This window comes from Bos mutus, chromosome X (assembly GCF_027580195.1).
Source record: "Bos mutus isolate GX-2022 chromosome X, NWIPB_WYAK_1.1, whole genome shotgun sequence".
Taxonomy (NCBI): domain Eukaryota; kingdom Metazoa; phylum Chordata; class Mammalia; order Artiodactyla; family Bovidae; genus Bos; species Bos mutus.
Genome location: NC_091646.1, coordinates 723,263 through 795,351, shown reverse-complemented (window position 1 = coordinate 795,351; position 72,089 = coordinate 723,263). Strand labels below are relative to the sequence as shown.

The following is a 72,089-nucleotide window of genomic DNA, read 5'->3' as shown; positions in this document are numbered from 1 at the left end:
ATGCCCTTATCAACAAAGTTTATTACATATAGATAAAAAGGCTCAGCGATACATCATCTTTCACCTACTACTTTCTTAGAGCCGATTTTCTTTTTGATTAAATGAAGAAGAGCGTGCAAGACAAGCAGGACATTGTTTAGAAGATCTAAGCAACTCACTTCATGTTTTTTTTTTTAATACAGAGAATTGAAATTGGGTTTTTTCCCCAACAATCTAGCCAGACAATGCCCTTTCCCACACAGTTTAATAAATAGACAAACGCGCCCAACAAAAAGCATGTATTTCCCTAACTAGTAACGACAGTAATGTCTGTCTGTCTCAGTTTCCTCATCTATAAAATGGGAATGTTGATAACACCTTCCTTGTGCATTTTCTTTGTAAAGTAATTAGTCTCAAATCAAAATAAATACATTTAAATTAAAAAATAAATGAAGTAGAGCATGTAAAACACTGAGGATATGCTTAGTAGAGATAAGTAACATACTTAATTTGGGTTTTTTTTTTAATAGAATTAAAATCAAGATTTTCCCCTAAACATTCTAGATAGATGAGGCCTTACCCACAAAGTTTACTAAATACAGATAAATATGGTTAGCAAAAACATCTACTAACAATTTCATTAATGCCTCAGCTTCCTGAAGTATAAATGGGAATATTGACAACAATTTCCTTGTAGATTTTGTTTTCAATTAAATGAAGCAGACCGTCTAAAACACCGAGGACATTGCTTAGCAGTCGAAGTAACATGCTTAATTTTGTTTTCTTTTTTAGAAGAATGAGTTGCAGTCGAGAATTTTCCCCAATAATCTGGACTGACAATGCATTTTCCCACAAAGTTTCCTAAGTATAGATCTGTACACTCACCAAAAATCATCTCTTTCACTTTCTAGTTACTTCATTAATACCTCTGGGCCTCAGTTTCCTCGTCTATAAAATGGGAACTTTGATTACACCTTCTGTGTAGTTTTTCTTTTGAATTAAATGCAGGCAAGCAGGTAAAAGAAGACAGACGTTGCTAGGTAGATCTAAGTATCATACCTAATTTTGTTTTTTTCCTAATAGATGGAGTTGACATTGAGCTTTTTTCACCAACAATCTACAGACAGGGCCATTTCTCCAAATTTTACCGTGTCCATAAATACGCTCACCAGAAAGCATCTCTTTCACTTAATAGTCACTTCCTTAATGTCTCTGTGCCTCAGTTTACTCAGCTATAAAATGGGAGTGCTCTTTTTTTTTTTTTTAATTAAATGAAACAGAGCATATGACACATCCAGGATGTTACTTAGTAGATCTAAGGGAAAAACTTCATTTCTTTTTTTTTTTAGAAGAGAGAGTTGAAGTTGAGTGTTTTTCTCCAACAATCTAGATAGACAATGCCCCTTTCCACAAAGTTTATTGAGTGTAGATAAATACACTCTCAAAGACATTATCCGTTTCACTTCTTGTAACTTCATTACTGCCCCTGTGCCTCAGTTTCCTCATCTGTAAAATGGAAATACTGAGAACACGTTCCTCGTTGATTTTCTTTTGAATTAGATGAAGCTTAACGTGAAAAACACCTACCATTGCTTAGGAGATCTAACTAACATATATAATATTGTTTTTTTTCTTTTAAGAGTGTTAAAATCTTTATTTTTACCCCACAGCCTGGTACACTTTCTTTTACCTTATTGATTCTAATTTTTCATTAAATGAAACAGAGGTTATAAAATACACAGGACATGCTTAATAGAGTTAAGTAACATACTTAATTTTTTTAAGAGAATTGAAATTGAGTTTTTTTCCCAAATAGCTAACAGAAAATGCCCTTATCAACAAAGTTTATTAAGTATAGACAAATAGGCTCACCAATACATCATCTTTAACCTACTAATTACTTTCTTAAAGCCTCTGCGCCTCAGTTTCCTCATATATAAAATGGGAATGTTGATAACACTTTACTCGTCGATTTTCTTTTTGATTAAATGAAGAAGAGTGTGCAAAACAACCAGGACATTGCTTAGAAGATCTAAGCAACTAACTTATTTTTTTTTTAATACTGAGAATTGAAATAGGGTGTTTTCCCTAGAAGTCCAGGCTCGTGCCTGAACTCATCATCATGAATGGAGCTCGGCCACATTTTGAGGCACACCGTTCTGTCACTGAGACTTTCCCCACCGCATCTTTCACCTGTATATGCCTGAGAAGTGCAGGGCCCAGCGAATGTGACTCAGGGATGTCATCTCATGAAAAGGGACCAGCTTGACATTCCTTACCAATTCTTTGTTTTTTGTTTTTGTTTTTTTTTTTTTTTTTTTTTTTGACAACAGTTTTATTTATTTACTTTTGGCGGGGCTTGGTCTTCATCACTTCCCATGGACTTTCTCTAGGTGCAGCAGGCAGGGGCTGCTCTCTCGTTGTGGTGTGGAGGCTTCTCATATGGTGGCTTCTAACTGTGGCACACGGGCTCTTGGGCATGCAGGCTGCAGTAGTTGCAGCCCTCAGGCTCGGTCGTTGCAGCACATGGGACTTGTTACTCTGCGGCACGTGGGATCTTCCCAGACGAGGGATCGAACCCATGTACCCTGCAATGGCAGGCCAATTCTTAACCACTGGGCCACCAGGGAAGCCCTCAGCAATTCTTATCCATAGAGTACTAATCCCATTTCACATATAAAAACAAGTATACAAGAGAATTCACATGTTTCCTGGAAATACCCCCCAAAAGCCCTATAAAAACACAGTGTTTTCACTTTTTCAGTTCATCTATCAGGCATTCACTGAAGTGCTCTTGCTGAGGTGCTATGAAAAATTTGAAACTGGCAGAAAAACACCTTAGAAAAACTGTCATAGGAAACAGGTCTTACAAGACAGGGGCCACAAAATGAATGCTGTAGACAGGGGCCCTTGCCAGGCCAAACCAAGCTCACACAAAGGAGGGCACAGGTGGAGGAGGCAAGGGTGGCATGGGGGGCCTGGGTGTTTGGGGCTGCAGTGGCAGCAGAGGCACCCAACTCCAGCTGGGCCCGAAAACAATGTGGCCCTTTGGGGTCCATACAGGATTATGATGAGAGGGTGACCCAAGGGCACAGAGGACATTTGTCTGAGAATTACAGCCCTCTGATATCACCAACACTTGGCCCTCCCACTCGTAAGCCTTGGGCAGTTAAGGTCTTGAGAGAAAAACACAACATGCAAATCTATACGCTACTGATGAAATGGAAGGAACTATTTCATTGCCAAAATACTGTAGGAAGGTTAAGGCTGCATCCCTCCCTCCAGCCCACCCTTAGGGATGGTAGACTGTATGTGCCAAGCTCTGGTCTAGGCTTACTGCTTTGCTCCTGTCCTCTCACTTTTAGTATTCTTGGATTATTTTCCACGTCCTACATGTAAGCCCGCTCGCAAACAGTACCGTGTCCCTGCTGTCAGTGCTTTGCCTGGTAACAGGATAAAGAAATGTTAGTGCTCTACCAGCAGTCCAGCTGCTCTGCCCCTCCTCACTAGGGACAGTGTCACCCTGGTCTTTGGAGGGGGCTGGGCATGATAAAAACTCAACCCCTTTCAAAGTCATAATGAGGGAAACAGCACCAATTTAAAGGCCATCTTCAGTCTGAACTAAATAGTTACTAGGAAGGAACATGCTGGCTTTCTAGACAGAACGATGACTGAGGGGGTCTTTTATCCGTCTAACCTCTTGAGAGTTAGAAAGGTGGTCTGGCAAGGGGGCTCAGGGGGCTTGTGACTTGTCTTACTGGGACACGAGAGTTGCTGAAGCTCTGGATACTGCCTTAATATTTTAGTCTTGAATGCTAAGGCAAGTTCACCTAACTAGGTTCAAGTCCATTCTAACTCAGTTTCTGCCCAGCCAGTAATTGGAGGGAAAGAGGCAGACCACCGTCATTTCTGCATACGCCAACCTGTCCCCACCCTCCGGCTTTTGCGGGCTCAGGACACTGTCAGCTGATTCGGTTCTACCCTCAGGTTCAGGATTCTAGATAGTGGTGATGTTGCCTGAGTGGTGAAACACCATGGTCCTACCAGCCCTTCGCCTCACCTAGGAGAGTCCAACACCATCAAGAGATCTAAGGCAGGAGAGTGGAACTAGGCATTTTAGAACAAGGTCAGCCACAGTGTGCACCCCCGTGTTCACTGCAGCATTACCTGCAACAGCCAGATAAGCAAACAACCTCACTGTCTATCCACGGATGCATGGACAAAGAACACGTGTATACAGGCATGGCTCGGAGATACCGTGGGTTTGGCTCCAGAGCACAGTAATGAGGCAAATAGCACTACAACGTCATCCACACAAATTTCTTGTTTTCCCAATACATATAAATGTCATTTTTACACTGTATTTGCATTCTATTCAGTGTGCAATAGCATTATGTCTTAGACAATAGCATAAATACCCTAATTGAAAAATACTGCTAAAAAATGTTAACCATCTTCTGAGCCTTCAGCAAGTTCGAATACTTTTGCAATAGTAACAGATCACTGATCACAGATCAGCATTACAAATATAACAATGATGAAAAAGCTTGAAATATTCCCAAAAGGACCGAAATGTGACAGAGGCAAGAAGTGAGCAAATGCTTTTGGATGAATGGCACCACTGGACTTGGAGATGCAAGGTGGCCACAAAGCTCAATGTGTAAACACGATATCTGCAAAGTGCATTAAAGTCAAGCACAAGAAATGAGGCATACCTGTATATACAATGGAACATTATTTACCCACAAAAAGGAAACTTTGAATTGGCTACATGGATGAACCTTGAGAGCACTATGCTAAGTGAAATAAATCATAAAGATAGATATTGTATGATATCATTTTTACATGCTGCTGCTGCTGCTAGGTCACTTCAGTCGTGTCTGACTCTGTGCGACCCCACAGACAGCAGCCCACCAGGCTCCTCTGTCCAGGGGATTCTCTAGGCAAGAATACTGGAGTCGGTTGCCATTTTCTTCTCCTTTTACATGGAGGACTCTCAAAACAAGCAACAATCTGCCAAAAAAAAATTTTTTTTAATGCTCACACAACAGAACAGATTGGTGGTCCCCAGAGGTTCAAAAAATGGTGAAGGGATTCAAAGGTACAAACACGTCATAGGGGGATGTGTAATGTACAAGGTGGTAATTATAGTTAATAATATTTGTATTGTCCATTTGAAAGTTGTTGACCAAGTAGCTGTTAAAAGTTCTCATTATAAGAAAAATTGTGGTGTGGTAATGATGTTAACTAGATTTACTGTGGTCATTTCACCGTGTATAAGATAACTGAATCACTGTGTTATACACCTGAAACTAATATAATGTATGTCAGTTCAGTTCATTACAGTCACTCAGGCGTGTCTGACTTTTGTGACCCATGGACTGCAGCACGCCAGGCTTCCCTGTCTATCACCAACTCCTGAAGCTTGCTCAAACTCATATCTATCGAGTCAGTGATGCCATCCAACCATCTCATCCTCTGTTGTCTAGTTCTCCTCCTGCCTTCCATCTTTCCATCATCAGGGTCTTTTCCAATGAGTCAGTTCTTCGAATCAGATGGCCAAAGTATTGGAGCTGGAGCTTGAGCATCAGTCCTTCCAATGAATATTCAGGACTGATTTCCTTAGGATGGACTGGTTTGATCTCCTTGCACTCCAAGGGACTCTCAAGAGTCTTCTCGAACACCACAGTTCAAAAGCAGCAGTTTTTCAGCACTCAGCTTTCTTTATGGCCCAACTCTCACATCCACACATGACTACTGGAAAAACCATAGCTGAGACTAGACTGATCTTTGTTGGCAAAGTAATGTCCCTGCTTTTTCATATGCTGTCTAGGTTGGTCATAGTTTATCTTCCAAGGAGCAAGTGTCCTTTCATTTCATGGCTGCAGTCACCATCTGCAGTGATTTTGGAGCCTAAGAAAATAATGTATGTCAATTGTACCTCAATAAAAAAAATTTTTTTTAATTGTGGAGGTGGGGTCACACAAAGTCTTTTCCCAGGATGTCTGGCAACTATTAACAAAACCATGTCAATGAAACCACACCTTCCACTCAGCATCTTAGTTAATGGTATTTACATGGCATTTAATCATTTTGGAAGTTCCCAGACTACAAATTGTGACACTGGAAGCCTCCTCCCCTTGCCTGACTCCTCATTTTGCTCTGTAATTTTAGGATTTAGGATCCTTCCTCTACATGAGTACATCAAGAAGACGAGTGTAATAGAGCTCATTTTTAAAGTGAAAGTGTTAGTCACTCAGTCATGTCCAAATCTTTGCAATGCCGTGGACTGTAGCCCACCAGGGTCTTCTGTCCATGGAATTTTTTAGGCAAGAATATTGAGTGGGATGCCATTTCATCCTCCAGGGGATCTTCCTAACCCAGGGATAGAACCCAGGACTCCTGCATTGCAGGCAGAGTCTTTATTATCTGAGCCAATAAGAAAGCGCAATAGGGCTCATTTTGGGAGGATTCAAATGGACCAGTGGTACCAACCAAAATGTACCTCCCTAAACAACCAGAGCCCACACTGGGGTATGTGGGCCAGCATTAGGTCTCTATTCCCAATAATGATTACAGAAAGCAAGTCTGTTATATTTGCAAAAAGAGAAAAGGAAAAACATATTAAGAGTTTCTTCTTGGGAGTTCCCTTGGGATCTAGCGGTGGGGATTCTGAGCTTTCACTTCCATGACCAAAGTTCAATCCCTGGTCAGGGAACTGATCCTGAAAGGTACGAGTCGTGGACAAAAAAAAAAATAGCACTAACAAAAATGAGTTTCTTCTCATCACTAGAAATAATCATCTGTAACTGTATGGTGATGGACCTTAACTACACTTGTGGTAATCATTTTGTAATGTATGCGAACAACAAATATTATGTTACACACCTGAAACTAGTGTATGTCAAATATACCTGAATGAAAAAAAAGCAAGAGAAAAGGATATTCTTGGGTATTCATGCTGTAGTCTGGACACAGATGAGAACATTTTCTCTTTACCCTTGTTTCTTCTTGCTCTTTCGCCCTTGAGAACTCCTCTAAGAGATCACTATGTAAAGCCAGGAGAAGCAAGTCACCAAAACGTCAGGTTTTCTTTGCCTGTGAGTTTTCTTTGCCTGTGTGACAGAGCAGAGGCCTGAGCCTCCCAAGCCCTGGCCAGACTGGCTGTGAGCCCAGCCCCTGGCCTTAGGCTCCCAGCCCAGGTTTCCAGACCCGTCACTCCAACCCCTGTCAGGTCTGCAGCCCAGGTCCATCACAACCCTCACACAGGGCTCTGCAGCAAAGCTAATAATAAAACTTTCCTGATTTTTCCTCCTACCAGTGCTTCTTTGATACAACTTAAGGTTTTCTATGGTCTCAAGTATTCACCTGCTGATCTCATGACCTAGAAATAACTCATCACTACTTGAGGAAATGAAAAAGTACTTCAGATTAACACAGGTCCAAATCTACCCTGAATTGACCCCAGCAACACCAAACAAATTCCACAAAACCCACTTGTTCCTAATTGTACCACAAAAAGTGGTTTAAAAAGTCCTGAGACTAGAAATTCCTCAAGAGAATATTCACTTATGTATTTGATAGTTTCATAACATTGAATCTGTGTGATATCTTCAAGGCATTAGTAGACTATATATTACAATTCTATTTTTTACCCTTTATGGGTCACTAGAATTTTGTCTGCAATTGTTCAGTTTTGGTTTTGTTTTCATTGATAGATTTAGTGCTGCCACTCCCTACCTTGCATTACCAAACACTGAAAAACAACAGCGGGAGAACATGGACTTTAAGCTTTCCACCCCATCCATCTTGGTGCAACTAAACAGATGCTAGTTACTCCTATAGTGTGTTCTCTGAACCAATTACTCCCTTGTGCCAGCACTGAAATATTCACAAAATCACTCATTTTACCTCAGATTATGCTTGGTTTTGAATATTTCAAGTAGTTCAATTGAACTCTCTTATAACCCAGCTCCTCAGTGCATTAAGTACTTTCAGGTCACATTGAGTCCCAATATGAACTACTCATAAGATGGAAGGATTGAGTTTAGGAGGGCTAATTTCCTCCCTAAAGGACATTTGTGTTACAAGGACCTGAACTTTATAGGAAGAGATTGTATCTGTATATATTCAGATAGATAGATGGCAGATAGGTAGGTACCACAGGTGTAGGAAAAGTGGCTCTATTTTTTTCCTTTGGGAACTATGTTCTCACTGGTAATGGGCTATTTCCGTGAGCTTGAATTTACTGATCCCATTTGTTACCCCTTAGAGCTCCTAAGGGCTTCCCTGGTGGCTCAGCTGGTAAAGAATCTGCCTGCAATGCAGGAGCCCTGGATTCGATCCCTGGGTTGGGAAGATCCCCGAGAGAAGGGAACGGCTACCCAGTCCAGTGTTCTGGCCTGGAGAATTCTGTGGACTATATAGTCCATGGGGTGTCAAAGAGTCAGACAGGACTGAGCAACTGTCACTTTCAGAGTCTGCAGATGGTGATTGCAGCCATGAAATTAAAAGACGCTTGTTCCTTGGAAGGAAAGTTATGCCCAACCTAAACAGCATATTCAAAAGCAGAGACATTACTTTGCCAACAAAGGTCCGTCTAGTCAAGCCTATGGTTTTTCCAGTGGTCATGTATGGATGTTAGAGTTGGACTTTAAAGAAAGCTGACCGCAGAATAATTGATGATTTTGAAATTTGGTGTTGGAGAAGACTCTTGAGAGTCCCTTGGACTGCAAGGAGATCCAACCAGTCCATGCTAAAGGAGATCAGTCCTGGGTGTTCATTGGAAGGACTGATGGTGAAGATGAAACACCAATACTTTGGCCACCTGATGCGAAGAGCTGACCCATTAGAAAAAACCCTGATTCTGGGAAAGACTGAGGGCAGGAGGAGGAGGGGACGACGGAGGATGAGATGGTTGGATGGCATCACCGACTCAATGGACATGGGTTTGAGTGGACTCCAGGAGTTGGTAATGGACAGGGAGGCCTGGCGTGCTGCTGTTCATGGGGTCGCAAAGAGTTGGACACAACTGAGCGACTGAACTGAACTGAGAGTTCAAATCTTATTTTCCAATCATGGAAATGGCCATAAGCACAAATCAACGTGAGAATGTCCAGGACAAAAGTGTCCAAGCCCAGAAGCAGGTTTTAGGATGGCTCATCTGCCAAATTTTTTTCAGGTTTACTCATGTGCAATCTGAATGCAGTCTCATCCATGTGTCTTGCAAGCTCCTTCCTTAGAGAATGAAATCAAAATGTTCAGAATTTGGAGAATCTGCAGTATCACAGGACATAGTGTTGAAAGGGAGGAAATCAAGATTTGGAAAAAACTGTGCAAAACTGTTTTTGTTCTATATGTAAGGGGGAACTAGGCTTCCGAGGGGGCTCTGTGGAAAAGAATCGGCTTGCCAGGCTGTAAAATCTGGGAAGCACAACTACTGAGCCCACGAGCTGCAACTACTGAAGCGCAAGCACCCTGGATTCCGTGCTCCACAGCAAGAGAAGCCGCTGCAATAAGAAGCCCGTGCAGTACAACTAGAGAGCAGCCCCCACTCACCACAACTGGAGAAAGCTCACACGAAGCAACCAAGACCCAGCACAGTCAAAAATAAATCAATAGATACTTCTTAAAAAGAAAGCAAGGGTGGGACTTCTCTGGCGGTTCAATGGCTAAGACTCTGTACTCTCACTACAGGGGACCTGGGTTCAATGCCTGGTCAGGGAACTAAGATCCCACATGCCACAACAAAGACCCAGTGCAGCCAAAGAGAGTAATAAAGAAAAATATTAAAAAAAGAAATAATCTACAATTAACACTAAAAAGAGAAAGCAAGGGTAATAGAGCCTTAGTAAATTGTCATGTACATATCTTTTCATTTTTTTGAGAAACGAAAAATTCTTTTGTCAGCCACAGTAATCAAACCACCATGGTATTGGAACAAACACAGACATATAGATCAAAGGAACAGAACCGAGACTCCCAAAATAAACCCACACTCCTACTGTCAATTAATCCATGACAAAAGAGGCAAAACTATGCATTGGATAAGACAGTCTCTTCAGCAAGCGGCACTGGGAAGACTGGATGCTACACATGTAAGAGTGAAATTAGCACATTTCTTCACACCATACACAAAAATAAACTCAAAATGGTTAAAAAACTTAAATGTAAAACAAGACACTGTTCAACTCCTAGAAAAAGCATAGGTGAAACATTCTGTGACATAAATCATAGTGACATTTTCTTACATCAATCACCCAAGGCAAAAGAAATATCAATCAAAGCAGAAGGAAACAAATGGGCCCTAATGAAACTGAAAAGCTTATTATGCACAGCAAAAGAAATCATCAAAAAAACTAACAGAAAACCTACTGAATAGGAGAAAATATTTTCAAAGGGTGCAACTGAGAAGGGGTTAATATCCAAAATATAGGGAATTCCTGGCAGTACGGTGGTTAGCACCCCTCACTCACTGCTGAGGGCACGAGTTCAATCCCTAATTTGGAGTTAAGATCCCACAAGCCATGCAGCATGGCCCCCAAAACACTGTAAAACAATTAAAGATGAAATTGAAAAAGTAAACCTAAGAAATCTAAACCACACAAACAGTTCATAATGACTCAATGCAGAAAAGATAAACAACCTAATCAAAAAATGGGCAGAAGACCTAAATAGACATGCTCTAAAGCAGACATAGAGGGCCAAGAGGCACATGAAAAGATGACGAACGTGGCTAAGCAACAGAGAAATGCAAATCAAAACCACAATGAGGTAACACCTCACACAGGTCAGGATGGCTATCATCAAAAATTTACAAATAAATGGTAGACAGGGTGTGGAGAAAAAGAAACCCTCCTATACTGTTGGTGGGAGTATAAATTGGTACAGGCACAATGGAAAATGGTATGCAGGTTCTTCAAAAACTATAAATAGAATTACCATTTGATCCAGAAATTCCATTCCTGGATCCAGAAAAAAAAATGAAAACTCTAATTTGAAAAGACACAGGCACCATAATGTTCATAGCAGCGCTATTTACAACAGCCAAGGCATGGGAACGACCGAAGTCACCATCAGGAGATGACTGGCTTAAAACAATCTGAAATACACACACACAAAACACACACACACACACACACACACACACACACAATTGGCTTCCTTGGTGGCACAGTGGTACAGAATCCACCTGCCAAGCAGGAGACTCAGGTTTGATCCCTGGATCAGGAAGATCACCTGGAGAAGGAATTGGCCATCTACTCCAGTATACTTGCCCAGAGAAATCCATGGACAGAGGAGCCAGGCGGGCTACAGTCCATGGGATTGCAAGGAGTGAGACACGACTGATCGACTAAACAATACAGCAAAACCCAGTTGTAGGGTTTGATGAGAGAAGCAGAGTGAAAGGCCATGAGGGATATATTATAGAGACTAGATCTCACGCACTGGTGGGAGCCGAGATGAAGTCTATGAAAGGCTATTGCCTTCACATTTGATGGTGGCCTGAAGTCACTGGAGATATTCAAGGCTAACAGCTGGGCAGACAGGTGTATATGAACTGGGGAGAGCAAAGACCAAGTGGAAGCTGCAAGGATTCCCTTGAACCCACAAGGACAAGGTAAAACCCATGAAGGCATAAAATCCTGTGATCCATACATCTGCCTCTTACCGTCTCCATTCTGGAGAAGGAGCCGGCATCCTTTGACACAGAGCTGCACGTGCACACGGCCCAGGGTCTGGAGCTGTTGTAGGAGATCACCCTGTGGGTGAGTCGCTGCAGGCCCCCTGCTGGCCCACGGCAACAAGGGGTGCCAGGGCGTCAGTGCCAATGCATACAAGCGGCAATCGCACCTGCCCTTACACCCAACTTCAGAACATAATGGCCGTGGCTTCACTCCCACCTGCCAAATCTTGCCCCAGCTTTTCTTCCGGCCAACCTTCACTCAGGACAGGGAAAGCAATCCCAGGAAAAGAAGCTCTAGCCTAGCTCAGTTGACAAAGCCATGACAACAAGCGGAGACAGACACCATAGTAGAGTGGACCTGGTCATTACTGGAGGGAAGGATGACACAGCATGGCAAATGACACACGGGGGGCATTCGGGCCTCAGTTACAGACAAGGATGTCCCAGCATTTGGTGCTCAGATTCCACAAACTTTGTGTCCACAAAGGATTCACGTAACCACCACATTTATGCCACCCATCCTGTTGAGTGTCTCTATCCACAGTGCTCAGTGGAGAAGAGGAGGAAGCTACCGTAAGTAAGCATGGAGCTACTGGCAGCATTTTGGAAAACTGGTCACCATGACTTTTGGTCACTGACCACTGACTTCTGAGCTAGGCCATCAACCTCTGGATATTCCACCAGCTTCTCAAAGAGGGTGAGTGTTCCTAGGGAGATATCCGAAAAAAAAAAAAAAAAAAAAAAGAAAGATTAATTTGGAAAGATACATGCACCACAGCATTCATTGCAGTACTATTTACAATAAGCAAGATATGGAATCTACCCAGGTGTCCATCAACAGAGGAATAAAGAGGATGTGGTGTATATGTATAGACACACAGTGGAATACTACTGAGCCATAAAATGAAGGAAATTTTGTCATTTGCAACAACATGGATGGACTTGGAGAGTATTACGCTTAGTGAAATAAGTCAGAGAAAGACAAACACTGTATGATATCACTTGTATGTGGAACCTAAAAAGTAAAGCAAGCTTGTGACTATGACCCAAAGAAAGAAACTAAACTCACCAATATAGAGAACAAACTACTGACTATCAGTGGGGGAGAAAAAGTCGGGAAGGACAAGATCCAAGTAACGGATGCCTAGGTACAAACTACTGTATATGAAATAAATAAGCTTCAAGGACATATTGTGCAGCACATGGAATATAGCAATATGTCATAAGAACTATAAACGGACTATAACTTTTAAAAACTGTGAATCACTATGTTGTATCCCTGAACTTCATAATATTGCACATCAACTATAACTCAATTAAAAATATGTAAATACAAAGAAACAAAATCAACCAATAAAACAGAGTGACTGATTCCTTAATTTTTAAGTGTTTTTTAATTTAATTTTATTTTTAAGCTTTACAAATTGTATTAGTTTTGCCAAATATCAAAATGAATCCGCCACAGGTATACATGTGTTCCCCATCCTGAACCCTCCTGCCTCCTCCCTCCCCACACCATCCCTCTGAGTTGTCCCAGTGCACTAGCCCCAAGCATCCAAGACAAATAAGGGTGACACTGTACAGGCTTTGGTCGGAATAGTGACTAGTTTCCAAAGCTTCAAGTGGGAATATAAACCTGAAATCTGTCCCAGTGTGACTCTTTAATAGCTTCCCAGATTAAAAATACAAGATTGAGAGACAACAACCTCTGTTTCTGTGCTCTTTCCCACATCTATTGAGAATAAGAAATAGTGGGCCCACGGACACAAGAGAAACTCACAGGAGAACAGCTTGCTACTCCTTTTCCCTGAGAGATACTGCTTCCAGCTTGAGCTCCAGACTGGAAACCGACTGCACTCAGGTGCTCTGTCATTATCCTCTCTGGGCTTCCTATTCCGCATATGTAATAACAAGAAGGCGGTTTAATTTCAAAAATTCCTTCCAGCTCTAACATTCTTTGACTTGGTCCATATCATTCCTAGGCAAGTTCTTTACCAAAAAAGGAAACACAAAAAGGGCTGTGGGGATTTAATGTCCATAAAACGTCTTGTCACACCTTCCCTGTTGTCAACTAACAATGTTGTGATAATTTCAGGAGAACAGCCAAAGGGCCTCAGCCATACATACACATGTCCATTCTCCCCCAAATCGCCCTCCCATCCAGGCTGCCACATAACATTCACCAGTCTCCACTCTTTTTTAAGATTCTTTCCTCAGTACAGAGTACTGAGTTCCCTCTGCTACACAGTAGGTCCTTCTTTGTCATCTATTATGTATATATTAGAGTGTGTAAGACAACCCCAGTCTCCCGAGAAAGACGATTTTTAACCTACACATTAACAGACAAACAAAACACACTGGACGCCGAAACAACACACCCGGCAACTGGAGCCAAAAAAGAAACAAAACCAATACAGTATTGTAATTAGCCTCCAATTAAAATAAATAAATTTAAATTAAAAAAAAAAAAAGAAAAGCAAACTGGCTAAACACAGTCCCCGGTCCCGTTCTCAGTCCATAGATTCTTGGTTTCTTTCTTAAGATCACCTGTTAAATATACATCAGAAAATGATAAAATAATAATAATAATAACTAACCTTTATTTCTCGGCTATCCATAAGGCCATTTAGGGCTGCCCTGGTAGCTCCGCGGTAAAGAATCTGCTTGCCAATGCTGGAGACAGAAGAGACACGGGTTCGATCCCTGGGCCAGAAAGATCCCCTCGGGTAGGAAATGGCAACCCACTCCGGTATTCTTGCCTGGAAAATTCCGTGGCTAGAGAAGCCTGCCGGGGTACAGTCCATGGACTCGCCAAGAGTCGGACACGACTTAGCCACTGAGCACACAGGAATAGGCGAACTCATGCGGGGCAAAGGAGAGAGTCTGTTTCTTAGAAAGGCGGGGTCTGGCGGTGGCGGCCTTGACTCTCCCGCGCCCTCTGCTGGGGAGTTGGTTCCACGCTGACTCTCCGCACTTGGCCTTCCCTAGGAGCTTCTCGCACTTCGTGCGTTGATGTGAGACCGCTAGGTGACAAGGGGGGAACTGGAGGTTACTAGGGGCTGCAGTGGGGACGTGTGGAGTCTGAGAAGTGAGGTGCAGACTGAGGGCGGTGTGGGAGTCTGTGGGGCGGAGAGCGATGTGCAGCCTGCGGGATGCAGGGTCACCAAGATCTACTTTCCTCTATGCGAGTGTGGTCCTGGCATCACCGGTGGCGTCTCCCGCGCCCCGCAGCCCTTTGCTCTGCTTAGGAAAATGGTAGAAGGCGGGGGCGAGGGCCAGTTTCCCTGGAGCCTTTTAAGCCTGCCTCCTTCCCATAAACTGCAAAACCTGCCCTTACAGGGAAGGCGCTGTGTTTTCTATTAGCCTTCCCGCAGGGCCGTTTATCAGCGATCTGTATTATGAAAACGGAGGACGTTTTTCAACAATTGTAAATCCTGAAACTATGTCTTGCAGGTCCTTGGCCAGGGGCCAGTTCCCCGAGAGTCACTGCTCAGGAATCTTCCAAACTGACTTGCTCCACACCCCACTTCTCCCCACCCCTACTTTCCATCCCCTTAGCAAATACTTTCCAAGATGCCTATTCACCTAAGAACTGTAATTCTGAGATCTTACCCATTCATGTCCACTTGCTAGTTGTGTGGCATCAGGTACGTCACTACTCAGAGATAACAGCATCAACCCCTACAGAATGGGTGAGTAAACCTCCTTTATTCACTCATTCCACCTGTGTCAACTGAGCACCTATTCCATTTGGGCCCTGGGCTAGGTGCTGGGAAGACCTCAGGGAGAAAGACAGATGCTTTCCTTCCTGTCATGGAATTTGCCTCCCAACCAGGGACCCAGACAGTAAACCAATAAATACACAAATGGTGATGTGTCCGTGTAAGGAACGTGGTACAAGGAGAGAGAATACATGGATTCTGACTTGGGTTGTCAGGTCAAGGAAGGCCACTCAGGAAGAGACACAAAAGCTTAACCTGAAGGATACCTAAGCCGGATGAAAGTTGCTGGGCCAAAATGCTGAATCTAAGAAAGGTGCAGGAGTGGCTAGATATCAGGAGTGAGGAAAGAGGCTCCAAAGGAGTTTGCAGAAGTAACCAGGGGACCCTTGGTGTTGTACCTTCTATGGATTTGGACAAATGTATTAAGGACGTGTATCCATCATTATACTGTCAAACAGAGTATTTTCACTGCCCTGCAAACCCTCTGTGTTCTTCCTACTCCTCCCTCCTCCCTCCTCCTGGCAACCACTGATCTTTTTTCTGTTTTTTGTCTGTCTCCATACTTCTGCCTTTTCCCCAAATGGCATATAAATGGACTCATTCAGCACGTACCCTTTTGAAACGGGCTTCTTTCACTAGTAATAATGCATTTAACGGTCTTCCATATCTTTTAGTGGACTTTTTTCAGATATTTTAATGTATCCAAGTGTGGGGAAATGAAAGTCACTCAATCGTGTCCAAGTCTTTGCTACCACATGGACTATACAGTCCATGAAATTATCCAGGATAGAATACTGGAGTGGGTGGCCTTTTCCTTCTCCAGGGGACCTTTCCAACCCAGGGATCAAACCCAGGTCTCCAGCACTGCAGGTGGATTCTTTACCAGCTGCGCCACAAGGGAAGCCCTGATGTATCCAAAGAGCTAAAGAAAACAATGTCTAAAATCTAAAGGAAAGATTCCACTCCAATAAGAGCTTGCAAGTCATCATTCCCACCCTCAGAAGAAAAAATATGAACAGATTAAAAATCAATGACCATTCTTGGCCACATCACAGAATTGAGGTCATGGGACAAATTGTAATCCCTGAACCGGAGAAAGAGCTGGTTCTCGAGATTACAGATTATAGTGAACACAGATCAGCACACCTGAGGCAGAAAATGCTGAAATCTAAAACCTGGAACTTCAAAGGTAGCTTCAATGAATTGCTGGTGACTGAGTGTGGACTAACTTGAGAATTAAAAATTCCTAGGGACCTAATCAAAGCAACCCCCACCCCCACAATCATGGTGTTTACTCCTAGGATCCTCAACACGTTTTCTTGGTAAAGATCAGAGAAATATTGCCTCCTGTTTGACCAAGAAAGAGGGGAGAAGTAACCATCTGGAAACAAGCCAAGAGCATTCTTCGTAACAATGGCCTACCCAGCAAGGGAGAAGACTTCACCAGAGCCTTCTTGGACTTGGGGTAAGGGAAATTACCAAACTTCCAATCCCCTAGACATTGACCTTCGCAGAAGAGAAGAAAAAAGCTGAGGACTACTTGTGAAGGTCATAGTCCAGGGGGTCAGGGACACTAAACAACTGAGCCCAAACGATGAGATTATAGAACGTGTCTCCTCAACCCAGACCTGACCAAACATCAACAAGGTCTCCTTATAATGCAGTGGGTCACAGATGAAAGAACGGAAGGCTCAGACTCTATTTAAGAAGCGGTCTATGGGAAACGAAAGACGCCAGCAGGCAAAAACAAAACACTTGTGGAAATTGAATCCTCTGATACTACAGATACAGAAAACTGTAAACACAGCATATCTCTTGGCCAGACAAAAATAAGATGTCATACAAAGGCCTGTGTACTTCCAAATACCTGATCATTATTGGCTTTCAACGACAACTAAAAGATGCATAGCCTGATAAAAGGAAAGAAGAAATAGTCTGAAGAGACAAAGCAAGTGTCAGAAGCAGATTCAGGTATAGCAGAGATATGAAATTATCTGACTGAGAATTTAAAATAGATCAATATGCTAAGGGCTCCAGTGGAAAAGGTGGACAACTTGCAAGAACAGATGGATAATGTAAACAGAGAGATAGAAACCCTTAGAAAGAATATAAAGGAAATAGTAGAATAAAAAACTGCAAAGAAATAAAGAATATATTTAATGGATGCATCAGATGATTGGAAAGGGCTGGGATTAGAATCAGAGAGTTTGAAGATTTATCAGTAGAACCCCCCTCAAACTGAAATGTAGAGAAAAAATTAATAAAACATAGAATAGAATATCTTCCAATCACTGTGGGACAATTACAAAAGGTATAACAGGTATAATGGGACTACACAAAGCAAAGAAAGAGAGGAAGTATTTGAAGTAATAATAGCTGGGATTTTTCTAAAATTAGTGAGAGGTCAACACATCTAGGAAGTTCAGAGAACACCAAGCAATATAAACGTCAAAAGAAAAAAAAAAAAAACACACCTAGGCATATCATATTCAAATTGCAGAAAACCAAACACAGAGAAAATCTTGAAAAAAGCAGAGAATAAAAACACCTTACGTAACATGTATATTCGGAGAAGGCAATGGCACCCCACTCCAGTACTCTTGCCTGGAAAATCCCATGGACAGAGGAGCCTGGTAGGCTGCAGTCCATGGGGTCGCTAAGAGTCGGACACGACTGAGCGACTTCACTTTCACTTTTCACTTTCATGCATTGGAGAAGGAAATGGCAACCCACTCGTGTTCTTGCCTGGAGAATCCCAGGGATGGCGGAGCCTGCTGGGCTGCTGTCTATGGGGTCGCACAGAGTCGGACATGACTGAAGTGACTTAGCACCAATATGTATATTATCATATGTGAAACGGATTGCCAGTCCAGGCTTGATGCATGATACAGGGTGCTCGGGCTGGTGCACTGGGATTACCCAGAGGGATGGGATGGGGAGGGAGGTGGGAGGGGGGTTCAGGATGGGGAACACATGTACACCCGTGGCATATTCATGTCAATATATGGCAAAACCAGTACAATATTATAAAGTAATTAGCCTCCAAAAATTTAATTAATTAATTAATTAAAAAGAAAACACACACCTTACCTAGAGAGGAACACAGGTGGTCCCTGCAGGGAGTCTTGCTCTATATGCCAGTCTGAGTCTTGCCAGAAGCCTGACCGAATGGCAAGGCCATTAGCCACATCCACGGTTCAGTGAAGATACAGCAAGCCTTCTTGTTGGAGTGACCTGGACAGACATCCACACTGCATGAGGCTCTGCCCGTTGCAATGAGCATCCCTCGCCAAACTCAGTAAGGGAAAGGGCTGTCTCAGATTCAATGGCAGCTGTGCCCCATTCCTGCTTGTTTGTAGTTGACCGGGAGGAGCCATCAGGTGTGCTGATCAGGCCCACTTATGGTCCAGGACAGGGGTCCCCAATCCCCGGGATCTAATGCCTGATGATCTAAGTGGAGTTGATGTCATGATAATAAAAACGAAGTGCACAATAAATGTAACCTGCTTGAATCGTCCTGAAACCACCATGACCCCACCCCGTCCATGGAAAATTCTCTTCCACGAAACTGGTTCTGGTGCTAAAAAAGTTGGGATTGGTGATCCAGGAGGTCTTTGTACCTGGACCCTCACAGGGCCAGTGGAAGCAGTGGCTCTTTGGGCAATGTGCCAGGGAGCCAAAGAGACACCCCTGAGAACCTTTCAGGGAGTTGTGAGACCCCATCTGCTCTGCATTTTGCTCATTCCTGTAGGTACCATTTCTATATAAGATTCCTGAACCACCTCCATCAGGTGAGTTGAGACATCTGCTTGGATCCATGCCATGACTAGAATTTATGATCTTAAGATTATTTAGGGGCTTCTTTGGTGGTCCAGTGGTTAAGAATCCACTTTCGAATGCAGGGGATGCAGCTTTGATCTCTGGTCAGGGAACTAACATCCTACATGGCTCGGAGCTACTTAGCCACATGTGCCCACAACTACAGAGCCCGTGTGCCTTTATGAATTACCCCACATGCCGCAACTAAGACCTGACATAGCCAAATAAATAAATAACTATTTTTTAAAAGATTACTTCACAGCCATGAATCATGTGCACAGTATCCACCAAGGGCTACTAAGAGGCCAGTAACTGTCCTGAGCTGACTAAGACACTGGGCCTCTCTGGTTCATCTCCAGATTCACCAGCAAAGGTGAAATCCAGGGCCATCACCATGCAGACTCTAGTGGGACTCTGTCAGGTTCTTCATAATCTGCTTCCTGACCCCAGATTAGAGTTCCTTAGCGGGGATAGCCCATGAATCTCCCTTGAAGCCCTGGGATTGAGTGAGTGGACACAGAGATGTCTTTGGGAAAGCCCTTGCCCAGATGGTCCAGAAGAGGGTACCTGAATACCATTTGTATGTTGTTCTTTCCATTGGTCTGTGCTGTGCTGAGTTGTTCAGTCCGGCCCTTTCTGAGCTCCCCAAGCTCCTCTGTCCATGGGGATCCTCCAGGCTAGAATACTGGAGTGGGTTGCCATGCCCTCCTCCAGGGGATCTTCCCAACCAGGGACTGAACCCAGGTCTCCCACATTGCAGATGGATTGTTTACCATCTGAGCCTCCAGAGAAGCCCATGAATATTGGCATGGGTGGCCTATGCCTTCTCCAGGTTATCTTCCTGACCTAGACATTGGTCTTGGGTCTCTTGCACTGCAGGTGGATTTTTTGCCAACTGAGCTACCAGGAAAGCCCCAACTTTTGCTACTTCTTCAGTAACTATTTTTTTCCCTTCTGTGGCCAGGAAGAGGGGAGAATTCTGATTTGGGTCCTGCTATGGCACCAGAAGTTTATAGCAGTTGATCTGATGGGTTTTGTGGGATTCAGGTAGGAGAGCAGAACTGAGGCCCGTCTCCAGCATCAGCAGTATTCATAGCTCTGGAGTGCGTGTGCTCATCAGTGAGGGGCCATGCAAATCCTCCTTCTTTCTTGGCTGCCTGGCATTGACCCTAGTGAGGGAGAGCTCAAGACACATCGGTCCTTGTGGCACTGAGAAAATTCTCCTCGCTTCTGGGAAGCAGTGGGCTCTTTTTATCCCTCTACTTCTTTGTTCTGTCTGCTGTATTAGTGTCTTCATCATCTTCGTGGTAGCAAATGTTTATTGAACACCTACAGCTTGCCAGGTTTTCTTGAGTGCTCCACGTGAATCTCTTCATCTCCTTTTCAGCTCTATGAACTAACTACTATTAAGATCCCGTTGTACGGATGAGGTTCAGAAAGCTGTAACAGTTTGTTCAAAGTCACAGAGCCAGTCTGTGGCAGAGCTCTGATTTGAATCCGAGTCCACAGTTTGTTTTCTTCCTATGAAGCCAGCTGCCTCTCACATTTCCTCCTCCCCACCCACATGCCTCTCCCTCTCCAGGTCGGCTCAGTGGCATAGTCTCCGTGTGGGTCCTGGGTTTGTGTGCTGTCCTCCAGGCAGTGAGCTCAGAGATGGCACTTAGCCAAGCACTTCCCTTTCTTTGTTGGGACGGAGGCATTGTCTTAACAGGAGAAATCAACCACTCCGTATACAAGCACCATGGTTAACGGCAGGGGCTCCAAACCTTGGAGATCTCATAGACTAGTAATATTAGTATTGATCATGGAATCTAGTCCCATCACCTCATGGGAAATAGATGGAGAAACAGTGGAAACAGTGTCAGACTTTATTTGGGGGGACTCCAAAATCACTGCAGATGGTGATTGCAGCGATGAAATTAAAAGACGCTTACTCTTTGGAAGGAAAGTTATGACCAACCTAGATAGCATATTCAAAAGCAGAGACATTACTTTGCCAACAAAGGTCCGTCTAGTCAAGGCTATGGTTTTTGCAGTGGTTATGTATGGATGTGAGAGTTGGACTGTGAAGAAAGCTGAGCACCGAAGAATTGATGCTTTTGAACTGTGGTGTTGGAAAAGACTCTTGAGAGTCCCTTGGACTGCAAGGAGATCCAACCTGTCAATCCTAAAGGAGATCAGTCCTGGGTGTTCATTGGAAGGACTGATGCTGAAGCTGAAACTCAATACTTTGGCCACCTCATGCGAAGAGTTGACTCATTGGAAAAGACTCTGATGCTGGGAGGGATTGGGGGCAGGAGGAGAAGGGGACGACAGAGGATGAGATGGCTGGATGGCATCACTGACTCGATGGACGTGAGTCTGAGTGAACTCCAGGAGCTGGTGGTGGACAGGGAGGCCTGGCGTGCTGCGATTCATGGGGTCACAAAGAGTCGGACACAACTGAGCAACTCAACTGAACTGAATATTAGTAAAATAAAACTGGGTTTGGACAGAGGTCATAATCTTTTCATTTTACCAATTAAGACCTTGTCATTCTCCTCCTACTACTAATATTAATAATAGAAATAATATCTGAAGCTTATAGAGAAAGATTACCACGTACCATATACTATTCTCAGTCTTTCAATGAATTACCTGATTTAATCCTCACAAAAATCATATTTAGTAGGCATTATTGTTTTCCCCATTTTGGAGACAAGGAAATTGACAAAAGAAAGGTATTGTAAATTACTCCTGACTCTGCTGAAAACCATTATAGTATATTGTCTCTCATCTGTGTTTAATAAAAGATATTTTTTAAAGAAACCATCAAAGGACTTCCCTGGGGGTCCGATGGTTAAGACTCTGCACTTCCACTGCAGGGGGCATGGGTTCAATTCCTGGTTGGGGAGCAAAGATCCTGACTGCCACAGTGTGTGGCAAAAAAAAAAAAACAGATAAGAAAAGAAAAAAATAAACCATCAAGCACAGCCAGAGGCCCTGATCTCAGAATTTAGGAATAACCAACTAACAGCACGGACAGTTCTGGGTTTGTCTTGGGCAAAGCAAATACTGTCTCTCTCTCTCCCTTTTTGCAGTTTACTGTGAAAGTACTAATACATGCTTTGAGAAGTAAACGTCTAGATAAATACTGAGACCTTGACCCAGTGACTGGCACATAAGAATACAGTACATACCAGCTGCGACATTTATCATTGTAATTCCTTGTGGCACAACCCTGCAAACTAACCTCTTGCTGGGAGGAAACTGAGTAAGGCAACTATGGACTCTTGCTGTTACTGAGGTCAGGTAAGTTTCTGTAACTGACGACACCCTCCTTCCCTCAGCTGCCTCCAATTTCTCCTCCTTGAATGAACTGAAGCAGAGGAGTTTTACTTCCAATTGGTTGATATTGTTGTTGCCATCAGTTCTGTTCAGTTGCTCAGTCGTGTCGGACTCGTTGCAATTCATGGACTGCAGTAACTGGGCTTCCCTGTCCATAAACAACTTTCGGGGCTTGCTCTAATTCATATCCATCAAGTAGGTGATGTCCCCTTCTCCTCCTGCCTTCAATCCTTCCCAGCATCAGGGTCTTTCCAATGAGTAAATTCTTTCCATCAGGTAGCCAAAGTAATTGGAGCTTCAGCTTCAGCATCAGTCCTTCCAAAGAATATTCAGGACTGATTTCCTTTAAGATTGACTGGTTTGATCTCTTTGCTGTCCAAGGGATTCTCAACAGTCTTCTCCAACACCACAGTTCAAAAGCATCAATTCTTCGGCGCTCAGCTTTCTTTATAGGCCAACTCTCACATCCACATATGACTACTGGAAAAACCAGAGCTTTGAGTAGACGGGCCTTTGCCAGTGAAGTCATGTCTCTGCTTTTCAATATGCTGTCTAGGTTGGTCACAGCTTTTCTTCCAAGGAGCAAGTGTCTTAATTTCATGGCTGCAGTCACCATCTTCAGTGATTTGGAGACCCAAAAGATAAGTCTGTTATTGTTTCCATTGTTTCCCCATCTATTTGCCATGAAGTGATGGCATGGTGTTCCTTTTTTGAGTGTGGAGTTTTAAGCCAGCATTTTCACTCTCCTCTTTCATTTTCATCAAGAGGCTCTTTAGTTCCTCTTCACTTTCAGCCATAGGGGTGGTGTCATCTGTATATCTGAGGTTATTGATATTTCTCCTGGCAATCTTGATTCCAGCTTGTGATTCATCCAGCCTGGCATTTTGCATGATGTACTCTGCATATAAGTTAAATAAACAGGGTGACAATCTACTCGTTTCCCAATTTGGAACCAGTTCACTGTTCCATGTCTGGTTCTAACTGTTGTTTCTTGATCCGCCTTCAGATTTCTCAGGAGGCAGGTAAGGTGGCCTGATATCCCCATCTCTTGAAGAATTTCCCAGAGTTTGATGTGATCCACACAGTCAAAGGCTTTGGCATAGCCAATAAAGCAGAAGTAGATGTTTGTCTGGAATCCTCTTGCTTTTTCTATGATCCCACAGATGTCAGCAATTTGATCTCTAGTTCCTCTGCCTTTTCTAAATCCAGCGTAAACATCTGGAGGTTCTCAGTTCACATACGGTTGAAGCCTAACTTGGGGAATTTTGAGAAATACATTGCTAGCATGTGAGATGAGTGCAACCGAGTGGTAGTTGGAACATTCTTTTGCGTTGCCTTTCTTTGAGATTGGAATGAAAACTGACCTGTTCCAGTCCTGTGGCCACTGCTGAGTTTTCCAAATTTGCTGGCACATTGAGTGCAGCACTTTCACAGCATCATCTTCAGGATTTGAAATAGCTCAGCTGTTGCCATAGCAGCACTCAAACTTTCCATCTGAAAACCCTAGGGAACAGGGAGTCATAAACTTCTTCTGAGGCTTCTGCTGCAGCTGCTTGCAGGTTGGATGGCCACTCAGGTATTTATTTATTTATTTTTCACTGAAGGATAATTGCTTTACAGGATTCTGTTGGTTTCTGCCCAACATCAACATGAATCAGCCATAGGTGTACATATGTCCCCTCCCTCTTGAATCTCCCTCCCACTTCCCTCCCCATCCCCTCTAGGTTGTTACAATGCCCCTGTTTGAGTTCCCTAAGTCATACAGCAAATTCCCAATGGCTATCTATTTTACATATGGTAATATATGGTTCCATGTTCCTCTCTGTATGCATCATGCCTTCACTAAGGTATTGAGGGTTAGTAAGGGAGGGCTCCTCAAAAGTCATCGGCAGTGGTTCTCCCCATTCATCACCCAGACCCCAAACTTGACCATGCTCTTGACCTCTCACACCCATTCTGCCAAATAGCCTCTCATCAGGAAGGTAAAGGGAGAAAAGGAACTAGGAAAGGACAGGGCGTGCTGCTGTGCTAAGTCGATTCAGTCGTGTCCAACTCTCTGTGACGCCATGGACTGTAGCCCAGCAGGCTCCTCTGTCCGTGGGATTCTCCAGGCAAGAACACTGGAGTGGGTTGCCATGCCTTCCTCCAGGGGATCTTCCTGAGCCAGGGATAGAACCCCAGTCTCTTATGTCTCTGGGAGTGTTCTTTACCCCTAGCACCCCCTGGGAAAGGCCCTTAGGAGAGAGGATCAAGAATGATGTCTCTCACTCATATGTGAGAATAAAATCCCATCCTTTTCCTTCTCATGTTGGAGCACAGGGCTCCATGAGGGGGTTCTAAATAGGACCTTTCCATAAATAAACACCCTGCCTCATTGGCTTGGCCTTAGACGTCTTGGATTTGGTTCCAAGTCAATTCATCAAAAGCCATCATTTTACCAAAAGTCAAGACACAATGACCAAATGAACAAGTGGGTCATTCTTTGAAGGATTAAGTTACTATATGACTAATGTGCCAGAGCTTACCAAACCTACTGACTTACCAAAAACTTTATTGTTGTTTTATGTATTTATTTCAACTTGTTACTTAACATACAATAATGCACATATTTAATGTATATAGTTTGACGAGTTTGGATATATAAACTGAGAAGACAATGTTATTTAGAGAACTCCAAGTCTTTTTTAAAATATTCCTTATTTATGGAGCCTGGTAGGCTTTGCAGTCCAGGAGAGATCTTCCAAAGTCGGACACGACTGAGGCTCTTTAGTTGCACATTTTCACTCTTAGTTGCATTGAGAAGGAATCCAGCAACCCACTCCAGTGTTCTTGCCTGGAAAATCCCAGGACGGGGAGCCAGAGTGGGCCACTGAACCACCAGAGAAGTCCCAATGCTTCGGACATGACTGAAGAGTTTAGCAGCAGTTAGCAGTAGCAGGATATATGTACAAAACCAAATGATACCATCACAATGTTCTTATTTGTTTGAAGAGAAACTACAACAAAATAATCTGTTTAAAATATTCTTTATTATTTATATTTTTTTTGAGAAAAGACAGGACAGGGTCTTTGCTGTGGTTGGAGAGATCTTCAAACAGTTACAAGAAATCTTGCAGCATGGGAATGGCACCCTGTTTTATTTTGCAGCAGATAACATTAGTTGCTGGAAGTTTGCATCCAGCTCCAGGTGTGACCAGTGTTCCAGCACCTAATCTCTGGGGCATTGGGGGAGAGAGCAGTTTCCCAGCCACTGAACCACCAGAGAAGTCCCAATGCTGTTATTTTTAAATCCAGAGTTTAATGCGGTTTTCTTTGGGCAAATTGGCATGGCCAAGGGCTGGAGAGAGCCAGTTCCATAAGGTTCTGGGCCTGGACACTCCCCCTCCCCATTCTTTAGTCCCTCCTTCCTCTGGGATAGGCAACTGGAGAAGACTCTCTTCCTCTGCCAGCAAATGATCCCCTCCCCACCCCAACCCCCAGCTACAACCCCAACCCCCAATTTGGCTGATGGCCTTCTCCTTCTCCTCACATACCCTTTCCTGGGTGGTTTCCACCTGGGAATTCCATTTGAAGAAGAAAGGCAAGGTCTTCCTGCTTCTCTTAAATAATGTGATTATCCTGCATCAGTGCTCAGGGACCACCCTCCTGGCTTGAGGCAGCACTCAACCAAGAGCCTTCTTTGCAGTATTAAATTAGCTGGAACCCAGGTTCTCCCCAGGATGTTGAAGGTGACAAAATATATCTGAAGGCCACATGATCAACTCTGAGCTGGGGAAGGAGGGCTAAGTTTTCCACCTCTGGGAGAGGGGAAATGTCTCACACTGGCCTAGACAGAGTTTCCTCTTGCATTTCCTCTACAGAGCCAGGAACTCCCCCTCCTGCTGGAGTGGTTTCCATCTGTGCCCCCACCCCACCCCGCATATCCTCCGCAAAAGGGAAGGTGGTGAACAGAACTGGGAGAGAACCAGATGAACACCCAGCTCCCTCTCCTCCATAAAGCCCTATGAGCAGCCCCTGTAAAAGTGGCCCTTGGGGTCCTTGCCTCTGGGAACACACTCTCCTTCCTTGGAGACTCAAGCGACCCGTCTTGCACATCTAGGTGGTCCCAGTGGTGCAGGGTGGGGGAAGGACGGGTGTTGGAGATGAGGGTGGAAGCGAATGGATGGGTCTCGGTACACCCCTCCTGGGCACCTGGGAAACTTCAGAGATGTGTGTGGCTTACTGATGGTGACTGTGGAGCAGCAGTTTCCATCAGATGCACTAACCCCATGTGACACACAGAACAAATATGCAGAGAATTCACTACTTTATTGAAAACACAGAAAACGGGCCCTAAAATAGTGGGTCAGTGACTCAGCATGTGTATGTAAGACACTTGGCAGGCACTTGGCGGGCCCTGTGTGCTTGATGCTGAGGTATCGGAACTTCAATCTGGCTCAAAGGCACTTTCGACAAAGCTGTCATGGAGACCATTCAAGAGGAAACGGGGCTACAGAAAGGCCACCGGTGGTAGGGGACCAGGCAAGGCCGTGAGGGCAGCCGGAGTGAATGGAGGCTGGTAGAATCCAGGGCAGAGGAGGCAGAAACAGAAGGGGTAAGGGCAGCATGGGCATCAAGGGTGGCACGGGTGGCATCAAGGGGGGCACGGAAGGCAAGGGCATCAGCTCCAGGGGCATCGGCTCCAGAGGGACCCAGACCCAATCCGGCTCCTGAACGAGGACGGTGTTGCAGGGTCCACCCCTGTTGCTGACCACACGGTGGGCCGGGAGCAGGGGCGGCGCATCTCTGAACCTCAGTGCTCTCTGACATTTCCTCCACCTGGTCCTTCTGTGATTAAACCACACCTCCAGTCAGAGAGAAAAAGGGGGCTGGGTTAGTACATGGACCAGTTAATGTCAGACAGGAAAAAACGGAGCAGGGAAATCTTGGTGACTTGAAGATGGGAAACTACACCAGGAGAAGAAGCTATTTCCTTCTGGTTAAAATTTTTTAGGACATTTACTTAAAGGCCCTCCCATCAGCCCCTACCCCCCACCCCCAGCAAGTGAGCACTGATGATGTGCCTGGCTCTGGACTGGCTTCTCGCCTTGTCTCTCCTCCCACCTATTACTATTCCTGCCACTAACGCCACTCACTAGGCAGGCGCACCTTCGTGGTGGGGGAAGTTGAGCACATGATAAAGTGGGTGCCTTTTAAAATCATACTGAGAGGAACGGGACCCATTTTGAATGACCCATCTTTGGTGCACAGTAAATAATCAATAGGCACGGGCTGGGTTTGTAAATAAAAGCTGTCCTCAGGGACTGCTGTGACGGTTATAGAGACGGAGCTGGTGTTGCCAGTGAGGTTTGGTCGTGGGGGCCCAGGGACTCTGTGGCTCGTCTGCTGACACCAGTGGAGTGGAAGCCCTGGACACAGCCTCAGTACCAGACTGCAGATCAGAGAGGTTTAGACTGCTGCTGCTTAGTGGCTTCAGTCCGTCCGACTCTGGGCGACCCTATGGACTGCAGCCTGCCAGGCTCCTCTGTCCGTGAAACAAAGTCGGCCCAAAGTGACTAACATTCTTAAAATCTCGGCCGGCCAAGAGATGGCGGGGAGGACGCAACCACTGTTGCCTTTCTCAGCTCTGCACTCTCCACCCTGCCCCGCCCTCCAAATTTGCCCAGGCTCAGGACCCAGTCAGCTCCTTCTGCTCTGGGTGCGGCTGCAGGACCTTGGACCAGAGTCTCTCATGCCCAGCACAGCCCTGCTCTCTAGGTGCTGCCTCTCAACCAGGAGAGCCTCATTGTCCCCTCAGGATTAAGGCAAGAGCATGCAACCTGCATATTAGGAAGAGAATTGATAAACACGTGGGTCAGGATTCACAAAATGGCTCCTTCCGAAATATGAGCCAACTTTCAACAACTGAAAGAAAAACCTGTGCTGTGGGTGCCACTGCTCCCTCAGCATCCCACTTGTTGGAATTACATCATATTTAATGTTTTTGGATGTTTTCACTCTGCAAGTTTTACATGAAACCAAAGGCCTCCTCTCTCTATCGCCTCATTTTTCCTCTCCCATCTTAGTATCTGGGCCCTTCTGATGCATGAATAGGTAGTCTTAAGGAGCCACATTAATAGAGCTCATTTTGGAGGCGGGGGGATAGAGTGTACCAGGGATCAAATCTGCATAAAGATAAACAAAATGCAAAACTGGCTAACTGAAGTGCTGGTGGCTACTACTTCCATATTCCCAGTACTGCTTTCATAGAGTAACTCTTGCTGTATGTGAAAACAAGGGGAGGTGTGCATTAAATATTTCTTTGGGAAATTCGTGCCATAGAATTTGGAAATAGATGGGAACATTCTCTCTTTTCCCTTATTTGTTTCCTGTGGGTCCTGTTCCCCTTCAGAACTCCATTAAGAGACCACTATGTAAACCCTGGAGAAGCATGTCACCAGGTTTTCTTCCCAGTGAACTTGCTTTGTCTTCATGAGAGAGCAGAGGCCTGGGCCTCCCAAGCCCTGGCCAGACCTGACTGTGAGCCCAGCCCTGGCCCTAGGGCTCCCAGCCTTGCTTTGCAGACCCCCACCCCCACCCCCACCCGCACCCCCACCCCAACCAGGTCTGCAGCCCGCATCCATCACTGCCCTCACACAGGGACTCTGCAGCAAAGCAAATAATAAAACCTTCCTGATTTTTCTTCCTTCCTTTCTTAATTTTATACTTTAAAAAAATATTCCCTTGATACAACTTACTCTGTTCAAAGAACAAATATTCAGTTTCTGTGCCTGGAGGTACCAAGTAGTCATTACCATCTAGGTAAATGGGCAAGTACTTCAAATTAACACAAGTAATGTTAACACAAATTAACACAAGTCCATGGTTGAGAGCCATGGACCATGGGCCATCAGAGAGAAATTCTTCAAAACCAATCCCTGAAAATAGTATGAAAAGGGCAGAAAAAAATCCTTAGACATTAGAAATTGCTCAAAATAATATTCACTCATACATCGGGTAGTTTCATAATGTTGCATATATGCAGTATCTCCAATAAATATAGTAATAGTGTCCAATTTTCTCAAACTCACCTTTCTAGGTCAGTGGAAATTTACTCAACTTTTTAAAATATATATATTTAGACAAATTCCTAAGGGTTGCAAACCTTTCCTTCATCTCCATCATAATGCACAACCTACTTTGTTAGCAATGTTTTCAGGCTGCACTTCAAACAATTTGAGAAAATTAAAATTTACAGCTGAAACTCTACACTGTTGTGAGTGTGAGTATGTGTGTGCTCAGTTGTGTCTGACTCTTTGCAACCCCACAGAGCCTGCCAGGCTCCTCTGTCCACGGTATTTTCCAGGCAAGAATACTGAAGCAGGTTGCCATTTCCTACTCCAGGAGGTCTTCCTAAAATAGGGATGGACCCCACGTCTCTTGTGTCTCCTGCGTTGCTCTACCAAACACACAAAAACAACAGCAGGAGGATCCGGCACTTGGGATTTTAAATCATGCCCCTCCCCATCAGTCTCAGCTAAACTAAACGTACATTTGTTGCTCATATGTTGCGTCCTGAGGTGAATTATTCCCTTACCCAAATGCCTGAATATTTGAAAATTCACTCCTTGCAGAAAGAGCTCATGCCTGGCTTAAATATTTTAAATAATTTACTATACTTGGACCCCTTGCATGCTTAGTCGCTCAGTCGTGTCTGACGCTTTGTGACCCCATGGACTGTAGCCCACCAGGCTCCTCTGTCCATGGGGATTCTCCAGGCAAGAATATTGGAGTGAGTTGCCACTCAAGGGGTGGACCCCCTTAAAACCCAGCTATTTGGTGCATTAATTTAAATAATTCCCAAGTCAGACTCAGTCCCAACATGAGTCCACAGAGAATTGCCCCCTAAAGGAAATCAGTGTTAGAAAGAGTTTACTTTACTGAAGAGGTATCTATTCTGGCCCCAAAGTCCCAGAAGTTCCAATCTTATTTCCCAAACATAATGAAGGCTACAAAAACAAACCAATCTGAGAATGTCCAGGATAAGGTATCCAGTTCCTGAAGTGGGTTTTAGAATGGCTGTTACGCCAAACTGCTTTTTTTTGTTTACTCACCAGTATTCTATGTTCAGTCACTCCCATGCATCTTGCAAGCTCCTGTCTGAGGGGGAATAATTACAAATATTCAGCATTTGACATTATGCATGAAATGAAATATATGTTGTACATTTCTCACTATTTAAGATATTTACTCAGAGAGTAGCCAAGATAACAGCATAAGAAAACTCTGAGCTTACTTCCTCCCTTGGGCACACCAAAATTACAACTATATACAGAGAAGCTATTGATGAGAATGACCTGAAAGATGAGCAGACAAGATCTTCCACAGCTACAGATATAAAGAAGGAGACACAATAAGATGGACAGGAAGGGTGGAGAAGGGGTATAGTCAAGACTCACACCCACAGGTCAGCAACCCATATGTCCTGGGCTTAGTCACTCAGCTGTGTCCCACTCTTTGGGACGCCATGGACTGGATCCCACCAGGCTCCTCTGTCCATGGGGATTCTCCAGGCAAGAAAACTGGATTGGATTGCCAAGCCCTCCAACCCAGGGAGTCAAACCCAACCTGCATTGCAGGTGGAGTCAAATCCAGGCCACCAGGCAACCATTGGAGGATGGATTCTCCAGTAACCATCTGAGGCCAGTCCAGGGGCAAAACCAATACACAGGAGGATAATTATAATTGAAGAGATTCACCACAAGAAGCAAGGTGTCTGAGCACACTAGATTTCCTAGCCTGGGGTCCTGAGCTGGGAAGATAAGCCCTCAGAACATTTGGCTTTGAAGACCAGCAGGGCTTCCTTTCAGGAGACCAGGAGCTGTGAGAAACTGAGACTCCACTCTGAAAGGGTGAACCCAAAGTCTCACATGCTCCGGGACCCAGGGCAGAAGCAGTGATTTGAAAGGAGCCTCGATCAGACCTACCTGTTGATCTGGAGAATCTCCTAAAGAGGCAAGAAACAACTACAGCTCACCCTGGGGACACAGATGCTGGCAGCAGCCATTTTAAGGTGTTTGTTGGACCGTGAGCACTCTGCTGCTGGCAAGGGCCAGTTTGAAATCCTCCCTCTAGATTATTAGTACTGTGACCCAGCCCTCCCCCCAGTCTATTGGCACTAATCCTGGCACACCCCAAACCAAGCCGCTAGCCAGGCAGGGTCACAGCCTCACTCAGCAACAAGTCATTTGCCATAGGAGCTTCTGAGTCCCCAGTCACCCAAGAACCACGCTTGCCCACCAGAGGTCCCAGGACCCAGCCCCAAACACCGGTGGGCCAGCAGCCTATGCACTAGGCAATGCCTGGTAACCACCAGACCAGGGGTCCACCCATGGTACTCAGCCCACCACAATGGAAGGGCTCATACAGCCCATATAGAAAGCACTCCTGGAGCATATAGCTCTGATGACCAGAGGAAGTGACAGAGTGTATTTAATGTGACCAAAGGGGGAAAATCTACAGCAAAGAATACTCTACCTGGAAAAGCTATCATTCAGAGTTGAAGAAGAGATAAAGACTTTTAGAGACAAGTAAAGCTAAGTGTTCAACACCACTAAACATGATTTACAAGAAATATTAAAGGAACTTCTCTAAGCAAAAAAGAAAAGGCTATTAACACAAATAAGAAAAGAATAAAAAGTAAAGTTATAAGCTTTTACACAGCAAAGGAAGCCATAAAGAAAACGAAAGTCCATAGGTTTACAAAACAGAACAAAGTATTCATGAATGATGCAATTGACAAGAGCTAAATTTTCAAAATATGCAAACAGCTCATACAACTCAATAACAATGACAAAACAACTCAATCAAAAAATGAGAAGACCTAAATTGACATTTCTCCAAAGAAGACATGTGTGCGTGTGTGGGCACATATGTGCTCTATCGTGTCCAACTCATTGTGAATGTATGGGACTGTAGCCTGTCAGGCTTCTCTGTGCATGGAATCTCCAAGACAAGAATCCATGGGGTCACAAAGAGTTGGACACAAAGGTGCACACACACAGACGTGTCTTCTTTGGAGAAATCTCTGTTTTGGTCTTCTGCCCCTTTTTTGATTGGGTTGGGTTTTTGTTGCTGTTGTTATTAAGTTGTATGAGCTATTTCTGTAGTTTTTAAATTATGCCCAGATATTTTTTCAAAGAAGACATATAGATGGCCATCAAGCACATGAAAAGATTCTCAACACTGCTTATCAAACATCTGGGCATATATCTAGAAAAGAGCAAAATTCTAATTAAAAAAGATACACATACACCAATGTTCATAATGGCACTGTTTACAACAGCTAAAACATGGAAGCACTCTAAGTGTTCATCAACAGATGAATGGATAAAGATGTTGTATGTGTACACAATGGAATATTACTCAGCCATAAAAAGAAGGAAATTCTGCCATTTGTAACCATGTGGGTGGACCTGGATAGTATTAGACAAAGTGAATTAATTCCAACAAAGACAAACATTATAAGATATCACTTTACATGCAGAATCACAAAACAGTACAAATGAACTTTTTTACAAAACAGAAACAGATTCACAGAGGTAGAAAACAAATTTATGGTTTCTGAGGAGGGGGAATAAGTTGGGAGTATGGGATTAACAGATGCACACTACCATATATAAAATAGATTAAAAAAGAAGGATTTACTGTATAGCACAGGGAAGGTTATTCATTATCATATAATAAACTGTAATGGAAAAGAATGTGAAAAAGAATACATATACAAACATATGTATATGTAAGCATAACCGAATACACTAGCTATATAAACCTCATGGTAACCACAAACCAAAAATCTATAATGGACACACATACAACAAAAGAGAAAGGAATCCAAACATAACACTAAAGAAAGCCATCAAATCACAAAGGAAGAGAGCAAAGAAGAAGAAAAGAACAAAAAGAAAAGAATTAACAAAATGGCAGTAAATATATACCTACCAATAATTACTTTAAATATACATGGAATAAATGCTTCAATTAAAAGACACAGAGTGGCTGACTGGACACAGAAACAAATCCCACATACACGCTGCCTACAGGAGTCTCCCTGCTGATCTAAATACTCAGACAAAAAGTGAGAGGATGCAAAAAAGGTATCCCATGCAAATGTAAATCAAAAGAAAGCTGGGATAGGAACACTTGTATCAGATAAACTAGTCTTTCAAACAGAGACCATAACAAGAGACAGACATTACATAATTAACATAGAATCAACTCAAGAAGATGTAACAACTATAAATATATAGACACCCAACATAAGAGCACCTAAAATACATACAGTAGGTACTAACAAACATAAAGGAGAAACTGACAGTAAACATGATATTCAGGACTGTGACACCCCACTTACATCACCGGACAGATCATCCAGACAGAAAATCAATAAGGAAACACTGATCTCAAATGACATATTAGACTTAATGGACTGATAGAGCATCCCATCCAAAAGCAGCAGAATACACGTTGACATTTTAGGAATGTCGACATTTTAGGAATCAATAAACTAAGGTGGACTGGAATGGGTGAATTTAGCTTGGATGACCATTATATCTACTACTGTGGGCAGGAATCCCTTAAAAGAAATGGAGTAGCCATCATAGTCAACAAAGGAGTCCGAAAGGAAGTACGTGGATGAAATCTCAAAAACGACAGAATGATCTCCGTTTGTTTCCAAGGCAAACCATTCAATATCACAGTAATCCAAGTCTATGCCCTGACCAGTAATGCTGAAGAAGCTGAAGTTGAACAGTTCTATGAAGAACTACAAGACCTTCTAGAACTAACACCCAAAAAAAGATGTCCTTTTCATTATAAGGGACTGGAATGCAAAAGTGGAAAGTCAAGAAATACCTGGAGTAACAGGCAAATTTGGCCTTGGAGTACAGAATGAAGCAGGGCAAAGGCTAACAGAGTTTTGTCAAGACAATGCACTGGTCATAGCAAACACCCTCTTCCAACAACACAAAAGAAGACTCTACACATGGACATCACCAGATGGGCAATACTGAAATCAGACTGATTATATTCTTTGCAGCAGAGGAGTTCTATACAGTCAGCAGAAACAAGACTGGGAGCTGACTGTGGCACAGACCATAAACTCCTTATTGGCACATTCAGACTTAAATTGAAGAGAGTAGGGAAAAGCACTACACCATTCAGATATGACCTAAATTAAATCCCTTACAATTATACAGTGGAAGTGACAAATAGATTCAAGGGATTAGATCTGATAGACAGAGTGCCTGAAGATCTATGGACAGAGGTTCATGATATTGTACAGGAAGGAGGGATCAAGACCATCCCCAAGGGAAAAAAAATGAAAAAGGCAAAGTGGTTGTCTGAGGAGGCCTTAGAAACAGCTATGAAAAGAAGAGAAGTGAAAGGCAAAGGAGAAAAGGAAAGATATACCCATTTGAATGCAGAGTTCCAAAGAATAGCAAGGAGAGATAAGAAAGACTTCCTCAGCAATCAATGCAAAGAAATAGAGGAAAACAATAGAATGGGAAAAACTAGAGCTCTCTTCAAGAAAATTAGATGGGGCGGTCCTAAGATGGTGGAGGAATAGGACTGGGAGACCACTTTCTCCCCCACAAATTCATTGAAATAACATTCGAGCGCTGAGCAAATTCCACAGAACAACTTCTGAATGCTGGCAGAGGACATCAGGCACCCAGAAAAGCAGACCATTGTCTTCAAAAGGAGGTAGGACAAAATATAAAAGATAAAAAGAGAGACAAAAGAGGTAGGGACGTAGATCCGTCAAGGGAAGGGAGTCTTAAAAAAGAGAGGTTTCCAAACATCAGGAAATACTCTCTCTGGTGGGTCTGTGGGGAGCCTTGGAATCTCAGAGGGCAAAATAACAGGGAAAAAAAATAAATAATTAAAACCCACAGATTACGTGCCCAACAGCAACTCCCAGTGGTGCGACAGCCCAGAGGCTCGCATCCCCCACCAGCAAGCAGCGGAGGGACAGGGAGAGGTGGATGGCATTGCTTAGGATAAGGACCAGGCCTGAATGCCCTGAGGGCAATCTGAGGGAACTAGCTTGAGATAGCAACCCAGACTGTGGGATAGTTATCCTGTGATCCTGCAAAAAGCCCTAACCACCTCTAGGCAAGCTCACAGAACAAAGGACTGAGCAGAGCTAGCTGGCTGTGGACCAGTCCATACCCCACTGGAGACAGGCAGGCGAGGGCAGCCAGAGCTGGAACGGGGCAATCGCAGCCTCAGAGAGGCATCCTATACCAAACTGCAAGCAGATTTCATTGCTAACCAAGACTTCTTGGGATTGTGGATGGTCGACATGCACCGGGAGGGTCGCAGCCAGAGATCAGCTTCCCAGAAGAGAGAAGGCGCGCCCGTTGTACACCCAAAAAACCGAGCGGCTGGGACAGAGGAGGGGATAAGTCACAGCCTTCAACTGGGGGCGACTACGCGCGCCAAGGACCTGGTCACCTGAGCTGCTCGGACCTGGGACGGGCGCAAAAGCAGGCCCAACCAAGTCTGCGCCTTTGCAGAGTACCCGAGAACCTGAACCTGAGCAGCTTAGACCTGGGAAGTGCATGCAAACCAGGGCCCGCATCAGACAGTTCCTGGCAAAGAAACCTAGAGTCTGAACAGTGTAGACTGGGAAAGCACACACGCCGTGAGCGGAGCAAACCCAGTGTGGCTTAATAACTGAACACACGCAGTGATATTTGTTTGCAGTGTTCCTCCCTCCCCAAAGCACGACTGAACAAGCGAGCCTAAAAAAAAAGTGACCACCACTGCACCCCTTGTATCAGGGCGGAAATTAGACACTGAAGAGACCAGCAAACAGAAGAAGCTAACATAAACAGAGGGAACCACTTTGGAAGTGGCAGGTGCAATAGATTAAAATCCTGTAGTTAGCACCGATATATAGGAAGGGGCCTATCCATAGACAGTGAGAAGTACAAGCCAGACCAAGAAACTATCTGAAAATGAACTGACCCCACACTGTCCACAACAGCTCCAGGGAAAGTCTTAGATATATTTTTACTTTTATCATTTTTAAATTAAAAAAATTTTTTTGTTTCATTTTATTTTAATTTTATTATTTTACTTTTTTTGTTATTTTTAAGTCCCCATTACTCGTTTAATTTTCATTTTTATAACCTACTATTACCTTAGGGGAAAAAAAAAAGAAAGGCCCTATTTTTAAAGCAAACTTCATATATATATATTATAATTTCTGTGACTTTGTGTTTTGCTTTTGTTTTGTTTCATTTTTTTTTTTTTTTTTTTTTTTAATATTGTATTTTTGAGAATATAACCACTAATCAAAATTTTTAATCTTTGCTTTTTGGTATTTGTTATCAACTTTGTAACTTTAAGAACCCAATCTTCAGTACCCATTTTTACTTGGGAGCGAAATCACTGGCCTGACTGCTCTCTCCCCCTTTGGACTCTCCTTTTTCTCCACCAGGTCGCCTCTATCTCCCCCCTCCCCCTTTCCTTCTCTACCCAACTAGGTGAATCTCTTTGTGTGTTCTGGGCTGTGGAGAACACTTAGGGAACTGATTACTGGCTGGATCTGTCTCTCTCCTTTTAATTCCCCCTTTTATCATCCTGGCCACCTCTGTCTCCTTCCCCCCTCTTCTCTTCTCTGTGTAACTCCATGAACATCTCTGAGGGGTCCAGACTGTGGACAGCACATAGGGAACTGATTACTGGCTAGCTTGCTCTCTCCCCTTTTGATTCCCCCTCTTCTCCTCCTGGTCACTTCTATCTCCCTCCTCCCTCTTCTCTTCTCCATGTAACTCTGTGTAATTCTCCAGGTGTCCCTCACTGTGGAGAAACGTTTCATCATTAACTTAGATGTTTTATCATCAGTGCTCTATAGATGGAGAAGTCTTGAGGCTACTGTAAGAATAATACTGAAAACCAGAGGCAGGAGGCTTAAGTCCAAATCCTGAGAACACCAGAAAACTCCTGAATCCAGGGAACATTAATCAATAGGAGCTTATCAAACGCCTCCACACCTACACTGAAACCAAGCACCACCCAAGGGCAGACAAGTTCCAGAGCAAGACATACCATGCAAATTCTCCAGCAACACAGGAACATAACCCTGAGCCTCAATATACAGGCTGCCCAAAGTCACACCAAACCCACTGACATCTCAAAACTCATTACTGGACACTTCACTGCACTCCAGAGAGAAGAAATCCAGCTCGACCCATCAGAACACTGACATATGCTTTCCTAACCAGGAAACCTTGACAAGCCATGCGTCCAGCCCCACCCACAGTCAGGAACCTCCACAATAAAGAGGAACCACCAACTGCCACAAAAGCCACCCCAAACACAGCAATATAAACAAGATGAAAAGACAGAGAAATACCCAGCAGGTAAAGGAACAGGATAAATGCCCACCAAATCAAACAAAAGAGGAAGAGATAGGGAATCTACCTGATGAAGAATTCCAAATAATGATAGCAAAAATGATCCAAAATATTGAAAACAAATTGGAGTTACAGATAAATAGCCTGGAGACAAGGATTGAGAAGATGCAAGAAAGGTTTAACAAGGACCTAGAAGAAATAAAAAAGAGTCAATATATAATGAATAATGCAATAAATTAGATCAAAACACTCTGGAGGGAACCAACAGTAGAATAACAGAGGCAGAAAATACAATAAGTGAGGTAGAAGATACAATGGTAGAAATAAATGAATCAGAGGAAAAAAGAAAAACGAATTAAAAGAAATGAAGACAACCTCAGAGACCTCTGGGACAATGTTAAACGCCCCAATATTCGAGTCATAGGAGTCACAGAAGAAGAAGACAAAAAGAAAGACCATGAGAAAATACTTGAGGAGATAATAGCTGAAAACTTCCCTAAAATGGGGAAGGAAATAATCACTCAAGTCCAAGAAACCCAGAGAGTCCCAAACAGGATAAACCCAAGGCAAAACACCCCAAGACACATATTAATCAAATTAACAAAGATCAAACACAAAGAACAAATATTAAAAGCAGCAAGGGAACAACAACAAATAACACACAAGGGGATCCCCATAAGGATAACAGCTGATCGTTCAATAGAAACTCTTCAGGCAGGAGGGAATGGCAGGGAATACTTAAAGTGATGAAAGAAAATAACCTACAGCCCACATCACTGTACCCAGCAAGGATCTCATTCAAATATGAAGGAGAAATCAAAAGCTTTACAGACATGCAAAAGCTGAGAGAATTCAGCACCACCAAACCAGCTCTCCAACAAATGCTAAAGGATCTTCTCTAGGCAGGAAACACAAAAAGGGTGTATAAACTTGAACCCAAAACAATAAAGTAAATGGCAATGGGATCATATTTATCAGTAATTACCTTAAATGTAAATGGGTTGAATGCCCCAACCAAAAGACAAAGACTGGCTTAATGGATACAAAAACAAGACCCCTATATATGTTGTCTACAAGAGACCCACTTCGAGACAAGGGACACATACAGACTGAAAGTGAAGGGTTGGAAAAAGATATTCTGTGCAAATAGAGACCAAAAGAAAGCAGGAGGAGCAATACTCATATCAGATAAAATAGACTTTAAAACAAAGGCTGTGAAAAGAGACAAAGAAAGACACTGCATAATGATCAAAGGATCAATTGAAGAAGATATAACAATCATAAATATATATGCACCCAGCATAGGAGCCGGAGAAGGCAATGGCACCACATTCCAGTACTCTTGCCTGGAAAATCCCATGGACGGAGGAGCCTGGTACACTGGGGTCCATGAGGTCGCTAAGAGTTGGACACGACTGAGAAACTTCACTTTCACTTTTCACTTTCATGCATTGGAGAAGGAAATGGCAACCCACTCCAGTGTTCTTGCCTGGAGAATCCCAGGAACAGAGGAGCCTGGTAGGAGGCCATCTATGGGGTCGCACAGAGTCGGACATGACTGAAGCGACTTAGCAGCAGCAGCAACATAGAAGCACCACAATATGTAAGACAAATGCTAACAAGTATGAAAGGGGAAATTAACAATAACAAAATAATAGTGGGAGACTTTAATACCCCACTCACACCTATGGATAGATGAACTAAATAGAAAATTAACAAAGAAACACAAACTTTAAATGATACAATAGATAGTTAGACCTAATTGATATCTATAGGACATTTCATCCCAAAACAATGAATTTCACCTTTTTCTCAAGTACACACGGAACTTTCTCCAGGATAGACCACATCTTGGGCCATAAATCTAGCCTTGGTAAATTAAAAAAAAAATTGAAATCATTCCACGCATCTTTTCTGACCACAATGCAGTAAGATTAGATCTCAATTACAGGAGAAAAAACTATTAAAAATCCCAACATATGGAGGCTGAACAACATGCTGCTGATCAACTAAAAAATCACAGAAGAAATCAAAAAAGAAATCAAAATATGCATAGAAACAAATGAAAATGAAAACACAACAACCCAAAACCTACAGGACACTGTAAAAGCAGTACTAAGGGGATGGTTCATAGCAATACAGGCTTACCTCAAGAAACAAGAAAAAAGTCAAATAAATAACCTAACTCTACACCTAAAGCAACTTGAAAAGAAAGAAATTATGAAACCCAGGGTTAGGAGAAGGAAAGAAATCTTAAAAATTAGGGCAGAAATTAATGCAAAAGAAACAAAAGACACCATAGCAAAAATCAACAAAACCAAAAGGTGGTTCTTTGAGAGGATAAATAAAATTGACAAACCTTTAGCCAGACTCATCAAGAAACAAAGGGAGAAAAATCAAATCAACAAAATTAGAAATGAAAATGGAGAGATCACAACAGACAACACAGAAATACAAAGGATCATAAGAGACTATTATCAGCAACTATATGCCAATAAAATGGACAACTTGGAAGAAATGTACAAATTCTTAGAAAAGTACAACTTTCCAAAACTGAACCAGGAAGAAACAGAAAATCTTAACAGACCCATCACAAGCACAGAAATTGAAACTGTAACAAGATATCTTCCAACAAACAAACCCCAAGACCAGACGGCTTCACAGCTGAATTCTATGAAAATTTAAAGAAGAACTAACACCTATCCTACTCAAACTCTTCCAGAAAATTGCAGAGGAAGGTAAACTTCCAAACTCATTCTATGAGGCCACCATCACCCTAATACCAAAACCTGACAAAGATGCCACAAAAAAGAAAACTACAGGACAATATCACTGATGAACGTAGATGCAAAAATCCTTAACAAAATTCTAGCAAATAGAATCCAACAACATATTAAAAAGATCATACATCATGACTAAGTGGGCTTTATCCCAGGGATGCAAGGATTCTTCAATATCCACAAATCAGTCAATGTAATACACCACATTAACATGTTGAAAAATAAAAACCATATGATTATCTCAATAGATGCAGAGAAAGCCTTTGACAAAATTCAACATCCATTCATGATAAAAACCCTCCAGAAAGCAGCAATAGAAGGAACATACCTCAACATAATAAAAGCTATATATGACAAACCCACAGCAAACATTATCCTCAATGGTGAAACATTGAAAGGATTTCCCCTAAAGTCAGGAACAAGACAAGGGTGCCCACTCTCACCACTACTATTCAACAGTTTTGGAAGTTTTGGCCTCAGCAATCAGAGCAGAAAAAGAAATAAAATGAATCCAGATTAGAAAAGAAGAAGTAAAACTCTCACTGTTTGCAGATTATATGATCCTCTACATAGAAAACCCTAAAGACTCCACCAGAAAATTACTAGAGCTAATCAATGAATATAGTAAAGTTGCAGGATATAAAATTAACACACAGAAATCCCTTGCATTCCTATAGACTAACAATGATAAAACAGAAATTAAGGAAACAATTCCATTCACCATTTCAATGAAAAGAATAAAATACTTAGGAATATATCTACCTAAAGAAACAAAAAGACCCATACATAGAAAGCTATAAAACACTGGTGAAAGAAATCAAAGAGGACACTAATAGATGGAGAAATATACCGAGTGCTTGGATTGGAAGAATCAATATAGTGAAAATGAGTATACTACCCAAAGCAATCTATAGATTCAGTGCAATCCCTATCAAGCTACCAATGATATTTTTCAGAGAACTAGAACAAATAATTTCACAATTTGTATGGAAATACAAAAAACTTTTAATAGCCAAAGAAATCTTGAGAAAGAAGGACAGAACTGAAGGAATGAACCTGCCTGACTTCAGGCTCTACTATGAAGCCACAGTCATCAAGACAGTATGGTACTGGTACAAAGACAGAAATATAGATTCATGGAAAAAAATAGAAAGCCCAGAGATAAATCCACACACCTATGAACATCTTATCTTGACAAAGGAAGAAAGAATATACAATGGAGAAAAGATAATCTCTTTAATAAGTGGTGCTGGGAAAACTGGTCAACCACATGTAAAAGAATGAAACTAGAACACTTTCTAACACCATACACAAAAATAAACTCAAAATGGATTAAAGATCTAAATGTAAGACCAGAAACTATAAAACTCCTAGAGGAAAACATAGGCAAAACACTCTCTGACATAAATCACAGCAGGATCCTCTATGACCCACTTTTCAGAATATGGGAAATAAAAGCAAAAATAAACAAATGGGACCTAATTAAAATTAAAACCTTCTGCACAACAAAGGAAACTCGAAGCAAGGTGAAAAGACAGCCTTCAGAATGGGAGAAAATAATAGCAAACAAAGCAACGGACAAAGAACTAATCTCAAAAATATACAAACAACTCCTGCAGCACATTTCCAGAAAAATAAAAGACCCAATCAAAAGTGGGCCAAATAACTAAACAGACATTTCTCCAAAGAAGACATACAGATGGCTAACAAACACATGAAAAGATGCTCAACATCACTCATTATCAGAGAAATGCAAATCAAAACCACAATGAGGTACCATTTCACACCAGTCAGAATGGCTGCGATCCAAAAGTCTACAAATAATAAATGCTGGAGAGGGTGTGGAGAAAAGGGAACCCTCTTTCACTGTTGGTGAGAATGCAAACTACTACAGCCACTAGGGATAACAGTGTGGAGATTCCTTAAAAAACTGAAAATAGAACTGCCACATGACCCAGCAAACCCACTGCTGGGCATACACACTGAGGAAACCAGAATCAAAGAGACACGTGAACCCCAATGTTCATCACAGCATTATTTATAATAGCCAGGACATGGAAGCAACCTAGATGTCCATCAGCAGATGAATGGATAAGAAAGCTGTGGTACATATACAAAATGGAATATTATTCCGTCATTAAAAAGAATACATTTGAATCAGTTCTATGAGGTGGATGACTGGAGCCTATTATACAGAGTGAAGTAAGCCAGAAAGAAAAACACAAATACAGTATCAGTTCAGTTCAGTTCAGCAACTCAGTCGTGTCCGACTCTGCGACCCCATGAATTGCAGCACGCCAGGCCTCCCTGTCCATCACGAACTCCCGGAGTTCACTCAAACTCATGTCCATCAAGTTGGTGATGTCATCCAGCCATCTCATCCTCTGTCGTCCCCTTCTCCTCCTCCCCCAATCCCTCCCAGCATCAGAGTCTTTTCCAATGAGTCAACTCTTCGCAGGAGGTGGCTAAACTACTGGAGTTTCAGCTTTAGCATCATTCCTTCCAAAGAACACCCAGGACTGATCTCCTTTAGAATGGACTGGTTGGATCTCCTTGCAGTCCAAGGGAGTCTCAAGAGTCTTCTCCAACACCACAGTTCAAAAGCATCAATTCTTTGGCGCTCAGCTTTCTTCACAGTCCAACTCTCACATCCATACATGACCACAGGAAAACCATAGCCTTGACTAGACAGACCTTTATTGGCAAAGTAATGTCTCTGCTTTTGAATATGCTGTCTAGGTTGGTCATAACTTTCCTTCCAAGGAGTAAGCGTCTTTTAATTTCATGGCTGCAATCACCATGTGTAGTGATTTTGGAGCCCAAAAAAATAAAGTCTGACACTGTATCCACTGTTTCCCCATCTATTTCCCATGAAGTGGTGGGACCAGATGCCATGATCTTTGTTTTCTGAATGTTGAGCTTTAAGCCAATTTTTTCACTCTCCTCTTTCACTTTCATCAAGAGGCTCTTTAGTTCCTCTTCACTTTCTGCCATAAGGGTGGTATCATCTGCATATCTGAGGTTATTGATATTTCTCCTGGCAATCTTGATTCCAGCTTGTGCTTCTTCCAGCCCAGCATTTCTCATGATGTACTCTGCATATAAGTTAAATAAACACAGTGACAATATACAGCCTTGACGTACTCCTTTTCCTATTTGGAACCAGTCTGTTGTTGCATGTTCAGTTCTAACTGTTGCTTCCTGACCTGCATATAAGTTTCTCAAGAGGCAGGTCAGGTGCAGTATACTAACACATATATATGGAATTTAGAAAGAAGGTAACGATAACCCTGTATGCAAGACAGCAAGAGACACAGATGTATTGAACAGTCTTTTGGACTCTGTGGGAGAGGCCGAGGGTGGTATGATACGAGATATGAGAATGGCATTGAAACATGTAAAATATCGTATGTGAAACAAATCTTCAGGCCAGGTTTGATGCATGATACAGGGTGCTCGGGGCTGTTGCACTGGGATGACCCAGAGGGATGGGATGGGGAGGGAGGTGTGAGGGAGGTTCAGGATGGGGAACACATGTACACTCACAGAAGATTCAATTCAATGTATGGCAAAAACCAATACAATATTGTAAAGTAAAATAAATAAATTAATTTAAAAAAACATGTCATGGGGATGTAATATACAGCACAGGTATTGTAGTTAATATTATTGTATTACCTTGTATGGTGGCACAGGATAACTAAACTTATTGTTGTAATCCCTGCACAATGTATACAAATGATGCATCATGAGTTGTACACCTAAAACCAGTATAATATTATACAACTATACATCAATAACATTACAAATAAAAATAACAAAATTTTAAAAAGAAAATTAGAGATACCAAGGGAACGTTTCATGCAAAGATGGGCACAATAAAAGACAGAGATGGTAATGACCTAATAGAAGCAGAAAATATTAAGTAGAGGTGGCAAGAATACATGGAAGAACTAAACAAAAACGTTCTTCATGACCCAGATGAAGATGATGGTGTGATCACTCACCTCGAGCCAGGCATCCTGGAATGTGAAGTCAAGTGGGACTTAGGAAGCATCACTACAAACAAAGCTAGTGGAGGTGATGGAATTCCAGTTGAGCTATTTCAAATCCTGAAATATGATGCTGTGAAAGTGCTGCACTTATATGCCAGCAAATTTGGAAAACTCAGCAGTGGCCACAGGACTGGAAAAGGTCAGTTTTCATTCCAATCCCAAAGAAAAGCAATGCCAAAGAACGCTCAAACTACCGCACAATTGCTCTCATCTCACACGCTAGCAAAGTAATGCTCAAAATTCTCCAAGCCAGCCTTCAACAGTGCGTGAACCATGAACTTTCAACCAGAGATCAAATAGCCAATATCCATTGGATCATCAAAAAAAGCAAGGGAGTTCCAGATAAACATCTATTTCTGCTTTAATGACTATGCCAAAGCCTTTGACTGTGTGGATCACAATAACTGTGGAAGATTGTTAAAGAGATGGGAATACCAGACCACCTGACCTGCTTCCTGGGAAATCTGTATGCAGATCAGGAAGCAACAGTCAGAACTGGACACGGAACAACAGACTGGTTTCAAATCGGGAAAGGAGTTTGTCAATGCTATATATTGTCACCCTGCTTATTTAACTTATACGCAGAGTACATCATGAGAAACATCAGGCTGGATGAAGCACAAGCTGGAATCAAGATTGCCAGGAGAAATATCAATAATCTCAGATATGCAGATGACACCACCCTTATGGCAGAAAGTGAAGAAGAAATAAAGAGCCTCTTGATGAAAGTGAAACAGGAGAGTGAAAAAGTTGGCTTAAAGCTCAACATTCAGAAAACTAAGATCATGGCATCTGGTCCCATCACTTCATGGCAAATAGATGGGGAAACAGTGGAAACGGTGGCAGACTTTATTTTGGGGGGCTCCAAAATCACTGCAGATGGCGATTGCAGCCATGAAATTAAAAGACGCTTGTTCCTTGGAAGAAAAGTTATGACCAATCTAAACAGCATATTCAAAAGCAGAGACATTACTTTGCCAACAAAGGGTTGTCTAGTCAAAACTCTGGTTTTTCCAGTAGTCATGTAAGGACCTGAGAGTTGGATTATAAAAGCTGAGTGCAGAAGAATCAATGCTTTTGAACTGTGGTGTTGAGAAGACTCTTGAGAGTCCCTTGGACTACAAGGAGATCCAAGCAGTCCATCCTAAAGGAAATCAGTCCTGAATATTCATTGGAAGGACTGATGCTGAAGCTGAAACTCCAATACTTTGGCCACCTGATGGGAAGAACTGACTCATTGGAAAAGACCCTGATGCTCAGAAAGATTGAAGGCAGGAGGTGACGGGAATGAAAGAGGATGAAATGGTTGGATGGCATCACCAACTCAATGGACATTAGTTTGAGTAAACTCCGGGAGTTGGCAATGGACAGGGAGGCCTGGCGTACTGCAGTCCATGGGATTGCAAAGTATCAAACACGACTGAGCAACTGAAGTGAACTGAACACATTCTCTTGTGCACGTGGAACATTCTCTACAAAACAAGTGTCAATAAATTTAAGAAAACTGAAATGGTATCAAGCATCTTTTCCAACTACAATGCTGTGAGACTAGAAATCAACTGCAAGGAAAAAAGCTTCAAAAAAACACAAGTACATGGAGGCTAGACAAAATGCTACCAAACAGTGAATGAGTCATTGAAGAAATCAAAGATGAAAAACAAACAAACAAACAAACAAACCCGGCAACAAACAAAAATGAAAACACAATAATCCAAAATCTATGGGATGTACTAAAAGCAGTTTTCAGAGGGAGGTTTGTAGTAATTCAAGCTTTCCTCAGGAAATAAGAAAAATCTCACATAAGCAACCTATCTGCACACCTAAAGGAACTAGAAAAAGGAGAACTAACAAAACCCAAAGTTAGTACAAGGGAGAAATCACAAAAATCAGAGAAGAAATAAATGAAATATATTTTAAAATATATAAAATAGCAATGCAAATAAGAGTTGATTCTTTGAAAAAGTAAATAAAATATATAAATCTTTAGCCAGACTCATCAAGAAAAAGAGGGTCCAAATCTATAAAATCAGAAATGAAAAAGAAGTTACAATCAACACCACAGAAATACAAAGGATCATAAGAGACTACTATGAACAATTAATTAGACATCAATAAAATGGATAACCTAGAAGAAATTAACAAATTCCTAGAAATGTACAGTCTACCAAGACTGAAGCAAGAAGAAATAGAAAATTTGAACAGATCAATTACTAGTAATGAAACTGAATGGGAAAATTAAAAAGGATGTATTTATTTTACAGCAGCAGGAATACAGCCAATATCTTATAATAACTTTAAATGAAGAATAATCTATAAAAATTTTCAGTCAGTATGTTGCACATCTGAAACTAATAGAATATTTGAAATCAACTACACCTCAATAAAACAGACATCACTAATCACAAGAGAAATGCAAACCAAAACTACAATGAGATATCACCTCACACATGTCAGAATGGCTATCATCAAAAAGACTACAAATAACAAATGTTGGTAAGCTTGTGGAGAAAAGAGAACACTTGCACACTGTTGCTGGGAATGTAAGTTGGTGCAGCCACTGCAGAAAACAGTATGGAGGTTTCTCAAAAACTTAAAAACTGAACTACCATAAGACCCCGAAATTTCAATCCCAGGTATATATTAAAAAAAAAGAAAAACTAATCCCAAAAGATACATGCACCCCAATGTTCATACCAGCATTATTCACGACAGCCAAGATATGGAAGGAACGTTAAGTGTCCATCAACATAGGCATGGATAAAGAAGATATGGTATATACATACAACAGAATACTACTCAACATTAAAAAGAATGAAATTTTGCCATCTGCAACAACATGGATGGACTTGGAGGGTATTATGCTCAGTGAAATAAATAAGTAGGACAGAGAAAGGCAGATGGTGTATGATGCCACTTATATGTGGAATCTAAAACTGAAAACAAACTATTGAATATAACCAAAAAAGAAGCCTCACAGATATAGACAATAACCTAGTGGTTATCCGTGAGGAGAGACAAGAGAGAGGGACAAGATAGGGGTAGTGGATTAACAAGTACAAACTACTATGTATAAAATAAATAAGCTACAAGGATACATTGTACAGCACAGGGAATACAGCCAATATTTCATAAGAACTATAGTGGAGTACAACCTTTAAAAATTGCGAATCACTATGTTGTACACCTAAAACATATAATATTGTGTATCAACTACTCCTCAATTTTTTAGAAAAGATAACTTTAAAGTCTCCACCAAAAATCTATTAGAACTAATAAATGAATTCAGTACAGTTTCAGGATTCAAGATTAATATATAGAAATGTGTTTCTTTTCTATACACTTAATAATAAGCTATCAGAGAAAGCAAGAAAACAATCCCATTTAAAATAGCATTAAAAAGAATAAAATTTGAAATAGCATTAAAAAGAATACCTAAGAATAATCTTAACCAAGGAGGTTTGGTTTCACCAAAGGAAGTGAAATAAGCTTTCATCAAGTGAAAGACCTATACTCTGAAAACTATAAAACACTGCTGAAGGAATTTAAAAATTATACAAAGAAATGGAAAGATAATCTATGTTCTTGGATTGGAAGAATTAATATCGCTAAAATATCCATACAACCCAAAGCAATCTACAGATTTAATGCAAGCTCTATCAAAATACATGACAGGTAAAGAAAAAAAAAAAAAAGAGGGGCTATGTGTATATAGCTCATTCGTTTTGCTGTACTGGAGAAACCAATACAACACTGTAAAGCAATTATACTCCAATAAAAATTAATTAAAAAAAAAAACTAAAAGAACCTACAAAAAAGTGAAATATATGACATTGTTTACCCAACAATAAATTCACCCAAAGAATAAATAATCCTGAAATTTATGTGAAACCACAAAAGACCAAAGTAATCTTGAGGAAAAAAAAATAAAAAAGAAAGCTAGAGGTTTCACACTCCCTGGCTTCAGACTATACCACAAAGCTATAGTCATCAATGCACTTCCCTGGCAGTCCAGTGGTTAAGACACCTGATACTGCCCTTTCACTACAGGGGGCTTGGGTTCGATCCCTGGTCAGAGAAGATTCTGAATGCCATCAGTTCAGTTCAGTTCTTCCAGCCCAGCGTTTCTCATGATGTACTATGCATACAGGTTAAATAAGAGGGTGACAATATACAGCCTTGATACTCCTTTTCCAGCCATGGGGTGTAGCAAAAAAAAAAACACAAAAAAACTCAATATGGTACTGGCATTAAGAACAGGCACATGGATCACTAGAACAGACGAGAAAGTCCAGAAATAAACCCAAGTACTTATCGTCCATCTATGACAAAGCAAGTAAGAATATACAACAGAGAAAACAGTCTCTTTAATAAGTGGTACTAGGAATACTGGACAGCTGCATGTCAAAGAAATTAGAACATTTTCTCACAGAACATTAAAAAATAAGCCCAAAATGGATTAATGACCTAAATGTAAGACTGCTAAGTCACTTCAGTTGTGTCCAACTCTGGGCAACCTCATAGACGGCAGCCCACCAGGCACCCCCATCCCTGGGATTCTCCAGGTAAGAACACTGGAGTGGGTTGCCATTTCCTTCTCCAGTGCATGAAAGTGAAAAGTGAAAGTGAAGTCGCTCAGTCATGTCCAACTCTTAGTGACCCCATGGACTGCAGCCTACTAGGCTCCTTTGTCCATGGGATCTTCCAGGCAAGAGTACTGGAGTGGGGTGCCATCGCCTTCTCCATAAGGCAATGTAAGACTAGATACTATAAAACTCCTAGAGGAAAACAGGCAGAACACTCTTTGACATGAATCACAGCAATACTTTTTGGGATCTGTCTCCTAAGACAAAAAAATAAAAGCAAAAACAAGCAAATGAGACCTAATTGAACTTAAAAGCTTTTGCACAGCAAAGGAAACCATATACAAAACAAAAGAACAACCTACTGGATCAGAGAAAATTTTTGCAAAGGATATTACTGACAAGGACTTAATATCCAATATTTATAAAAACAAGTCGGGCTTCTTTCATAGCTCAGTTGGTAAAGAATCCGCCTGCAATGCAGGCGACCCTGGTTCTATTCCTGGGTTGGGAAGATCTGCTGGAGAAGGGATAGGCTACCCACCCCAGTATTCTTGGGCTTCCCTTGTATGGCCCAGCTGGTAAAGAATCCACCTGCAATGCAGAAGACCTGGGTTCGAGCCCTGGATTGGGAAGATCCCCTGTAGAAGGCAAAGGCTACCCACTCTAGTATTCTGGCCTGGAGAATTCCATGGACTGTATAGCCCATGGGGTCACAGAGTTGGACACGACTGAGTGACTTTCACTCCACTTCATACAACTCATATCAAAAAATGAAGAACCTAATGCAAAAATGGGCAGAAGACCTGAATAGATATTTTTCCAAAGAAGATACACAGATGGCCAACAGACATATGAAAAAATATGCTCAACACTGTTAATCATCAGAGAAACGCAAATCAAGACCATAATGAGATCACCTCATACCTGTCAAATGGCTATCATCAAAAGGATAACAAATGTTGGCAAGGATGTGGAGAAAAGGGAATCCTACACTGTGGGAATGTAAACTGGTGCAGCCACTATGGAAAACAGTATGGAGGTTTCTCCAAAAGACTAAAAGTAGAACTATCGTACGATCCAGCAATTCCACTCTTGGGTAAATATCAAAGAAAACGAAAACAGTAATTCAAAATGATATTTGCACCTCAATGTTCACAGCAGCATTATTTACAACAGCCAAAATATGAAAGCAACCTAAGTGCCCAGTAACAGATACATGGATAAATAAGATGTGGTATATATATACAATGGAATACTTCTCAGTCATACAAATGAATGAAATTATGCTATTTGTAACAATGTGGATGGACCTAGAGAGTATTATGTTTAGTGAAATAAGTCAGACACAGAAAGACAAACACTGTATGATTTCACTTACATGTGGAATCTAATAAATGAAACAAATGAACAAATGTAACTAAACAGAGACAAAATTATACATACAGAAAAAAAAAAAAAAAAAACAGGTGGTTGTCTGAAAGGAGGGGTGGGGGGAGGAGAGAAATAGGTGAAGGAGATTAAGAGGTAAAAACTTCCAGTTGAAAAATAAATGAATAACTGGTATGAAATGTACAGTGTGGGGAATATAGTCAATAATTATAGAATATATTTTATGGTGACAGACTCATGGTGACCATTTTTACATGTATAGAGATAATGAATCACTATGTTGTACAACATCAGGAAGTTCACGGTTCATGTATTGCTGAAGCCTGGCTTGGAGAATTTTGAGCATTACTTTACTAGCGTGTGAGATGAGTGCAATTGTGCAGTAGTTTGAGCATTCTTTGGCATTCCCTTTCTTTGGGATTGGAATGAAAACTGACCTTTTCCAGTCCTGTGGCCACTGCTGAGTTTTCCAAATTTGCTGTCATATTGAGTGCAGCACTTTCACAGCATCATCTTTCAGGATTTGGAATAGCCAATTGCACTCATCTCACACGCTAGTAAAGTAATGCTCAAAATTCTCCAAGCCAGGCTTCAGCAATATATGAACCGTGAACTTCTTGATGTTCAAGCTGGTTTTAGAAAAGGCAGAGGAACCAGAGATCAAATTGCCAACATCCGCTGGATCGTGTAAAAAGCAAGAGAGTTCAAAAAAAACATCTATTTCTGCTTTATTGACTATGCCAAAGCCATTGACTGTGTGGATCACAATAAACCGTGGAAAATTCTGAAAGAGATGGGAATACCAGAACACCTGAATGCAGGTCAGGAAGCAACAGTTAGAACTGGACATGGAACAACAGACTGGTTCCAAATAGGAAAAGGAGTACGTCGAGGCTGTATATTGTCACCCTGTTTATTTAACTTATATGCAGAGTACATCATGAGAAACGCTGGACTGGAAGAAACACAAGCTGGAATCAAGATTGCCGAGAGAAATATCAATAACCTCAGATATGCAGATGACACCACCCTTATGGCAGAAAGTGAAGAGGAACTAAAAAGCCTCTTGATGAAAGTGAAAGTGGAGAGTGAAAAAGTTGGCTTAAAGCTCAACATTCAGAAAACGAAGATCATGACATCCGGTCCCACCACTTCATGGGAAATAGATGGGGAAACAGTGGATACAGTGTCAGACTTTATTTTTCTGGGCTCCAAAATCACGACAGATGGTGACTGCAGCCATGAAATTAAAAGACACTTACTCCTTGGAAGGAAAGTTATGACCAACCTAGATAGCATATTCAAAAGCAGAGACATTACTTTGCCAATAAAGGTCCGTCTAGTCAAGGCTATGGTTTTTCCTGTGGTCATGTATGGATGTGAGAGTTGGACTGTGAAGAAGGCTGAGCACCGAAGAATTGATGGCTTTTGAACTGTGGTGTTGGAGAAGACTCTTGAGACTCCCTTGGACTGCAAGGAGATCCAACCAGTCCATTCAGAAGGAGATCAGCCCTGGGATTTCTTTGGAAGGAATGATGCTAAAGCTCAAACTCCAGTACTTTGGCCACCTCATGTGAAGAGTTGACTCATTGGAAAAGACTCTGACGCCGGGAGGGATTGGGGGCAGGAGGAGAAGGGGACGACAGAGGATGAGATGGCTGGATGGCATCACTGACTTGTTGGATGTGAGTCTGAGTCAACTCTGGGAGTTGGTGGTGGACAGGGAGGCCTGGCGTGCTGCGATTCATGGGGTCGCAAAGAGTCGGACACGACTGAGCGACTGATCTGATCTGATCTGATGTTGTAGAACAGGAACTAACATATTGTTGTAGGTCAATTATACTTCAAAAGGAAACAAACTAAAAAAAGAGAGATTAGATTGGTGGTTACCAGAGGGAGTCAGGTGGGGGACCTGGGTGAAGGCAGTCAAAAGGTATAAATGAGATATAGGTAGTTCTAGACACCCAAATCAAGGGGCATCTTGAGTTTGACACTTGAGAAAGGGAGAAATTGGGCTGATTCTTAGAATTATCACACAGCAAAAGCCAACCAAACTTGGAGTAATCAAACTGAACAGAAAATACTGAGCCAAAGTTGATGCTATTCACCATCCCTTCTCAATAAATCATCTACCACCATGGAGGTTTCCATGATATGGTTTGCCTACAGCCTCTCCAATCAGTCCTTCTCTGTCTCTTGCAAATTTCTGTCACTCTTTCAATATGCCCTAGCTCAGTGAGTATACCACCTGCCATTCAGTTGGGCAAATCAGAAATTCAGATCTTTTTCTTAATCATTTCCTTTTACTCCTATGTCCAAACTACCATGAATTGCTATCAATTTTACCTTCTAAATACCTCTTTAATCTCTTCACTTCTATTACCACTACCTGGACCAACACACCATCACCTCTGGCCTTGCCTATTGAACAGCCACATCCCAGCTGTGTGGATCTTGGGCAAGTCTCTTCACATCTCTGGGCTTCAGTTTTTTAACAGGTGAAGCGGGGATAAAAAACAGTAGCTACCACATTCACATAGGGTTGTGAAGAGTCAATGACAATCTGTAGAAAACCCTTTAGGACCAGTGCATAACACAGTAAGTGCAACGTAAATGATAGCTTTTAACATTTTATCTGCATTCACAGACACTCAGCAATCCATTCATTCTCCACCCTGTAGCTTGCTTTAGGGACAATTCTACCTCAGGCACAAACTTTAAGGATAACTAAAAATTCAGTAATTAAGATAAAGGATCTTTTAATGCAGTATTCCCTGGTGGCTCAGAGGGTAAAGCGTCTGCCTGCAATGCAGGAGACCTGGGGTCGATCCCTGGGTCAGGAAGATCCCCTGGAGAAGGAAATGGCAACCCACTCCAGTACTCTTGCCTGGAAAATCCCATGGACAGAGAAGCCTGGTAGACTACAGTCCATGGGATCGCAAAGAGTCGGACACGACTGAGCGACTTCACTTTCACTTTTCTTTCAATGTAGTATTTGGGCTTCCCTGGTGGCTCAGCTGGTGAAGCATCCTCTTGCAATGGGGGAGATCCCTGGGTTGGGAAGATTCCCTGGAGATTGGAACTGCTACCCACTCCAGTATTCTGGCCTAGAGAATTCCATGGACTATACAGTCCATGGGGTCCCAAAGAGTCTGACACGACTGAGCGACTTTCACTTTCACTTTCACGTTCAATGTAGTCTTTACGTTAATGCAAATATAATCCATGAATAACTGATGACCAATATTTCAAATCAAAATAGAATCCAACCGCGCACGTACTCCACCATGCCTCAGGCGACTCATTTGTTAACTGTGGGCCGACAGTTTCCCCACGTGACTTATTCAAACTCCCCACCGTAATACTGCCTCGATCCCCACCGGGCAGAGGAGCCCCCGCCCCCGCCCCAGGCCCCGGGGTTTTCAACTCCGGAGCTGAGGACAGGGACCCGCTCGCCTCAGCCGACGCCCCCAGAGCTGCCCGCTTACTGCATGGCCACATCGAGATACGGAGTGCAGTGGAAAACTCCCTCCAGCTCCCGCAGCTGCTCCAGCGTGAAGGTGTGCCGGGAGACTCGGTGGCGCCTGTCTGCCGCCTTCCGAACCTCGACGGCGGCTCCCGGGCGCTGCTCCTCCCCGCCCTTCTCTCCGTCTTCGCCGCCGCCCGCGCCCGCCTCAGCCTCTACCGCAGCCTTGGCCTCGCGGCTTTCCCCATCCGGGGGGCCCGCATCTCCCGCGCCCACATCGCCGCCTTCCTTTTCTTCTCCTTCTTCATATCCCGCCTCTTTCCCCTCCGCGGCTGCTCCCTGCTCAGGTTCGGACTGAGCCTTCGGCTCCTCTCCCCTCTCTCCAGGAAGCGAGACCTTCGCGGGCTCGGCCTCTGCAAGACAAGAAACCCAAAGCCAAAGATCAGGCCGTCGAGCGAGCCCGCTGAGGAAGAGGCAGGAACCCGCCGCGTCTGAGGAGGAATCCTCCCGCTCGCCCCTCCCTAGGGAAATTCGTTTCCAGGAACCCTGTGAACCGAGCGCCCAGCCTGCCACTGACCGCGAGCTTCTTCCCGATTCTCCTTGACCCCCAGCCTGAGGAAGCCCGCGACGGCCGCGTCGGTGTTGGCATCGGCATTGTGGCCACGCTGCGGCTGAGGCTTCATGTTGCGACCGCTGTCCAGGAGGCTGTGCCTTCAGCGGAGGCTGTCCTGGATCTCCCGAGACCCCGGCTCTGGACTCAGGGCTAGAAGCGGCGGCCCGCAATATGGCACCGTTAGGCCTACTCTGGCGTCGGGTCAGGACTAGAGTCCGGATACACGCTCCCTGGGTGTTTATCATTGGCTGCTGTGGGTTGGGTCAGCTGAGGTGTGCATGCGGCAGGAGCTAGGCTGTCCTGGGGGCCGGGGCGGGGTGGGCAGGAGGTGCGGGGGCGGGGGAGACTCCAGGTGCGCACCACGGGGGGCGCTGGTAGGGAGCGTGAGTGAGAGCAGAACTCAGGCAAACTTAGTTGCAACTTAGCTGACCAAGTACTGCGCACTTGGTCTGGCGTCTTCCCAGACCAAGGGCCTGTGCCTGATTTGTGGACGGGAAAAGCAGGCCCTCACCCTAGCTCCGTAGACCTTGGAGAAACGTTTGGGGACTATCTCCTGGCTCAGCCCGCCATATCTAGCAGCCAGTACTAAGTAAGGAGAAGCAATCAAACTAATACGTTCACCCCTTGGTGTCGCCGGGGATTGGTTCCAGGACCCTCAGGGGATACAAAAATCTGCGAATGCTCAAGTCCCAAAGCGGGCCCTCCGCATCTGCGGATGTGAAACCCACAGATATGGAGGGCCATCTGTTTGTTTACAGGAAAATAAACCCCGTGTATAATTGGACCAGCTAGGCCTTTGCTTGCTCTGAGTTTTTGCAGTGAGGCTCTGAGTTTTGCAGTGGTCTCCAGGCTGAAGGGTTCCTGAGCAGGTGGGATGCTCAGATGCACTACGAAAACAAAACAAAACCCAGCCCACCCCCTTAAGAAAGGCCGTTAGCCTATTTTAGTAACAAATCCACATCAAATTGCAAGTGTAGAAACCTGCACAGTGTTTAGAACACTCAAGAATGCTTATGGGGTACAGAGAGAGCCCCTTCCTTTTGTTTTTGCCTTTGTTGCAACTATGTATTGAGCTACATCTTTATAAACAGTTCCTATTCCTTCTGGCTGTAAATGCTCTATAGAGGTATACATGTCTCCTGTGGTGAACCCCTGTGGACATGGCTGAATTACCTGGTTTCTTGTAGCTGCCCCCCACCCCCTTATCTCCCCTCATCATGTTTTCTAGAAACCTTCCTGAGCCCTTGCTGAAGAATAAATACATTTTATTTATTGTCAAAGTGTTTTACAGAGGCCCCAGAGAGCCAGTACTCTTGCCAGATTGCGGAGGCCTCTAGGCTGCAGTTTTCCTTGAAGACTTCAGTATTTTATGGATGCCCCAAGACTCCAGTGTTCTTGCCTGGAGAATCCCACGGAGGGAGTGGGCTGGTGGAGCCTGATTGGGTAACAGCATCAGCAAGACTTGTTAATATCCTAAATACTGGACTAACAGTGGGCCCTATACTTGGTTATCTTACACAACGTTTTTGCCCACCCCATTTGAAATCAGAATCCATAGCAGCAAATGTATCATGGGACCGGGTCATCTCACCTACAGTGCCTAAGGCATAATGCCTTCTGCTTCAAGTTTCTGGAGAGTGGGTAAGAAATTAACTAAAAAAGGGTTTGGTGACCAATTCTTTTTCAAAAAGATGGTAAGAGATGGCAGTCTGATACCTCTTCCTGATTTTAACCAAGACGTTTCCTCCTCATGTTGGCCCTGATTGAGTTCATCAGGCCTCTGCTTCGCTTGGCTTGATAGCCTATGCACAATTTTGGCTTAATATTAGTTATCTCATGAGAGACCTATTAGAGTTTTCATCATGATTTGCATTAGACTGCCTGAGAATTCTATGACAGCTCAGGAAGTGTGTCCCTTCACAGCTCAGATTTCCACAGTGAATGTGTGTTTTCCCAACTGTAGTAACCCATGTGACCCTTGACAAACGTTGCCTTACTTTGGCATCAGGCCATGGTAGTGTTTTTCTTTAAATTTTACTTAACTTCACACTTTTAAAACCTTAAATACTTTAGTCAATTGTGTGGTTTATTTATTTATTCACAGTTCAGTTCAGTTCAGTTGCTCAGTCATGTCTGACTCTGTGACCCCATGAATTGCAGCACGCCAGACCTCCCTGTCCATCACCAACTCCTGGAGTTCCCTCAGACTCACATCCATAGAGTCAGTGATGCATCCAGCCATCTCATCCTCTGTTGTCCCCTTCTCCTCCTGCCTCCAATCCCTCCCAATATCAGAGTCTTTTCCAGTGAGTCAACTCTTCGCATCAGGTGGCCAAAGTACTGGAGTTTCAGCTTTAGCATCATTCCTTCCATAGAACACCCAGGGCTGATCTCCTTTAGAATGGACTGGTTGGATCTCCTTGCAGTCCAAGGGACTCTCAAGAGTCTTCTCCAACACCACAGTTCAAAAGCATCAATTCTTTGGCACTCAGCTTTCTTCACAGTCCAACTCTCACATCCATACATGACCACAGGAAAAACCATAGCCTTGACTAGACGGACCTTTATAGGCAAAGTAATGTCTCTGCTTTTGAATATGCTATCTAGGTTGGTCATAACTTTTCTTCCAAGGAGTAAGCGTCTTTTAATTTCATGGCTGCAGTCACCATCTGTCGTGATTTTGGAGCCCAGAAAAATAAAGTCTGACACTGTTTCCCCATCTATTTCCCATGAATTGATAGGACCAGATGCCATGATCTTTGTTTTCTGAATGTTGAGCTTTAAGCCAACTTTTTCATTCTCCTATTTTAGTCTCATCAAGAGGCTTTTTAGTTCCTCTTCACTTTCTGCCATAAGGGTGGTGTCATCTGCATATCTGAGGTTATTGATATTTCTCCTGGCAATCTTGATTCCAGCTTGTGCTTCTTCCAGCCCAGCATTTCTCATGATGTACTCTGCATATAAGTTAAATAAGCAGGGTGACAATACACAGCCTTGACGTACTCCTTTTCCTATTTGGAACCAGTCTGTTGTCCCATGTCCAGTTCTAACTGTTGTTTCCTGACCTGCACGCAGATTTCTCAAGAGGCAGGTCAGGTGGTCTGGTATTCCCATCACTTTCAGAATATTCCACAGTTTGTTGTGATCCACACAGTCAAAGTTATTGGCATAGTCAATAAAGCTGAAGTAGATGTTTTTCTGGAACTCTCTTGCTTTTTCAATGATCCAACGGATGTTGGCAATTTGATCTCTGGTTGCTCTGCCTTTTCTACATCCATCTTGAACATCTGGCAGTTCATGGTTCATATACTGTTGAAGCCTGGCTTGGAGAATTTTGAGCATTACACTACTAGTGTGTGAGATGAGTGCAACTGTGTGGTAGTTTGAGCATTCTTTGACATTGCCTTTCTTTGTGATTGGAATTAAAACTGACCCTTTCCTATCCTGTGGCCACTGCTGAGTTTTCCAAATTTGCTGGCATATTGAGTGCAGCACTTTCACAGCATCATCTTTTAGGATTTGAAATATCTCAACTGGAATTCCATCACCTCTACTAGCTTTGTTCGTAGTGATGTTTCCTAAGGCCCACTTGACTTCACATTCCAGGATGTCTGGTTCTAGGTGACTGCACACCATCATGGTTATCTGGATCATCAACATCGTTTTTGTATAGTTCTGTGTATTCTTGCCACCTTTTCTTTGTAGGTAGTCTCATGAAAAAAAGGAGGGACTCTTCATTAAAGACATTTGCTTTGCAATTACCCTAGGAGAGCAATCTATTTCTGATAGTTTTGCTTCAGGACCCAGTATTTTCACCTATAATTTTGGTTTTGCATTTTTTTGAACAGTTGGCAATCATAGTTAAATTCATTGTGTATTTGCTAGAATTATTACCAGATACTATAAAAATATTGCACTGTTCATCCTCTCTCTCCCTCCCTCCCCTACCTATTATTTAAGATCTCACTCCAAACATAAATATACTCTAAATATTAAGGATGCTAAAATCCCACAGCCCCATCTAGTTTTCTCTATCTTGGCTAAGCCACGTATCTTGTGCTCAACCTTGTTGGCTCCATTTAATCACTTCCCTATTACTCCTCAATGCATATTGGCTTCTGCCTCCATCATGCTATTAAAAGTGTTCTTAAAATCATCAATGATTTTCAGGTCCTTAAATTCAATTGAAACTTTCTGTCCTTATTTTACACAATCTCCAACATTACTGAAGAGTCTAAATAACTCCCTCAGTTTGGGATCATTGATTATTTTTTATTTACATTTGCCTCATGAAAACTCACACTCCCGACTTCCCTCATTTTACCTCTCCAGTTATGACAACACTGTCTCCTTTGTTCAGTTCAGTTCAGTGGCTCAGTCGTGTCCAACTCTTTGTGACCTCATGAACCGCAGCTCACCAGGACTCCCTGTCTATCACCAACTCCTGCAGTCCACCCAAATCATGTCCATTGAGTCGGTGACGCCCTCCAACCATCTCATCCTCTGTCGTCCCCTTCTCCTCCTGCATTCAATCTTTCCCAGCATCAGGGTCTTTTCCAGTGAGTCACTTCTTCGCATCAGGTGGCCAAAGTATTGGAGTTTCAGCTTCAGTATCAGTCCTTCCAATGAATATTCAGGGTTGATTTCATTTAGGATTGACTGGTTTGATCTTGCAGTCCAAGGGAATCTCAAGAGTCTTCTCCAACACCACAGTTCAAAAGCATCAATTCTTTGGCACTCAGCTTTCTTTATAGTCCAACTCTCACATTCATACATGACTACTGGAAAAACCATAGTTTTGATTGGATGGACATTTGTTGGCAAAGTAATGTCTCTGCTTTTTAATATGCTGTCTAGGTTGGTCATAACTTTTCTTCCAAGGAGCAAGCATCTTTTAATTTCATTGCTGCAGTCACCATCTGCAGTGATTTGGGAGCCCAAGAAAATAGTCTCTCCCTATTTCCATTGTTTCCCTATTTATTTGACATGAAGTGATGGGACTGAATGCCATGATCTTGGTTTTAAGAATGTTGAGTTTTAAGACAGCTTTTTCACTCTCTTCTTTCACTTTCATCAAGAGGCTCTTCAGTTCCTCTTCTCTTTCTGCCATAATGATGGTGTCATCTGCATAGTTGAGGTTATTTATATTTCTTCCAGCAATCTTGATTTCATCTGTGCTTCATCCAGCCCAGAATTTCACACGATGTACTCTGCATATGAGTTTAGTAAGCATGGTGACAATATACAGCCTTGATGTATTCCTTTCCCAATTTGGAACAAGTTCACTGTTCCATGTCCGGTTCTAACTGTTGCCTCTTGACCTGTGTACAGACTTCTCAGGAGGCAGGTAAGGTGGTCTGGTATTCCCATCTCTTTAAGAATGTTCCACAGTTTGTTATGATCCATACAATCAAAAGCTTTAGCATAGTCAATAAAACAGAAGTAGATGTTTTTCTGGAACTCTTTTGCTTTTTCTATGATCCAACGGATGTCTGGTTGTGCTGCCTTTTCTAAATCCAGCTTGAACATCTGGAAGTTCTTTGTTCATGTACTGTTGAAGCCTCGCTTGAGAATTTTGAGCATCACTTTGAGATCATGGGAGATGAGTACAATTGTGTGGTAGTTTGAACATTCTTTGGCGTTGCCTTTCTTTGGGATTGGAATGAAAACTTACCTTCTCCAGTCCTGTGGCCACTGCTGCGTCACCCAAATTTGCTGACATATTGAGTGCAGCACTTTTACAACATCATCTTTTACGATTTGAAATAGCTCAACTGGAATTCCATCACCTCCACTAGCTTTGTTCATAATGATGTTTCCTAAGGCCCATTTGACTTTGCACTCCAGGATGTCTGGCTCTAGGTGAGTGGTCATACCATCGTGGTTATCTGAGCCATTAACATTTTTTATATAGTTCTGCGTATTCTCACCAGCTCTTCTTAATATCTGCTGCTTCTTTTAGGTCCATATCAGTTCTGTCCTTTATTGTGCCCATTTTTACATGATGTATTCCCTTGGTATCTCTAATTTTCTTGAAGAGATCTCTAGTCTTTTCCATTCTATTGTTTTCCTCTATTTCTTTGCACTGATCACTTAGAAAGGCTTTCTTATCTCTCCTTGCTATTCTTTCGAATTCTGAACACAGATGGGTATATCTTTCCTTTTTTCCTTGCCTTTAGTTTCTCTTCTTTTCTCAGCTATTTGTAAGGCCTCATCAGACAACCGTTTTCCTTTTTACATTTCTTTTTCTTGGGGAGGGTCTTGATCATTGCCTCTTGTACAATGTCATGAACCTCTGTCCATAGTTCTTCAGGCACTCTGTCTGTCAGATCTGATCCCTGGAATCTATTTGTCACTTCCACTGTATAATCATAAGGGATTTGATTTAGGTAATACCTGGCTGGATGGCATCACTGACTCGATGGACATGAGTTTGGGTGAACTCCAGGAGTTGGTGATGGACAGGGAGGCCTGGCGTGCTGTGATTCATGGGGTTGCAAAGAGTCAGACACGATTGAGCAACTGAACTGAATGGTTAGTATTTTTCCCTACTTTCTTCAATTTAAGTTTGAGTTTTGCAATAAGGAGTTCATGATCTGAGCCACAGTCAACTCCTGGTCTTGTTTTTTGCTGACTATATAGAGCTTCTCCATCTTTGGCTGCAAAGAATATAATCAATCTGATTTCCATTACTGACCATCTGGTGATGTCCATGTGTAGTCATCTCTTGTGTTGTTGGAAGAGGGTGTTTGCTATGACCAGTGCGTTCTCTTGGCAAAACGCTGTTAGCCTTTGCCCTGCTTCATTCTGTACCCCAAGGCCAAATTTGCCTGTTACTCCAGGTGTCTCTTGACTTCCTACTTTTCCAGTCCAGTTCCCTATGATGAAAAGGACATCTGTTTTTGGTGTTAGTTCTAGAAGGTCTTGTAGGTCTTCATAGAACCGTTCAACTTCAGCTTCTTCAGCATTATTGGTTGGAGTATAGATTTGCATTACTGTGATATTGAAATGTTTGCCTTAGAAATGAACAGAGATCATTCTGTTGTTTTTGAGATTGCACCCAAGTACTGTATTTCAGATTCTTTTGTTGACTATGAGGGTTACTCCATTTCTTTGAAGGGATTCTTGCCCAGTAGTAGATATAATGACCATCTGAATTAAATTCACCCATTCAAGTCCATTTTAGTTCACCGATTCCTAAAATGTCGATGTTCACTCTTGCCATCTGCTGTTTGACCACTTCCAATTTACCTTGATTCATGGACCTGACATTCCAGGTTCCTATGCAGTATTGTTCTTTAAAGTATCAGACTTTACTTCCATCACCAGTCACATCCACAACTGGATGTTGTTTTTGCTTTGGGTCCATCTCTTCATTCTTTCTGGAGTTATTTCTCTACTCCTCTCCAGTAGCACATTGGGCCCCTACCAACATGGGAGGTCGCCTTTCAGTGTCATATCTTTTTGCCTTTGCATACTGTTCATGGGGTTCTCAAGGCAAGCATACTGAAGTGGTTTTCCATTCCCTTCTCCAGTGGACCACATTTTGTCAGAACTCTCCACTATGACCTGTCTGTCTTGGATGGCCCTACACGGCATGCCTCATAGTTTCATTGAGTTAGACAAGGCTGTGGTCCATGTGATCAGTTTGGTTAGTTTTCTGTGATTCTGGTTTTCATTCTGTCTACCCTCTGATGGATAAGGATAAGAGGCTTATGGGAGCTTGCTAATGGGAAAGACTGACTGTGGGGGAAACTGGGTCTTGTTCTGATGGGTATGGCATGCTCAGTAAATCTTTAATCCTGTTTTCTGATGATGGGCAGGGTTATGTTCCCTCCCTGTTGTTTGGCCTGAGGCAAAACTATGGTAGGGGTAATGAAGGTGACGGTGACCTCCTTCAAAAGGACTTGTGCTGGCACTATTGTATTCAGTGCTCCTGACCTAACAAGATGGTGGAGTAGAAGGATGTGTGCTCATCTTCTCCTGAGAGAACTCCAAAATTGCAACTCACTGCTGAAAAACCATCAACAGGAGAACATTGTATCCCACCAAAATGATACCCCACATCCAAGGGCAAAGGAGAATCCCCAACAAGATGGTAGGAGGGGCAAAATCACATTTAGAATCAAACCCCATACCACCAGAGATGCTCAGAGGGCTCAAACAAAGCCTTGTGTGCACCAGGACCCAGAGACCCCACAGAGACTGAGCCAGACCTGCCTTGAGTGTCTCAAGTGTCTCAAGTGTTTGAGTGTCTCCTGTGGAGGCACGGGTCAGCAGTGACCTGCTATGGGGACTGGGGCTTTGGCTGCACCAGGTCTGGGTCACACAGCATGTGGGATAAGCCCTCTTGAAGGAGGTCACCATTAGCCCCACCATACAGAAAACTAGCAGATGACCAACAAATTGCAGAACAATTATACCAAAGAAATTATCTCACTGTTAAGAAAGTTCTAGGGACCACAACAGATTTCCCAACTTGGGGATCCAGCAAAGGGCCTGAGAACCCTCAGGGAATTTGACTTTGGAGGCCAGTGGGATTTGACTACAGAACGTCCACAGGACTGGGGAAACAGACTCTTGGAGGGTGCAGACAAAACCTCATGTGCACCAGGAGCCAGGAGAAAGGAAGAGTATCCCCACAAGAGACTGAGCCAGACTTGCCTGTGAGTGTCCAGGAGTCTCCAGCGGAGGTGTGGGTCCACAGTGCCCTGCGTATTCGAAAGCCAGTCTATTTTCATTTCCATCCTAACTCTTCTCTCTTGCATATTCCAGTTAACAGTTACTTCTCCCTTCTTTGCCCTCCTTTAATACTTTTTGTACTTAATCTCTGATACATCATCTTTCATTTTATTCACTACATCAGTCTCTTACTGTTTCCTTAGTAAGATTTTTTTTTTCTTGTACTCCACCATCACAGTAAGAATGCAGTGGATGCTCATCTGCTTGTTAACTTCATATGATCTTATAAATCTGGGCTTCCTAAATTCCACAGGCATACAAATTATGATCATGTCAAAGTTCTCCTTAACTAACCAGGAAATATTTTTTTGCTCCATTCTTGAAGAGAGAAACTCTGTTGTGCTCACATTCTGAACAGCCGCCAGCACATTGCTGAATCTCAATAAATGTTAAACAAGAAAAGCTGAGATATATTAAACATTGCCCTACAGTTTATTCCATCTGCAGATGTCAGTATTTATTCTAACCAAAGCTTTCTCTGGCCTACAGTTGATTTTCATAAAGGGATTCATCTGTTCATCTGTCCCTTCATTTTAAGTCAAATGTGTTCACAGGCAGGGGTGGAGCCAGAGGCATAAATATAAATAGTTCAATATTCCTAATCCTTTTATTTTTTCATTAACAAATAGAAAGAACAAATCCTTTTATTTGTTCATTAACAAATAGAAATAGTCTTATACTAAATTTTCAACAGTTGATGAGTTTCTCAATACATTCTCATTCACTTGAGCTACTAAACTTTAAGATATATGGAGTACTTAATAAACTTAGTATAGAAGATATATTTTTTAACATCTTCCTGCAGCATTCTCCTTTCTCTACCAAAAAGAATGATCTCAGGTATGAAGTTTTCTGTTCTGAAAAATGCTTCCACATTGCTTCCTTGTTTATGCTACACTAAACTCTGTTTTATTAATATTCTTGTGATTTCCTTATTCAGATAGCTGTATAACAGAATCTCTCTGCTGCAAGTGAGGGGTAAGTATTTCCTGCCAGAAGAATTTGGTTCTGAATGTACAATCTCAACAACAATGCCAAATGTATCCATGATTCCCTCCCTGGTTATGCATATTAAAGGCTTCTGACAGGATAAACTAAAAAACTAGAAATGTAGTTTTATTCCAAACATCCTTTTTTTAAAAATGGCATAGGTAGGAGTTCTGAACAAAGATATCTCATGCAAATACAGGCAGCACAAACAGGTCTAAGGAATGGTTCAAATTTGTGATTGAACATGAAAATATAGCACCCAGATAGTTTTTGCTGAGGTGTAGACTAAAGGTCGGGCTTCCCTGGTGGCTCAGATGGTAAAGAATCTGCCTGCAATGCAGGAGACCTGGGTTCAATCCCTGGGTTGGGAAGATCCCCTGGCGGAGGGCACTGCAAGCCACTCCAGTATTCTTGCCTGGAGAATCCCCATGGACAGAGGAGCCTGGCGAGCTACAGTCCATGTGGTCACAAAGAGTCAGACATGACTGAGCGACTAAGCACAGCACACAGAGTAAAGGTTGGGCTTCCCTGGTAGCTCAGCTGGTAAAGAATCCACCTGCAATGCAGGAGACCCTGGCTTGATTCTTGGGTTGGGAAGATACCCTGGAGAAGGGATAGGCTATCCACACAAGTATTCTTGGGCTTCCCTGGTGGCTCAGACGTTAAGGAATCCACCTGCAATGTGGGAGACATGGCTTCTATCCCTGGGTTGGGAACATCCTCTGGAGGAGGGCATGGCAACCCACTCCAGTATTCTTGCCTGGAGAATCCCCATGGACAGAAGAGCCAGCGGGCTACAGCCCATGGGGTCGCAAAGAAGGCTACAGCCCATTGGGTCGCAAAGAGGGCTACAGCCCATGGGGTCGCAAAGAGTCAGGCATGGCTGAGCGACAAAGCACAGCACAGTGCAGACTAGAAGTCTTGTAAGAAAAGGATTTACCAATTGACACAAACAGGAGCCTTCATGGCCAGTTGTGTATGCACCTATATTTCTAGAAGAGAGCTTTGAAATCCTTCATACTGAAAATATATTTGCAATAAATGCCAGTGCAGGGTGATTCTTATGTTCCTCTGGCTGAGCTAAGATGTAAATTACCATAGTGAGATTTCAAACTGAGTCTTAGTATACAAAGCCCTCTAGGTCAGAGTCCCTCCAGCAAGCACCTCCAATCTTACTCTACAACTGTGAAGCATGTTAAAAACAGAACATATCATGCTCTGTATAGTACCTGTTTCTTGCATGTTCTACAAGCACATCAGATGAGCCAGCAATATTTTCTCTGGTAGTCTTGTTGGGATTGTGAAGAGAAAATGCACCCATTGATGACATTAGAGGGATATTGTTGTTGTTGTTTAGTTGCTAAGTCATGTCTGACTCTTTGCAACTTCATGAACTGTATCCTGCCAGGCTCCTCTGTCCATGGGATTCTCCAGGCAAAAATACTCTAGTGGATAGCCATTCCCTTCTCCATGGGATCTTCCTGACCCAGGATCGAACCTGTGTCTCCTGCATTGGCAGGCACATTCTTTAGCACTGAGCCACCCAGTAAGCCTATTTAGAGGGATATAGATCCTTTTAATTTAGATAAAACATAAAGCACATTAAAAGTCAGATAGAAGTGGATTCACCTCAATATTTTTCAGTTTTCTAAGATTTACATTTATTCTTTAAAAAAAAATACAAACTGAGCGACAAAATACTTGCTCTACAAAAGGGGAGAATAAAGATGGTGACTTGTGGTTAACCATGGCACTAAGACTTCCAGATCTACTCTCCATTCCAACATAAAATGGGGAGGATTGAAACAAGAGGATTCTAGACCTGTGGATCAATAAGAATGAGAATGCCACAATTTAAGCCAGGAGATTATCTTGGAATCTACATCCTGAGTGATGGAATGCTCTCAGCTCTTTCTGTGTCTGTCAATTTCCAGAGCACTGACAACCAAGATTAAAATCCCAAGAAAGGGTTTGGAAGGTGGCTTCTGCCTGGGCTGGTTGACCCAGGAAAGATAATACACATATACACACTGCAATCAGCTGTACAGGGCCTCATTCCTAAATATTAAAACTCCTAAAATGAAAACTTCTAAAATGAGAAATAGACCAAAGCAAACAAACAAAAAAGGGAGTTAGAGGAAACAGATAATACAGGAAGCAAAACAGAACATCATCATCATCACCATCATGAACAGAACAATGAAAAACATCAATGAATGGTTGGAAGAAGTTGATGAAACTGCACAGAAAGCAGGTAAACTGTCAGGCCTTGGAAACAACAGAAAAGATGAAAAACCAGATCAGTTCTGGAGATCCTACTTCATAACAGAATTGCCACAAAAGCCTGAAAAGTAATCATGGGGCAGGAAGTTATTAATAAAACAATGAAATGGAATTTCCCATAAATGAAGGACAAGAGTTTCCAGAATGAAGGTGCCCACAAAATATAATAAATGAAAGGAAACACAGAGAAACTCAAATTACTGTGAAATTTCAGAGAACTGAGGTGCTGAGAAGATCCTAAAAGCTTCCCTAAAAGAAATAAAACAAAAAGAAAAGAAAGTAACATACAGAGGCTCTGAAACAAGAATACATTTTCTCAACAGGAACTCTGGATGATGGATGATATTGGGGAAATATTTTGAAAATCCAAAAGAAAAATAATTTTCAATCTAAGAATTACATCTCATTAAAGCCTCAAACAAGTGAAAAGCGATGCTTAAGATGATGCTTAAGAGAATTCTTCAAATCCCAACTAAGCCAAGATATAATATCTAAAACTAAAAATTAAAAACTGCAAGTATTAGCATGCTATTCAGAAATAGCAAGATAAGTGTCAAAAGAAACATCTAAAAGAGTTGAAAGCTATTAGTCTGGGGAATGGTACTTGAGGGTGGAGTTGGGGTGTGGAGGTAGACTGCTGTTTTTCTTTTTTTGACTTTTCAAGGCATGGTCATGTATTATTTATAAAAAAATAAGAACTATATAAAAAAGAAATATGATGATTTCAAAAGGGATTTATATTTGAGCCTCAACATCAACTCATCCAAGTCTTAAGGTAACTATATGATTGATAAGAAGAACCTAGCCACCTTTTATTAATATAAACTCTTCCAGAAATAATCCAGCAGGTTTTTAATGCTTTACTCACTAAAATGAGATTTTATGCTAGTTGAATACCGGTGATATAGAAAGCTCCTAAATAATTTTAGCTGCAAAAGTAAGCACTGAACCTTTAGCTTCAGAAATGCCCTTTTGAGACATCTTTCTATTGTTCCTCCCATAAAAATTTCTGCGCTCTTGTTGGCCTAAAGTAGATGTGTGACACCTCTATCACTGAAAATTTCTCACTACTCTTCCTAAGAATGACAGTATTCCAATGAAAAAGGTATTAACTATAAGCCAGCTCTGATTAAAACTTTATACAGAGAAGGGAGTTAGGGTCTCTTATGTGTGATAATTTGAGTACTCTTTGCGTATAGCCTGTGGGAAGGGATCGTATAAAAAAACAGCCTGGAGTGAAGAAACTCTGGCATCCTTTTGAGATTAATGTAGCACTCCTGTATCCATTTCAATAAACCTGCTTTTGTAGTTTCAGCAGCAAATGTAGTAGACATAGTATACTCTGGTCACTAAATAATTCTATAACTTGGATAAGATTATAGAATTAACTGAGGATGGAATATTGCCTACATTATGAAGTTAGTATAAGGATTACATGAGATAATATTTGTAAGGTGTTCAACGCACACCATGACACATTAGAGTACATTCAATGTTGTTTCTTGCTGCTGCTGCTGCGTCGCTTCAGTCATGTCCGACTCTGTGCGACCCCATAGACAGCAGCCCACTAGGCTCCTCTGTCCCTGGGATTCTCCAGGCAAGAATACTGGAGTGGGTTGCCATTTCCTTCTCCAATGCATGAAAGTGAAAAGTGAAAGTGAAGTCGCTCAGTGGTGCCCAACTCTTAGAGACCCCATGGACTGCAGCCTACCAGGCTCCTCCAACCATGGGATTGGAGTGGGGTGCCATCGCCTTCTCCGATGTTGTTTCTTAGTTCCTTCTTAAAATCCTTTCAACTTGAAATTTATTCTTATGAGTGATGTATTTTCTATAATTTATTTAGCCTGTGGTCACTATGCTATTTCCTAAATCCTTATTTCTCCCCTTAAAAATAGGAAAATGCTGCTGATACTATTTTGCATTTAAATAGCCCCTTTCCTAGAGAGTATACAGGAGGAAAATACAGTGATTGAAATTGTCATTTTTAACATTTCCAAACATCATATAGGAAAATAAAATACATAAAAACAGATGATCAGCATTTCTAGACACATATTCATTATTTATAGGAACCTACCATAATACTTTTTATATGGTTAAAAAAATAGGCTGCATACAAGCTTCTTATCTAAGTTTGGTCTTTTTTCAAAGCGAGTCTTAATATCTGAAACCCTCCAGTTGAGAGTCCCTCCTTCAAGTCTCTCCCATCTTACTCTTCAACTGTGATGTGTTTAAAAGTCATTGTGTCTAGAGTTTTTATGCTGCTTTTAAACACTTTGAAGAAAAGTGCAGCTGCAATGTAAAATCCTTACATTTGTCAAACCTTCCTTTCATCCACCTGCAATATTGCATCCTTTACCCATGTAGACAGAGTCTCTTGTGTGCTTTCTTACTTCTACTTTAGGACCTTCTCTGATGCTTTTACTGTCTTCTCTCTTCTCTTGTATATGAGGTTTGTATTTGGTAAGGTCCCTGATGATCCAATCCAATCTTTATTTATTGCTCATGTACTTGGTACCTAGACTCGTATAAGATAACAAAGCAAAGGGCTTCCTTTAAAGGACCTACACAAAAAGAAGAGCTGGCTTAGAGCCACTGCTGTCAGTTTGAATCCTTGAAAAGGCTTGTTTCGAACTATATAAGAGATTGGGAAGATAACAGTATAGCTCAGTGCCTAGCCTATAGTATGTGCTCAATAAATTTGAGCTATTATTCCTTCCCAGAATAATTAACTACATATTCTTTAATCTATTTACTGTTATCTATTATTTGTATTTAGTTTTTTTATTATTTGGATTACTGTTTGCTTCCACTACCATTTAAAAAGTTTGTTAGGACCACAACCCCTAAAAGAACTCATCCCAGTGCCACTCTGCAGAGCACTATGTACAGTACACTTCCCACACCAAGTCCTCAGGCAGTGCTGCTGTGGGTTATGGTCAAAGAATGTTTAAGAACCTCTCTGCCTATGGTATAATAACATCTGGGTTCTCTTCCTGGATTTCCAATTCATTCAACCTCACCTCTAGTAGTCCATATTTTTTTTCCATATGAGTGCCGCCAGAGCAAGCAGAGTGAATGACCATATATGTGGAATATTTGAGGATCTCAGAAAGGTGTCTGTCTCTCTTATATACCATCCTTCTTCTCTTCTGATTATTTCTTTTTAGTTCAAACAGAAGTATCATGCCCACTGATTACTTTAAAATAGATTCTCCTTTGACAAATGAGAAAATGTAGCTGCAGAAACTCAGTTAATAAATGGAGCTGGAATTAAAGCTCCAAAACCCAAGCAGGTTCCTTGCTCTTGGTATACTGTAATTTTACAAATACAGCTATCACTCAAAAGAAGAGATCATCTATTTCCTCAACTTCCTTTTGAAATGAAAAATTATAGAGATGATAACTACATATAGGGCCTATTACTACCAAATCTTTAAAAGGCTTGAGCTTCTGTTTTTCTGAAAATTTTCCAGCTAGCTCAGGATGCTACATCCTTGATTCGTGTTAGGGATTTAAATATGGACCAGAACCTTGAGCACAAAAGTATTATTATGAATTTATATATAAAAGTACAGGACCCCTGTCCTATAGCACACTTCCTGACGCTAATATCAAGGTAAAGACTAGGGCCTCTAAAGTACTACATTGAGCCCTCCTCCTTCATGACTGAGAAGAGATTTTCCTTATCTATACTTCTTTTTCTGGCTATGATGCCATTTTCCCCCAACCTCTCCCAATTCCATTCTTCCTCTCATTTCTCAGGCCAACTTGCTTTGGTCAACTGCATTAAATTTCTTATTTGTTCTCAAAGGGAAAACAAATCAGGAAGGGGAACAGGGAAGAAGAAAGTGACTAGACCTAAATGGCTGAAATCTTTATACTCCATTTTCCATTTCAAACACAGAAAGGGTGAAAGCTTCTCTATTAAGGGTTATTGTTGCTGTTCACTTGCTAAGTCGTGTCCAACCATTTGTGACTCTTGGACTGCAGCATGCCAGGCTTCCCAGTCCTTCACTATCTCCTGGAGTTTGCTCAAACTCACATCCATTGAGTCGGTGATGCCATACAATTATCTCATCCTCGGTCACTCCTTTCTTCTGCCCTCAATCTTTCTTAGCATCAGGGTTTTTTCCAGTGAGTTGGCTCTTCACATCAGATGGCCAAAGATTTGGGGCTTCAACTTCAGCATCAGTACTTCCAATGAATATTCAGGACTGATTTCCTTTAGGGTTGACTGATTTGATCTCCATGCAGTCCAAGGGACTCTCAAGAATCTTCTCCAGCACCACAATTCAAAGGCATCAATTCTTCAGCTCTCAGCCTTCATTATGGTCCATCTCTAACATCCATACATAACTACTGGAAAAAACATAGCTTTGACTAGATGGACTTTCGTCGGCAAAGTCATGTCTCTGCTTTTTAACACACTATGGTGGTTATAACTTTCCTTCCAGGAGCAAGTGTCTTTTAATTTCATGGCTGCAGTCACCATCTGCAGTGACTTTTGGAGCCCAAGAAAATAAAATCTGTCACTGTTTCCAATTTTTCCCCATCTATTTGCCATGAAGTGATGGGACCAGATGCCACGATCTTAGTTTTAAGAATGTTGAGTTTTAAGACAGCTTTTTCAATCTCCTCTTTCACTTTCATCAAGAGGCTCTTTAGTTCTTCTTCGCTTTCTGCCATAAGGGTGGTGTCATCTGCATATCTCAGGTTATTGATATTTCTCCTGAAACCTTGATTCCAGCTTGTGCTTCATCTAGCCCAGCATTTCACATGATGTATCTACATATAAGTTAAATAAGCAGGGTGACAAAATAGAGCCTTGACATACTCCTTTCCCAATTTGGAACCAGTCCATTGTTCCATGTCCTGTTCTAACTGTTGCTTCTTGACCTGCATACAGGTTTCTAGGAGACAGGTCTGGTATTCCCATCTCTTTCAGAATTTTCCACAGTTTGTTGTGATCCACACAGTCAAAGGCTTTGGTGTAGTCAATAAAACAGAAGTAGATGTTTTTCTGGAATTCCCTTGCTTTCTCTATGATCTCTATGGGCAATTTGATCTCTGGTTCCTTTGCCTTTTCTAAGTTAAGCTTCTACATCTGGAATTTCTCAGTTCACATACTATTAAAAGTACAACATAGCTAACAGAAGCAGAAGATATTAAGAAAAGGTGGCAAGAATACACAGAAAAACTGTACAAAAAACAACCCAGATAATCACGATGGTGTGATCACTCACAC

General features: G+C 42.3%; 1 protein-coding gene across 1 annotated transcript; it reads right to left on the bottom strand.

Annotated features, from left to right (window-relative positions):
- Positions 1–26,822: 26,822 nt before the first annotated feature.
- Positions 26,823–55,033, bottom strand: LOC138986515 (rhox homeobox family member 2-like). Its single transcript, XM_070366658.1, has 4 exons — positions 54,791–55,033; positions 54,236–54,626; positions 30,627–30,672; positions 26,823–27,377 (listed from the first exon to the last, which is right to left on the bottom strand). Exons 1-4 carry the CDS (start codon positions 54,894–54,896, stop codon positions 26,994–26,996), a joined length of 927 nt encoding a protein of 308 aa, XP_070222759.1. The 5' UTR covers positions 54,897–55,033; the 3' UTR covers positions 26,823–26,993.
- Positions 55,034–72,089: the final 17,056 nt, after the last annotated feature.

Excerpts from the sequence above, each read along its gene's own strand:
- LOC138986515 (XM_070366658.1), bottom strand. The coding sequence starts at position 54,896 with ATGAAGCCTCAGCCGCAGCGTGGCCACAATGCCGATGCCAACACCGAC. Across the intron at positions 54,627-54,790 it reads GAATCGGGAAGAAGCTCGCG|AGGCCGAGCCCGCGAAGGTC; the intron begins GTCAGTGGCAGG and ends CTTGTCTTGCAG. Across the intron at positions 27,378-30,626 it reads TGACTGAACATAGAATACTG|GTGTGGTTTAATCACAGAAG; the intron begins GTGAGTAAACAA and ends CTCTGACTGGAG.